Raw genomic sequence first — 72089 nt, forward strand, 5'->3', positions numbered from 1 at the left:
TAAAAGCCTGTCCAGGCAGGGGTTGGGGCCCTCCAGCCCTCTCTCTCACTTAGAGAGCGGCCATGCTGTCCCTTTTTCTCCATACGACTTCTGTAGTCCATGTGAATTTATTTATTGCAGCCACAACACATGGACTCCACCGGCCAGGGTCCACATCAATACACCATGAACAAAACAAACTTAAAATTTAAAAAATTTAAAATAAAAAATTGCTTTTTATAAATAATTGTATTGCTCACAAAAATTCAATTAAATAATTTTTTCTAAAATATCTTTAAAGCTCAGTAAAAAAGTAATAAATATGAGGATTAAAAAAAGTCTATCACAAATGTTATGTTTTCTCCAGTAAAATCAAAATATAATGTGAATACTGCTCTTTTGTAGTTTATTTTAATCATTTTCTAATATATTAATAACATGAAATCTAGTTGAGGTGATTGTCTCAGATCTTAAAAGCTATAAAAGCTGAAAAGTCTCCCCTAGAAACTTTTGTAATACCACAAGCAAGACACATTCATGTTCACACTTAAAGAACAGATGTTTTCAAATACCCACTTTGTGTCAGGTGCTGCTCTAGACATTTTCTTATTATTCTGACAGCCCAATACTGAGTTTGTAGGGGTTGTTACATCCACTCTAGTGAACAGAAACTGTGCTTGGGTGCCATTTATCAGGACTCAAGGAATTAAAAGATTTATGACATGCAACAAGCCAGGAGGAAAAAGCATGAATCTTAGAAGTTCCTGAGGAAAAACAAGTCTTTGTAAAAGGAATTTTCCTTTCTCTAGCAAATCTATAGCTTAAGTTTGACTGAGAGGATTAACCCTGATATTTTCTTTAGAGGATTTTTTTTTTTTTCTCTTTTTCTGGGTGGAACTCCTGCACAGTGAGGTAGCAGTTTAAATTGAAAAAGATTAAATAACACAGGGGACTTCATCTCAACCTACTTAGTTTCCTAGGATTCCTGGCCCTAATACTGAGTTGTTTGGTAAATGTACAACATGAGCTCCTGGGAGGGTTTGAATCTATGTGTGCAGCCAGCTAAGCAATAGAGGTGGGCGGGGGCGCGGGGGGTGATCAGGATTTGGACTTAAAGATCCGAACTTAAATCTTAGCTCCATCATTAATTTTGATCGAGAGTTTGACCAAAACTCTTCCTTTTTCCAGATCTCAGTTTACCTACTTCTGTAGGAGGAGATTGACAATTATACTGGTCAGGACTCAGAAATTCAAGTTAAAGTGGATTATAAAAACAAGAAATGTGTTGGTACGCATAACTGAAAAGTCCAGAGTCACAACGAGCTCTAAGCAGGGCTGGACCTCGGGGCTTGAATTATGTTATCAGGCTCTGTTCCTCATCCCACCGCTGTGCTTTCTTCATAGAGGTGGCTTTGTTATCATTGCTATTATTTGGGGCTCTAGGTTTCATTTAGTAACTTTTAGAGAGAATTTTCTTTCATAATAATTCTAATAAAAGAATGGAGTTTCTTTGGCCAAACTTGGCTCATATACTCTTCATTAAATTAGTCACTATTTATAACTTTATTAACTTATTTACTAATTATCATTTAAGCTTGATTATGGAATAGGTACTGATTTAGGCATCTATGATACAGTGATAAACCGACATAGAGAATGTATGTAAATAAATAAATCCTCAGCCTTCACAGGGCATTTACTCAGTGGGACAATCCAACAACACTAACTCATGGACAAAGATATTTTTTTTCCATTCTTGTCATGTTATAAGCAGAAGTAAAAATATACCAGGAGAAGGGGATAAAGAGAGATAAGGCTCCTATTCTATATAGGGTGATCAGACAAGTGTTTTTCGATGGGGTGATATTTGTGATTTTTCTGGGGCAAGAGTGGTGCTGGGAGAAAAACAATAAATTAAAGAAGCTTGTGGCAATCACAGGAAAAGCACGGAGACCAGAGTTGTTGGACAGGATGATTTAGGAGGACAGTGATAAGGTATGGAGGTGGGAAGGTAGCTAGTGTCGTTTTATTTTAAAGTTTTTGGAGGAAGATTTAGGATAGTTGAGAGACAGGAGAATTGTCTTCAGAGGATCACTGCTGTTACTATTGGAAGAATAGGTTGCAGAACCCAGGACCAGAAGCAGGGGATCTGCTGGGAAATTACTCCGGTGGTCTAAGTACTAGCAGATTGTGGTTTGGATTGCAGTAGCTGGTGGAGTGAAATGGTGAGATGGCAGATTTTCGATCATCCCTTGCCGATTCCCTTTCTACCAGACTTCTCAGAATCTCGGAGGCTGTTAACTGCTCCCTGTGTCTGGGCTCTCCATAGCACTTAATACCAACACTTTCTTTATTATTATGAATATTACCCCATCACGACAAGCACTGGCATTAGTTTTTCAAGGTTATATATAGATATCAAGTTAATATTACTGGGCCACACTGAAAGGATAAATGTTACCAGATATTTTGAAATTGGCTCTGTAGCAGTTTACCAATTTATGGTTATAAATAAGGATGAGAGCCCATTTCTTCATATCTTAGCCAATCCTTGGTATTTTTAGATGTTAAGATTTTACCAACCTGAAGAATATATAATTGTTTCTCATTGATTGTTAGCAGTCATTCAAGGTTCTTCTCACAAACCTCATATGTTTCCTATTTGATACCCATGTACATTTTTCTCAGAATTTGTTTCTGAGGCCAGTGTGTAGCCCTCCAGGCTGTACACTGAGAAGCCTCTGGGGGCAGTGTTCACACAGACCACAATGAGAACGGTGCTACTGGGGTGCTCCAAAAAGGTGGCTCTGAGGCAGGGACTGTCTTACCCACCTCTCAACACAAATTTGTGTTTGGATCAGGATTTGGCATATAGTCAGCCCTAAATAAATGTTGAAATGAAGAGGTGGTAGTTTTATTGATATTTCAGTAGCATTGCTTTGCTTCCAGCATCTCATCAAAAAGTAAAATATAAAATGGTTTCACTAGACATTATTTTTATTGTATCTAACTTTTCAGTTATTATTTTTTGAAGGTCAGGAAATGTGCTTGTCTAGATGATGTATTATGACCTCTGGCTTCTTAATTCTGTAACATAGGACTCTCAATTCTGAGTCCATATGAGGTCTGTCCAGAAAAAGTCCAGCCTTTATTAACATAATGAGAATAGTTGCATGACATCTGCGACTTTGATGTAACCTGCCAGCCAAGGAGAGAGGACTGGACTGTGCATGTGTGAACAATGACAACTTCACTGTACTAGTGAGTGGGGGCGGTAGAAGGCTGTTGAATGAGCATGTGTACCGTGTGGCCATCACATTCAAATGACTGAGCGAGTAGAGCAACGAATCTGCATCAAATTTTGCATTAAGCTTGAACATTCCTCTGCGAAACTATTCAGATGATTCAGAAAGCCATGGCTATAGACAACTGGTGATTGGCAGCTTCATCACCACAACTCACCCACTCATGGATCACTTCTTATGCAGTCTTTAGGTGAAACATCAAATCAGCCAGGTGACTCAGCTCCACTTAGAGCCCAGATTTGGTGCCCTGTGACTTCTGGATTTTCCCAAAACTAAAATTACCTTTGAAAGGGAAGAGATTTCAGACTGTCGATGAGATTCAAAAAAATACAAAGGGGCAGCATATGGCGATTGGGAGAATTGTGTGAGGTCCCAAGGTATCTGATTTGAAAGGGACTGAGGTGTCATTGTCCTATGTACAGTGTTTCTTATATCTTTCATCTTCTTTAATAAATGTCTTTATTTTTCATACTGCGTGGATGGATACCTTCTGGACAGACCTTGTATATTATAGTGGAAAACATACTTTGAGGTAGGTTAATATTTGAAATCAGGGAAAGTACCCTGTGCACTTTAAGTTGTCAAAGGCTTTCATTGAACAAAACAAATTATTTTTGTGAGCCCTAATCTCTTACATTTGTGCAGTATTTTGGTTTGCAAAGGCATCGACACATATTATGTCATTTGGCTTCCACTAAAACCCTATGAGTTAAGTTGAACACATATTATTACTGAGCCTGAGAGATATTAGTAAGTTGGTCAAGGCCACAGCCAATGAGGCAGGCAAAATCTGATTTTAATGGGCAGTAATGTGACCATTTATGCAACTAAACATCTACACTTCATTTGCTGCTGGATGCAACCATGGGAAACTGTTCTATCCAATGAGACATAAACATGGAAGTTGGCTGAGGATTTGCTTCGTAACATATTTCTTTTCTTTGTCATAGACATTAGCATTCCATCTCTTGCAAGTTTCTGTTCTGGAGCCCTGCTTCCCAGAATACCTAAACTGACATGTTTGGTTTCAGCTACATTAAATTATTAAAATGTAATAATTAAAAGGTAGAGCTAGTAAAGGGCCAAATCAAAACTAAAGCCAGGGCAGGTCTATGACTAATATACCATATTTCTTTGAGAGTACTCTTAAAGAGAATAATACAATAAATAATTTGTAAGATGATAGATTCAATAATAGGCAAATAAGTTTGTTTCCTGGCTCTTACTGACCTTTTAGCCTAGTGATTATAGCCATCAATTTAAATGTTCAAAACTGGAGTATATTTTTCAACTCGATAAACCATATGAAACTGATGTTTGATTGCTCTCTTTTCTTGAAAATTCTTTCTTCATTCCAGTTCTCTACCTTCCTGTCTGTCTGTTTTTTTAATTTCCTACTTCCTACCAAACATCTCTACTTGGATATGCAATTGACATCTTAAACTTAACATGGCCAAAGTGAAGCCTGCTCCCCTAGTGTTTCCTCTCTTGGTTTTTGGTAGCTCTCTCCCAACAGTTGCTCAGGCCCCAAATTTTAGAGTCATTTTCGACTCTTTTTTTAAAAATTTCACACTTCATATACAATTAAATAGCAAAGCCTGTTTGCTCTACTTTAAAGTAATATCCAGATTTAAAAATTTCTTACTACTCATTGCTATCACCAAGCCATCTCCTGTCAGGATTATTGTAATAACCTCCACCTGAACTTTCTGCTTCTCCTCTTGCCCTCTTATAAGTCTGTTCTCAACACAACAGATAAAAATGATCTTATTACATCACAATTTAGATCTTGTGTCTCCTCTGCTCAAAACCTAACAATATCTTTGCCTTCTATTGAGAGGAAAATGAAGTCTTTACAAAGGTTCCCCAGGCTCCACATAGTTTAGATTCCTCTTTCTTTCATGTCTTCATCTCCTATCACTCTCTTTCTAGCTTAGTCCATTCCATCTGCATTGGCCTCCTTGGCCCAGGCCCCACCCCCACCCAGAGATTTAAATCTGCAGAGTGAGAATCCTGGTGCATCTGCTTAATTTATGGAGAGTTCAAATCAATCTGACAACAATCTTAGCCTCTCGCCTACGGACCTAATGCCTGGGAGTCCATGTAGAGCTACAATTCTTTGTTTACAAATCTGTCTCTTTAATATGAAAATTGCCCAGGGAGAGGCTATGATTAAGGCTCTTTCAATTATTGATATTTTTAGATAACCAGCAAATATGTTTCATCACTTGCTTTCCTAAGAAGTAGTTTTGACTGTAATCATTACAAAAACAATCATGAATCTCTTTCACTCTTCCACCTGTTGAGGAACACAGCCACCTGAAGCTTTCAAAGTGCTTCACAGTTGATTCTTTCATCATTTAGCCCATCATTACCGTATGCCCCCTTTTTATGGATGAGCCAGATGAAATAACTTCTCTTGTATTCTCCATCACCAGCTTCAGTGATGAAGGAGCTCTGTTTGAGAGAAATAGGGCATCCTAGTAGGTGGAGTCACTCAAATATTTGATAGATGACCCAGCAGCACCATAGCTCTTTCTTAGGAACAGAGTGAGTCAGATCCTGTCCCAAGTCATTTTCTCTTCCAAGCATGGCAATCTTGAAATAATAGCTTGAAAAAGAAACCAAGGAGCTTTATTTTTATTTAAAAAATTCCAACAATTTATTGAAAAAAGAATAATGCTTTATACAAATTCCTATTACAAAGTCCCAAAATATCTACTGGGTTTGTTTCCAGGTACATTAGCAGAATACAAAACTATCAAAATTGACCCAATTCTGGTGTAACAATTCTGTTGGTCATTTTGGATTATAGACTTCTTTGAAGAGTTTAGCCACTAGTAAACCACACGCATTTATACTTGCACATTGCCAGGATTTATATATGTAGCAAAGGCTCTTTGAATTATACCTTCCAGAAGCACAGACTCAGGGCTGGAAGACAGTAAAATTTACTAGGCTCAAATCCTCATATGATGCAATCTTTCGGATGACTTTCATGTATGGTTTCACTATGAACTACCATTCCCAAACTATCCCAGCAGTGCTAGCTGCTAGTTAACAGCATCACCTCTGAAGGCATCACTTAACAGATATCCACCTTGAATACCCTTGCAAGTCATTAAATTTAAAAAGTTTTCCATACTTTGGCTTTGCCAACACTTACACTTCTGTTTTACCCATTACATCTGCAGACTTGTCCTAGGTCAAGTCTACATTCCTAAGAGGAGAAAAGCTTAGCCACAAAAAAGCATAAAGCCATTCTGATTGAAGAAACTGACTTGCTTAGAATACCTTCATTTAGTAAACTGTATTTCACTGTAGCGTGTCATTACTCGAGATACGGATTAAGACAAGAAACCCATTCCTTAAAATTTCTCTCTTCAGTCATTTGAAAAGTAATCCCAAACTTACGCACTTAAATTCCTTAGTTCTTTGCCCTACTACAGTGCTTTTCACCTTACAAACCACATTTGCATATATTCTATCTCAAATCTATCCCCACAAAAACCCTGCGAGGTAGGCAGGTCAGGAATTACAATCCCTTTTTGACAGGTGAAACTATGAATGTGGGCCAGCCAGGTGCCTTGCCCAAACTCAGACAGTAATTGATGTAGCACCAGGACTCAAGTCAGGTCTCCAGACACCCACAGCAACACCCTTGTCATTACCTCATCTTGCTCAAGTAAAGTAGCATTTTCCACAGGCTGGAAAACTAAGAGCAATTATGAAAATAGAACAGAGCACCAACAACATGACTGGCATGGCTGAAAGAAAGGAAATGGACTGGAGGAGAAAGGAAGGTACTGAACCTTGAGAAGGTATGTGTGTAGGTTTGGTTCAATGAGGTCTAACAGCCCATTGAGTGGATAAAAACACTCCTTAGACATATTTCATGTTCAAAGAATGAGCATAATACCAACTAATTTAATACAGCACCTCCACCAGCTAGTTAAGTATCATTATCTCAATTTGACATATGGGAAAAGAGGAGAAAGAATAAGTGACTGGCTTACAGCTACAGAGAGAGTATTTGTCACCACATTATCACTACAGAATACCTAGCGCTTGATGCAGACACACCACACCACTCTGGGAAGAGGTAAACTATTGGGTTGGCCAAGAAGTTTGTTTAGTTTTTTCCATAAAATAAAAGATACATTTTTCATTTTCACCAATAACTTTATTGATTTGGATATTTTAAGTATGTTGGCTCTCTCCTAAGTCATATAGCATTGTTTATTCTCAATTAATGTCTCAATTTGATCACAATCGACTTCAACTGGTCTACTCAACCATGGAGCATGGTCCAGCAGGAAATCTTTAGCACAAAACTTCACAAACCACTTCTGACAAACTTTATCAGTCCAAGCACCTTCTCCATATACTTCCCAAATCTTTTTCTTTCTGTTTCACTGGTGTTTTTACCTTTCTTGAAATAATAAAGCATAATTTTCTTCCATCTTCAACATTAAAATGTCTACACAAAAATTCACCAATTTTGGTAATTTTTTAAATGCACACTATTATGACAGCTGTCATAAAACAATCTAACAAAATAGTTTCAAATGAAGTTAAAGACAACCAAGTGCTACCAGAGCTGACTTACAGAAAAAACTGAATGGACTCTGGCCAACCCAATATATGATAATTACATATGAGAAACCACATAGCTGAGGAGGGAAGGGAGAGAAAAAGGTAGTTTGGAGGGATACAACTGTAAATAAGTAGCTTAAAAATTCAATCAATAGAATTGGGTTACAACACTTGGAAAAGCAGCACACAGCTGCTCAATAAGGCAAATATTTTGAAAGCGAACAAGAGTATTATAGGTCAGAGTACAGAGATGAGGTGGGAAGGTTAACAGGAATACATCGTCTGGCTATGCCAAAAGATTTGCCCCCAAATCTCTGAGTTGTGAGAGATTCTTTTTGATTTTAGGAATTAAATAGTATGCCTAGGAAATGTGTTGTTAGATTCGAGTTTGACCCAACCTAGTAAAAACAAAGACATGAAGAATGACTGATGACAAAGCAAATGTTATAAAATCACAGTAAAAAAGTAAAATAAAAGGGCACATGTGAAGAACTGAAAGAATTTATACTCGCTTTAGTAAGCTAGGTCTCAAGTCAAAGACACTAAAAGCTGATGAAGCAAGTAAATGATATTTGACCTATAATATATGTGTACACATAGAAAGAAGATATATAGCAAATAAACTATTTATTTAATCAAGATAGACTTAAATATACATATTTTTAGATGTGTTTTAAGTATGTTGATACCAACATAATAAGAGATTTTACTATCTAATTTTTATAGAAAAACATGTCTATATACATATCTATAATTAAGGAGCAGCCCTCCCACATCTGAGATGATTACTCAGTGGGAAGCAGTAATACAAATGAAAAAGTCTTCCCTCCTGTATTAAGGAAAGGAGATAAAATAAGACTAAGTCGTTTTTAGCAATGGGTATTTAAAAAAATACATGTTTTTTTTATAATACCACAGTTTAGACTATGACAGTCCAAGTTTAAAGGTCTTAAAGTCAATAATAGTATTTTAGTGTCCATTTCTGTTTGTTCCCGGGTTGTCTCCTTTTGCTTCTGTGTCACACGTAGTCTTTCCCACTGGAAGGTGCAGGTTTTGGATAGGGCCGTGGTGTTGGGTAAGAGGTTGTTTTTCGGGGACAGGAGCAACAAAGTAGGGCACCTCCCAGAAGGCAGAAGCAAGCCGCAGCCCAGCCAGTGAAGAGAGCGGGACCAAATTCATACCTAAGAAGAAATGCATTTGCTTAATCTATAAATCATTGGAAACTTTTCTAATATAATTAGAAATCTCATTATATCTGTTCCCACTGAAAGTAACCCCCATGATCTCTGGGGGAAGTACTTTCAGGTTTGTGATCACGTACACGAGAATGTCTACATTGCAGTTGTTGACAATGTGCAACAGTAGATCAGGCAAGACAGCATGCAACGTCAGCCTCATTACGCAAACATTTCCAAAGACTTTTCCCCGGGTAGGAGACTCGTAAAGCATGTTTATGGACTTCAGAAGTCAGGTTTGAACGCTGATTCCTAGGCTAAACTTAACAAGTCATGCTATCGCCAAGGAGCAACCACCGTCCATGAAGAAACTGCTAGATTGCTAGACCATTAGACTTTTTCGTAGTTGATCCCAGGTATCTATATACACCAAAATATGAAATTTATGGTTTTGTAAAAAAGGCTTCTAAGCAGCCCATAGAGCATTCTAGATTAAGCTGATCTAAGTGGATGTATTAAGCCACACTCTTAGGGTGAGGACCTGTGACTGTGGACAATAAGAGCAGAGAAGACTAGACCCAGAGTTATAAGGCCTGGGTTTAGATCCAGGTGCAAGCTCTCAGCTGCTGCAGCTGTGTGCTAGTAACTTCACTTCTCCACCTCAGTTTCTCCTTTTCTTAAAGCAGGATGATCCCATCTGTCTTACTGGACTATTTTCAGGATCACCTTAGACAATGTAAATAACATGTACGGTGCCTAGCAATTTATAAAAGTGCTCTCACATCTATTACTGGTAACATTTTAGCTGATTCACTTCCAGCAGTTTCTGCCCCTACATTGTAAATCTTATGGGAAGGGCTCCAACACAATCATCGCAGTGTCTGTTCTCCTGTATGTGGGTGATTATGTAAAAAGAATCACACCTTATCTATCTAACCACTGGGGTTTCTCATCTATTCATCCTAGCACTCCACAAACAATAATTACATCTTTACATCCCAACTCTGAATGTAGTTATTAGGCTTTAAAGAAATGAACACAGTGGGACAAAGAGCCATGTCCCTGATCAAAGAGTGTTGACCTGAGAGCCAAGAGTCAACCTTTGAACTTCTATAACTTGCAATATTAAGAAAGTTGACCTTTGGAAAGTCAATTTCATAGTTGTGATGGAACAAAAAATTTCATAGTAGTATCACGACTTACTTTTTCATAACTAAAACTTTTTTTCATAAAGTTAAACTACTGAGAATGAAGTATTATTCATTAAGCCATAGAGTAGTACCATTTTTAAATCATAAACTATGTTTTAGTTATTAATAATCACAATTCAGTGTTGTATCAGAATATACTTCAAAAAGTACATTTCAAATAAATTAACATCTTTATTAATATTTAAAAAAACAAGAGAAAAGTTCCAGGACACAATTGCCAAATATAAAGCTTGGAACTTTTCTATTTTAAATACATTCTGTTATAAGTAAAGGCAGTTAAAGCAAGTATCAAATTCATTTTAATATGAGTCACAGGCTACTCAAATTATTTGTAAGTTTGACATAAAGTTCTGGAAAGCAATTCTGGGAAGCTGTGGCACTAGCTAGCCTTTGCAGAACATGAAAAGGGTATTTTCTCAGAAAACAAGCTATTTTACACATGAATAGCATTACCTGGCATTGACTGGGGTCATAGGGTCATAGAATTCTTGAACAATTCTATGGCCATACCATGCTGTGGCAACTAAAACAGCCAGACCTAGAGAAATTCAAAACAAAAGACTGTTAATCACTATGGAACACTGAGACAGCCCATTATATTTTTAAGAATTTTACAAGAATTAAATCTCATCAAGAGTACTGACTGTTTTAATTGAGTCCATTTTAATTTAGGGAGATTAGAAGTTTAGACATGATTTGTTCCAAGTATTCTGTTAAGACTCACAAAAATACTAGGTCAGAGTTAGGCACAGTTTATACCATGTCATCTTATTCATTTATAGTTCAAGGTCACCGGCACAAATAATGCTTTTTTGGTTCATGCCATTTAAGATCATCAAAGATATTGTTATACATTAGTGTAGTAAACTACTTTTGGTGAACCTGATGTCCTTATTACTATAGATGAGTCATTTGAAAAAGGGAAGACAAAAGCCCTTCTACACTCTTCTTGACCAAAGCTCAAAATTTACATATCTGTAGATCGAAAGGAAAGAAGCAGCAAGATAGCAGGGAAGAGCCGGACCTGTCTCAGGACGGCCACCCAAATTCCTACTGCTGCACTGGCCAGAGCTGCCGGGCATTGCCTTGCGATTCGCTGAGGCGCCATGTCAGATCTGTTTATGCGGCATACTCTCAATTCCCATGCATTTCATGTTTCAGTAACACCAACGATGGGACTTAGTCAAAAGGACTCATGCCATCATCTGACAGCAGTGTAAAGTATCTTCTTTTAATCCAAAGAAATTAAATAACTTCCTTTTATAGCATTTCTAAGAAACCAGCAATATAAACAGATTAAACCTGTCAATGTTCCGACCTCCTTTCCTTCAAAAAAAAAGGGTCCCAGCTAATTGCTTCTAATACTCGACAGAAAATGCTAGTGCTCTTGGCTGCTCAGGTGCGCCGTGGGAGTGCTCTGGGACTTTCAACCTTCCCTCCCCAGGAAGCCCCTTCCACTGAACTGGGAGTGATGCGGACATGTAGAGGGGTTATAAAAAAGGTGAGCAAAAGAAGCGTGCTATGCAGTAAATTTCTTCATGGCCTTTGATGAATTTTGGGAAGAAAGCACCATCCGCATTTCTTGTGGAGGGAGGGGTGGGAGCAGTGGCTAATTTGGATGAACTGAAAGACTGAAGGCTTTAGCCAAATTTTTAGCAAAGCCACAGGCGCTCTTCATTATTGGCTAAATCCCCATATGCTGGGGCAGATGCCCCTGCCAGGTGTTTTATCAATGAGAAAATGAGAAAGTCTAATTCTCGTTTCTCTCACTGGTAGAATATATCACTGGTGTCACTTTCAAACACAACGAACTACTATATATATAATGTATTATTTTAAAAATAGACTGTACATCTAAAATATTATTTTATACCTACACAAGCAATCCTACTTAAAATAAGCATCATTATGCCAGTAAAATGGAGCTGCCATATCTTTCTCTGGCTCTCATTTTCTCAACAGTCACACACATACCTAACTCACCAATCAACACTTCAATAAGGCAACAAATACATATTGGTGTTTTTAAGGCCTTTCTGTATTGTTTTTGGTATTAATTTAATTAACCTAATTTCCTACCGTTCCTCTACTCCTTTTGGCCTTTCTCTTCACTGATCTATGGGTACATCCTATTTATTTTGGAATCAGATCTGACCACCTGAAACCGTGTTCTCATTTTCCTCTAATGACCCTAATCCCACCATCCCTCACACATCTGTATGCCTCACACATTCTTTATGTTCTCTGTCACTAATCCCCTTCTTTGCCACATATTATCTGTGGGGACGCCACAGAAATTTTCTGTGCAATTAGAATTGTTCCTTAGTGTTTGCTAGATAGAAGGTATTTTTCCTCACCTGGCGAAACTGGTACTAATAAACCAGTTGGCACCTGAAACCTCAAAGAATAGACCTGTCCACTGTCTGTGAGCACAAATCTCAAATTTTCATGTAGGTCCCCTTTGAGAGTGTGAAAGTCAGCTGGACTTCAGGTTTCCATGTCTTCAGATTTTAAAGGGACTGAAATAAATCAATTCAACTGCAAGAAATCCAGCATCATCTAAGGAAATGTAAAGCTGGATCTCACACCACTCCAGAGATAGTTTAGAAAGTGGGGGGGCCAGGGCCTCTCTTACCGGAAATAAGAAATATCACGCCCCCAATGACAGCCATCCGCATCTTCTGGACCTCATCGTCTTCCAGGCACTTCATACACTTCATGCCAATGGTGGCCACAAAGATAGCTATTAGTCCCAGCAGGATGCCAATCACCATCAAGGCGCGGGTTGCTTGCAGAGTGCCTGGCAGAAAATATTTTAGAACGCGTAAGAATAATCACATCTAGCCCAAGAAGAAAAGAGTGGTAGGAGACCAAGTATATTTGTATGTTGTGTGAAAGAAAGAAAATTAAATTAGGAGCCAAGAGACCCTAGTTCGTGTGATGTTTCTGTAGGTAACCAACATAATTTCTTCTCCAGAACAACAAACAACTGGCTGGATAATGAATAAGAAGCCCTTTGGCCCTGACATTTTATGTATTCAACGTCAAATTCAAATTCCTCTGGAAAGAATAATTAATGATCTGGTTGAATAGGTTTAACTGACCTAATACATCTTTAATCCTTACTAATGGAGTATTTTAATTCTGAAATACAATCACATGTATTATCCTTAATGTTAAACCATTTATAATTAAAATGGTTTGCAATATATCTTGGTAACAGTTGACAGCTTTATACCCCAGTCATCAAGCTTCAGGAAAAAAAAAAGGTGAATCTGGAAGGTAAGAAATGAATTTCTCATAGATTTTCATGATGGAATAACCAGCATTTGTATCTCCAGTGACTGGGGGGAGGATGGGGGATATGAATGCCATCTCACTAGAAAAAGACTAAAACCTTTGCAATGTTTCTCTAGAACATAGTACATTGATATTCATAGATATCAGTAGTTTTATTTTAAGATTATTTCATTGTCACATTGTCAAAAAGCAGGCAATAATTCAATGTAATATTTCTAAGGAGTCCACTCATTTTCTGATTTCTTGTTATTGTCATTGCATACCATAACCAACAGCGAAGGCCTGGTTTCAGAGATTATGCCGCTATGTTTCTTAAAGACTGAGAACGTGGAGTGGGGGCGAGTGGGGTGGGGGGGAAATGGAGACAACTGTACTTGGACAATAATAAAAAAAGAAATGAAATGCAAGTAAAAATAAAAACCATGCACTATAAAAAAAAGAATGTGACCCCATCGTTGCGGCGTAGAAGGGCAGACTCAAAGCGAAGGAGCTGAAACTGTGCTGCTGAGATGAGTGTGATTCATCCTAGGCTGCTTCCTCCGTCACATAAAGGTCATTATCTCACTGATAGTGCTAACATGTGACAAGTATTTCTGCACACATAAATACTAGTTACATTGCAAGGAGCCATGCTAACTTCAGTAAGCTGCTTATTATTCTTTGGGACCATGTTTCTATTATGTGAAGTGTGAATGATGGTATCTCTAACTGGGGAGTTGGAACAACTGACTTCTTGATGCTCTTCAAAAGTGTGACATGGTAATAAAGGTTTTATATCACACTAATTTAGACCTAGGTTCAATCTTAGTATATGCAGGGATTGAGAACTCAAGTTACTTAGCATTAATCCTATTTAATGCTAAGATATCTAAAACATCAAATTTCAATTTTTTAATATTTCCATCCCCGTCATAACCAATCTATGATAAAATCATAGCAACCTCTATCTGCGAAGTAGTAACATTTCTTCCCTTTTTTTCTTTTCTTTTCCTTTCTCTTCTTTTTTTCCTGTATTTGAGAGAGATTTTGGAAGCCAAGATACATTTTTACTTGATTTAATTAAAAAGCAAACCAGAGACATATATCCACCTCCTTACAAGTACCTACTACACACTTGTCTTAATATTCCAGGGTGGTGTAAGAGCCGCTAAATCAAAACACACCTTCCATGGAGCATGGGTTTACCAGGAACTGAGGTGCTCACAGTGTGGAATGAAGAGGAAAGTACCAAGGACTTTCGTTAGATTGTGTCCTCCTGATTTACCAACAGATTTGCAAAGACAATCATTACTAAGGAGGACAAGGACAACAAAATAACTAAGCTCCTATCCACAACACAGATTTCAAATTCCACTCAGAAGGAAATCGTTTCAAGCAAAGGAACAGTGGAAGAGGAAATGCTGAAAGTTATGAAGATGATTCATGTGCCTGGAGGATAGGGTGACCTCTGGTCCATTTGCCTAGGACTGTCTTGGCTTTAAAACTACCCATTCGGCATCCAGAGAAGACCCTCAATCCCTGGGCAACCAGGACAGCTGGTCACTCAACTGGGGGACGACAGGATGTGGAAAGTAAAATGAGTTGGGTTTAGCAAGGTGGACAGCAGGCATAAATCAGACAGGGCTTTGTAAGCTAGAGTAAAGGGTTTGGAATTTTGCTCCAATGAGTTTGCATAAGTCATTGGAGGGTGTTAAAGAGTGGGTGATGGGATTTTTATCCTCGGTATGGAGCGTACAATCTTTCAACATCCTTCCTGTGCTAGAAATACGCATAGCCTCCTGCATCTCTCAGCCACCTCCACTCTGTGTTCTCATAAATACTTACTTCCTGACGCTTTATTCATCACTCCTGTTTCTTTCTCTGATCTCTCTCCAAGTTTTCCACTTTGCTGGAGTTGTAGGGCCTCACACCAAGCCCGACTTCCATAATAACCATTCTGGTGTGCACTGCATGGGACACAGCGGGCCACCAGCCCAGCTGGTCTGAGCACCTGGGTCACAAGGTGTCCTTCATGAGGAGGCTGCTGGGCTCAGTCTCGTGAGCCAGGTTTGCATGAAACCATCCGGGCAGGGAGCACACTTGGGTGAACTACTTCAAAGCTCCCTTTGCCCTCACCTGGAATTATCTGAGACCTATGGCTTTCATTGCTAAGTTTTGTCTCCTGTAAGTTCTCAAAGAAAAGACATTTGATTCATGTTGTACAGGTTTTATTCTTCCACTTCTTTTACAAAGTTTCTGTGAGGGAGGGGCCAAAGCTTAGTATGTTTTATTTCTTTACAGAATAATGTCTTGCTTAAAGATAAAACAAAACTGTAGTTAAGAGTCATAAACCATATAAAACAAAGAAATCATGTTTCATTTTTTAAAAATCTGATCAAGGAATAGTTTTACTTTGCAAAACAATATTTTTTCTTTTACATCTTTGGCACCCATTGACTTAGGGCATTTCTTTGTACTTTACAAAACTGGATAGATGGGCATCAAACACAAACATCTCATTTTGTTTCATTGGAGACATTTGGATTAATTCTTAACTATAGAGATGTGTGCAGGGAAATGTACAAATACACAGGAAAAAAGACTGAGAATCACAACAGCACAAAAACTCACTATGTAATGTAATATGTAATAATGGATTAAAAATCAACGTAAGCAGGTGTGTTAGAAGTTATGAGGGTTTTATGTTCAGATAGAATCTCAATTGTGCAGTTTTAAGCTGGAACAGGATGAATCCTTCAAATTGAGGTCCGCGCAAGTCTGTTAAGTCAGAGATCTAAAACATGTCATCGTGAGCTCTTTGATGACTTGGGTAAGATATTTGTTCATATTTCCATCCAAAGCACAAAAAGTGGCACCAGACAAGCTACATACAATCTTTGCTTAATAGATTTAAATTAGAACATGTCTTTATCCCTTACAAATTCAAAATATTCTCTTGTGTTAAGCTTAACCTTTGAAAAAATGCTGAGAAAGGCCTCCCTAGAGAGCCTGAGGAGGCTGAAGTCTTACTACGTAAGGACAGGCTTAGTTTAGAACTTTAAAAGCTAGTAATTCTAGGGTTAGGGTTCAGGTTAGGTTTAGGGAGAAAAAAATAATACTTTTTGCTTAATCTGACCAATTTTTTTGATTTTCTAAACTTTTAAATTATACATTTAATGAGCTTCCAAGGAAGTTTTTTTCCTAGTGGAATGACGATCAGCAGGGCACAGAAGTTGAAAAATGTTTAAAAGCTACAAAATCATATTCTGAACTAGAGAGGTACAGTACAGCCTTGGACTACAAACTCTGGGCTGGTCTGATTAAATCAAATCTCGAAGCAATTATGTTTCTCTCCTAGCCCTTTAAATTCGCAGATACCTATATGATACTGTTATCACTGACTAAAGTCGTCTGCACAGAAAGTGGTTAGTAAACATTCATGAAGCTACATTATTGTTTCTCATCATTATTCAGCAATACACGGAGAAGGCAGTCTTTTAATTATACTTAGCCAGACTGATCATCTTGAGATTAAAGACTCCCTAAGAAGTTCTTACTACTTGCAACCTGAAAGTATAATTTGAAAAAAATACTTACAAAGATCTCTCCTTACAAGACAAGAAATGAGTTAGAAGCCACTGATCTACTACAGTTAGGTTAATCAACATAAGTGTAGGGAGACAAGCACAGACAAGTAAGTGGGAGTTTTTTCTTCTAAAGCTTTGCTCAAGTCTTACTATATAAGTAGCAGAATATTTTTTTAAATACCTGACATTTTCTTGCCCTTTCCTGGCCATATTATATTAGTATTACCCTGTGTACTATGTATCATAAACAAAAAAATGAAATACACCTGCACCCTCACATTGTTCCTCTTTGCTTCAGGAGTTGCTTAATAAGTAATGGACAGATCAATGAACTGAACATTAGGGCACTAGAACAAAAGCGCTCTCTTCTCCTCTGCAATTAAATGAGCTCATCACAGAACTATACTCCCGTGGCCTTTTCACTGGTTAAATCTTGCTTTTACTCAAGTTCAAAGTTTCTCAAGAGTCCTCACTGTTGGCATTTCCATTTTATGGATGCATGAGCTGATGGCCACTGGGCGTGACCTCAGGACTCCAGCACAGTCAGAAACTGAAGCGATCTGGGATGAGGCAGGACTTAGCACTTTTCAGAATGTCTTAGCAGTCAGTTTTTTTCCTTCCTTCCTTCCTTCCTTGCCTCACAATTAAATTTATGTTTCTATATTTCCTCTATGCTACGTACACAACACTCCCAACAAGGAAACCTAAACTATGCCACTTGACTTTTTCCCTTCAATCACTGTAGTTAGTGACAAAGAATGTTGGTACTGGAAGAAATCAACTTTAGCAGCATATATAGCATCTTAGCTGCATCCCTAAGAGCAAGACGACTCACATTTGCAGAAGGGATGAATGAATCAGGGCTTCATTTCCCCATTCCCCCCACCCCAACTCTGCCCTATTTTATAAGGGGGGAGACTATAGCCCAGAGAGACCAGGTGGCTCACCATTGTACACATGACTCGTTAGTGCAACACCAGGGTCAGGATTAAGAACTTCTGATCTCAAGCCTGGATTTTTGTTTTGACACCCATCATTCCAGCGGTCAGAAGTAATTCTTGAAACAGATCTGAAACAATGGCTCTGTGAATACCCTTGGTTCAGCAGGCACAAGGCAGACTGGGGAAGTGTAAGCGGTGCCCTCCTCACTGCCTTTGCTTCAAAAGTCTGTCCACGTTAGTGATTTTGTCTCTTTGATTGAGCCTGACATCATGGTGAGAGCGCTGGGAAACCTCCCTGGGAACCAGTACTCGTTAAGCACTCCTACACACCTGTGGATTCACGCAAAGCAAGTTCAACAGGCTAGAGGAGCTTATAAACAAATTACAGAATCCCAAGGCTGGATGGGACTTACAGAGTCTAGTCTAACCTCCCATTTGGCTGGTGCTTGGATTTTCCCTAGAACATTCCTATGAAATGCTTATTTCTCTGCTTATACACCTCCTACCGTGCAGCCTCCTGGGGAAGTCCAATCTTTGGGCAGCCCTAGCTATTCAAGTGAACAAAAAGAAGCAATTAACTAAGCACATAAAATGGACACTAGCTTGCTGAAAGTTTGAAAATGGGATCACAACCAGGCAAGATGTGCAAAGCTTAACCCAGAAAAGCCTACCGTACCTATATCTGCGACTCTGCTCCGTACATTCCAACTTTCAGCTGCAGGAGTCACCAGTGTGAATGAACATCGCACACTTGGGGTGGAACTGAAATGGGCTCAGCCAGTGTAAACCCCAATGCCAGGGCAACACTTGTTTCCCCAGGAGGAGTCTCAGTTACATTTTCATAAACTTCTTTGCAAGAACTATAAAAAAAAACCCGAAACCCTGCTGGGTCTCATGTCTTATATTTCCTACATTGGTTTAAACACACTGTATCTCTTTCGACACGTATGGAATTATTCTAGTTCCAGCTGACACTATTTAGAGGAGGGGAACAAGGGCTCCCAATACATCTAGTGCTACTACCTTGATGAATCCCTGTATCTCAACCCTAAGATGCCAACTGGGCTCCACTGGCAAAGAGAACAAGGTTCAATTTTGGCAGACTTCTAGGTAAGCTTTTCAACTAAGAGCACTTCAAGGAATGCAATCTCTTACAAGGAAAACTACTTATATATACAGATAATCCTGTTAAAATTTAGAGGTGACAGAACTATACCAAAACCAGCCAATGAATCGCCACCCTAGGTCTCTGCATCAGGTGGGTGTGAGCACCACTGCTGAGGTAGAGAAATGGACCCAGATTCTCTGGGCTCTATCCAAAGGCATCCTATGAGTCACTGGAAGGTTAGAATGAATACCTGTGAGTCAAAACTCCCTCTTCTGGGAATTGGTTTTGAGAGAAAGGCCTCAGCCCCACCTTGGATAATCTCTGGCTTTAACCAAAATGAAAAGAAAAACCAGATATGGAAGATTTTGGAGATTTCATCAGATAGAAATCTCCAAAATGTATATTGGGGACAGGAGGAGGACATCGTTTAATTCTTCTACCACAACTTCGAAAACTATAATAGCTATTGTAACTAAGAGTACATGAAATAAAACAATTTAACATTATCATAGGCAGGAATGGCCTGTTGCGTATTTACAACACCATCAATCTGAATCCACTGGTCATTTAAGGATGTTCAAGGGACCCTATTTAAACATGTTGAAAATAAACTATTTTGACCAGAAGAATCAGAGACCTCCCTAGAGTTGTCTGTAGAACCTCCTCCATCTGCCAATATCTCCACATGACACCCCACACTTCTAACATCATTTCCTTACACGTATTTATCTTTCCACCGGGAGATTCATTGCTTACATGTAAACGGCACACCTGACACAGGCGACAGCACTGCTCACGCTCAGCCCGTAAAGGGGCTGGTGGGCAGGCTCGTTTATCCAGCCAAAGACTATGGGAGCTTTTCTTCAGGTTAGTTCAAAGAAATAACAGACGCATGTTACATGGCAACTAATGTAATACGTCAAAGAAGATACTCCAGCCATAAACTGTTATTACCTAGGTAAGTGGGAATTAAGTGAGTTTCAGACAAGGCACTCAAAAGCCTCTATTTAAAAAAAAATAAGAAAGGGGAAAAAGCCATCCTGTCATCCTTCCCCCCACTATCCTTAAGAATGTTTCTCTCTACATAATCCTTTCCAACTTGACACAAATACGAAGCAAACATCCATTACACAGAAAACCATGATGGAAACGGGACAGAAGATGCACCCCCTCTCCCTGGCTCCCTCCTCAAGCTGACCTCTGCTGTCATCAGCTCTGTCTGCTTTCTGGCATTTCGCTTCAGTATCTTCACTCTTCCCTTCATATTATGATCGGAGGTTATTAAAAAACGTTTCTTTCTTACTGTCATTTTCCCACCAGCCACCATCCTTCACTTTCCAAAATAACACAACAAAATCTGCCTCCTCTGAAGACTCCTGACTTGAAAAACCTTCAAAGGAATCTCCAGGTTTCTTCAAAAAGTCACAAAAAGGGGTGCAAAGGGGTTCCTCCACACTTACTGGATCTTAAATAGCAAAAGATTCAAACTTCAATGTGAGTGGAAGCAGTAAGTTGGAGCATTCCATGCAAGAATGTGACTTGTTCCATGAAAAGTCATAGTATAGACAGATTGGAATGAAAAATTATCAAAGACTTTGAGATTACCTATTTAACTTTATGAACTTGAAAAGCTACCAGGCTACAAACTTTCCAAGGCACACCATTTTCTTGTCCAAACCCTACCATTCTTCAATATACACAGAATCTTAGAACACACAGGAGAGGCCTAACAACTCAAGTTCGGGTTTGGCCTTCACTCTCAATCTCCACACCGCTCTTACTTGAATTTAAGAGGCAACCACACCTAGAGGAGCGGAAAAAGTGTTACCCAGAGACCTAGAGGCAAAACTAGAGCTTAGTCCCGAACCCCCTTTTCCCCAAACCACAGTTCTCTCTTCTCGACAGCGCACAGGATCAGAAGACTTGTTCAACTGAGGACTGATAACCATGTAATCACGTAACAGAATCAGCTCATAGCCACTACCCCTAAACGGAGCCACTGGGGTGGCGGGGGTTAGAGACTTGGGTCACAGCTCTGGGGGAGGGGAATGCACTCACTGTGCAGATTCAGCAAGGAGTCGAAGACTTTGCACTGGATCTGTCCGGTACTCTGTGACACGCAGGACATCCACAGCCCCTCGTAGATGGACTGGGCCGTCACGATGTTGTCGCCCGCATGGGAGTGAGTCTTCCACTGGGGCATCGCTGTGCTGGCGATGGCTCCGATCCAGCCCAGGAAGGCCAGGATGAAGCCCAGGAGTTGCAGCCCCGCGTTAGCCATGGTTCACTCGGGCGACCCAGCTGGCTCTGGGGTGGCAGGTGCAGCAGGCGGAGTTTGCAGAGGCTCACTCGGGGCTCCCAGGCGTAGCAGAGCCGCACGGAGTAAGTTATTACGGGAAGCCCGGCTCCCTGCACTGCGGCTGGAGATGCTCTAGGTCCGGGACCGGGTCCGAGTCCGGGTCCGGGTTGGCACTGGAGTCCGGGTGCAAGGAGCCGCCGCTGAGCTCGGGCTCTGGGACTGAGACGCCAACCTGCTGGGCGCCGCAATTTAAAGCAGCTCCGCCCTGCGGCCGGGCCTGGCCTCTGTGCAGCGCCCCCTGGCGGTTTCAGGGCGGCTCTCTGGGGAAGCCGGAGGCAGCGCGCAGCCAGCGAAGGCCACCGGGCGCAGGCAGAATTGTGCCCGGTAACGTGGGTGGGATTGCTTGCGTACGCAGACTGCTCCGGTGGTCGCTCCCTCGCATTTCTCCCTTCGCACATTTTTCTCTAGTTAGCCGTTTGAAGCTAACGTCCATCCATGCAATCTTTATTTCCCGCCAAATTACTGTGTATGAGTAAACACCAAAAATCCAGAAGATGAGAATATAGAGCCCTCATGAGACCCAGAGTTTCATTTTCAACTTTTTTCACTGTCTTTTTGAAAGGCATCTCCTACCTATATCCACTCCTCTCCCTCCCCTCCCTCGCTCGTCTCTTTTGTTCAGCTTCCTCCCCCTACTCCTTTCCTCCCTCTGCCTCCGTCTTCTCTTCCGGGGCTCTCCTAGAATCACGTGTTTCTGCAAGGGTGGTAAGAAATCGTTGTACTTTATAGACTAGGAAACTGAGGCACAGAAAGGAAACATGCTTTCCATATCGTATCAAATTAGTAGCACATCCGGTTAGCCCTCTCTGCTTTCTATTACATCTCAACTTGAGGGAAACACACGAAATACATGAATTATGTCCTTTTATCTCGTATCATAGCTATGAAAATGCAGTCAACCCTCCCCCACCTTCCCCCACACGTCAGCGTCTTCCCCACAGCAGTCTGTCTTAGAGCAGCGACTCGTTATAGGAGGGGCAGGACAGTGCTCCCTGCCCCTAGATGGGCGATTCATCAGTGAATTATCAGATGCAATTCATCAAAGGCCAGAGCATCTAAAAAGTCTTTCCACAGTAGAAAGAGGACTGGGTTTGGGAAGTCTGAGCTCTGGCTGGGCCGGGGGAGGGGGGAGGGGTTGCGGTTTGCAGTGACTGGCTATGGCCACCCCCTGAGGTTTTACTCTAGTTGAGTCTCTCCCCCCCCACCCCCCCAGTGGGTCTGTAAAGCTTCCCTCTCTGTAGTTAAGTGGTGTGTGGTTTAGAATAATTAAAATGTTTTCTCAAGTGTTTTCTGTGTGTGGTATGAGTGTAGTGGGAGGAGAAGCTTCTATGGTTTTATTAAAAACAGAAGCACCTTGGAGGCAGAAATAAACATGGTAAGGAGAAAATATGATATACCCTTGTATTTATTATGGGAGCTGCCAGTTTGTGAGCAGGAGGGAATAGTAAGAAGTTCAGGGTGTAAATAAGAAGAACGAGAAAACTCTGCCACTTGGGGGATGTTGGGAATGAGGGAAGATGTGCAGGGCCAGCTAATGCACAGGAATCTCTGTACCTTCTGCTGAATTTTGCTGTGATCCTAACTAAAACTGCTCTAAAAAATGTCAAAGTCTATAAATAAATGTGATAAGGCGAAAACCCAAACCCCACCACCTTCACTTCCACCTGGCGAGCTCCAGGTAATGTCTGAAGGTTTAAACCCGAAGGACAGGTCTGCAGAGGCATCTGGGCACTGGCATTGAAGAGGCTAACAGCTGAGCTGGATGAAGGGATTCATTAGGGCACAGGTGGCAAACACAGGGCCCTCGGGCTGAATCCGGCCCTCCACCTTGTTGTATCCGGCCCGGCACCTTGGTTCTACCCAGTGGCAGCACCGAGCTCTCGCTTCACTGTTAAGGAGTAGTAACATTTATACAGTCCTAAAATTACATTGGGCTCACTGAAGGCAACCAAGAGGCTGATGGGGCCCTGGGGAAAATGAGTTTGACGCCCTTGATTTAGGAGTAAACAAGAGTGCAACCCGTGAGTGCTGTCCTTCTGAAAGCCTCCCAGACCCTCAGGGGGCCTCTAAGTCAGCTTCGTAGGGCAAGGTGCATCCAGGTCGAGTCCCCTGGGTCAAGGCCCAAAAGCAGGAATGCTTTTTGGTCTGCCACAGATGTTCTGCAGGCTCTTGTGAGTGTGGGCAAAACACTATCAATCACCTTGATTTATTTATTCCCCAGGATCATTGAGCAGCATCAGCGGAGTTTCTCAGAACTTGCTGTCTGGCTAGACCACTATCCTGTGAGTCATATAATCTTGCCTTTTTTTTTGTTACAGTCAATTCAAAATTAAGAGTATTTTTTAAAAATGTGTTCTTTGTTGTTCAGATTGAATTCATGAAAACGGGATCTCAGTTCAATAAATATACTAGTGCACAGGCCCTTTTAATCCACATTAGGACCTGTTTCCACCAACCTGCAGTTGTCAGGGAATCGGAGGGATGGATTCTGTGGGAAGGCTGAGTGATTTTGTTTTTTTATTCCAGGTCTCTCTGAGGCTGATTACTTCATTGCCCACAACCGTGTCTGTGAGGCTGCGGTGGATGCTGTTTACCCTGCTGTGACCCGTGCCCATCTCTGGCGTCCCTAATCCTGTCTAGTTTTCTGTGTTTTCCTACGAGCAAATAGGTGAGAGGATGGCTCAGCATAAATCTATCACTGGAGAGGAAAAACAACTTACAAATGTTGGCCTTTCATATATGAGGCATAAACAGTGCCCTGTGCCTGAGAAGTTTCTAGAAAGGCTCACTATGGTACAACAAATGTCTTGTGGAATAGGAAATCTGCTGTGTACCCTCAGACAAATTATTTCCTTTCTCTTTCTCAGTTTTCCTATTCATAACAGTTAGAAATTGACTTCTAAAAAGTCACCTCAGTCTAAAGCTTCACGACTCTAAGCAATAATAGATGACGCCTGTGGGTAACACTTTGTCCTCACCAAGGGCTGGGCTAAGACTTTTATATGCACTATCTCACGGGTGGCAAACACAAGGGCCCCCCGGCTGAATCTGGCCCAGCACCTTGTTTCTACCCGGCAGCAGCACTGAGCTCTTGCTTGACTGTTAAGGAGTAGTTACATTCATACAGTCCTAACATTACATTCGGCCCTTAGAAGGCAACAGCAAGGCTGATGTGGCCCCTGGTGAAAATGAGTTTGACACCCCTGCACTGTCTCCTCTGTGAAGATGACAGAGACACAGAGAGGTGAGATCACTCACCCAGGGTCATACTTGATCATTGGCAGCACTGGTAGTCCAAACTGCACACTCTGAGCCGGGCCCATGCCTGTAAGCACTGTCCTACATAGCTCCCGGTGTGAGCCAGATCAATGGAGGACTGTTGACTTTCAGAGTTTAGCCATCCTTATCATGTGTTTCTACCTCCAGAGAGCAGTGAGATGGTCCCCTCAGTGACTGCCCTTCTGCTCCTTCCTGTCACTTCTCGGTTTCCGCTGCTGCCCTTGAAGGTTCTGTACCAGGAGAATCCAGACCCCTGTGGGGTGGTGTTGCTGCGGAGGAGGGCAGTGTGGGTGAGAACAGCTCACAGCCCACTGGTTTACCTCATGTCGATGTGTGACTGGGGCTTGGGCTCAGCCATGACCCTGAGAACCAAGATTAAGTAGAAGAGACACAAAAGTACAAGAAAGTACAGACAAGAAAGTACAGGTGAGATTCAGGGTGATAGAGGAGAGTAAAGACAAGATACAAACAAACCAAACAACCAACCAACCACCCCCCCCCCACACACACACACACAATCCCAAGAACCAGCATGGCAGATTCTAAGATATGGTGAAAGATAAAAGTGAGAAAGTCTTTGAGATGTAAATTTTGCACTTAGCAACAATGCATATTAACATACACTTAACATTGACTTTTCAGGACTTCTCAGGTGTTGCAAGCCCAACAGATGGACGCATTTCTTTTTTTTTTAATTTTTAAAATATATTTATTGATTATGCTATTACAGTTGTCCCATTTCCGCCGCTTCACTCAACTCCATCCTGCCCACCCTCTCCCTCCCACATTCCCCCCCTATAGTTCATGTCCATGGGTCATACTTATATGTTCTTTGGCTTCTCCATTTCCTACACTATTCTTACCCTCCCCCTGTCTTTTTTCCACCTATCATTTATACTGTTTATTCTCTGTACCTTTCCCCCCCTCTCCCCCTCCCACTCCCCTATTGACAACCCTCCATGTGATCTCCATTTCTGTGGTTCTGTTTCTGTTCTAGTTGTTTGCTTAGTTTGCTTTTGTTTTTGTTTTAGGTGTGGTTGTTAATAACTGAGTTTGCTGTCATTTTTACTGTTCATATTTTTTATCTTCTTTTTCTTAGGTAATTCCCTTTAACATTTCATATAATAAGGGCTTGGTGATGATGAACTCCTTTAACTTGACCTTATCTGAGAAGCACTTTATCTTCCCTTCTATTCTAAGTGATAGCTTTGCTGGATACAGTAATCTTGGATGTAGGTCCTTGCCTTTCATGACTTGGAATACTTCTTGTTAGCCCTTCTTGCCTGTAAGGTCTCTTTGGAGAAATCAGCTGACAGTCTTACGGGAACTCCTTTGTAGGTAACTGTGTCCTTTTCTCTTGCTGCTTCTAAGATTCTCTCCTTTTGTTTCATCTTGGGGAATGTAATTATGATGTGCCTTGGTGTGTTCCTCCTTGGGTCCAGCTTCTTTGGGACTCTCTGAGCTTCCTGGAGTTCCTGGAAGTCTATTTCCTTTGCCAGATTAGGGAAGTTCTCCTTCATTATTTGTTCAAATAAGTTTTCAATTTTTTGTTCTTCCTCTTCTCCTTCTGGCACCCCTATAATTCAGATGTTGGAACATTTCAAGATGTCCTGGAGGTTCCTAAGCCTCTCCTCATTTTTCCGAATTCTTGTTTCTTCATTCTTTTCTGGTTGGATGTTTCTTTCTTCCTTCTGGTCCACACCGTTGATTTGAGTCCCAGTTTCCTTCGCATCACTATTGGTTCCCTGTACATTTTCCTTTGTTTCTCTTAGCATAGGCTTCATTTTTTCATCTTGTTTTCGAACAGATTCAACCAATTCTATGAGCGTCTTGATAACCAGTGTTTTGAACTGTGCATCCGATAGGTTGGCTATCTCTTCCTTGCTTAGTTGTATTTTTTCTGGAGTTTTGAAGTGTTCTGTCATTTGGGCCATTTTTTTTTTTTTTTTTTTTTTTTTTTTTTTTGTCTTGGTACGTCTGTGACTTTAAGGGGCGGAGCCTTAGGTGTTCCCCGGAGCGGGGTAACGAAGGTCGCTGCGCTGTGACGCTGTATGTGGGGGAGGGGCCGAGAGGGAGCAATGGTGCCCGCTCCCCTCTCCACCAGATTTCAGTCTTTCACTCTGCTACCCACAGTCAAACTGGGCCCCTCTGGTGCTGGTTCCCAAGTGGGTGGGCTTGTGCACGCTCTAGGCCCCTGTGGGTCTCTCCAATGACCTCTCCTGTGAGGCTGGGAGTCTCTCCTGCTGCTGCCACAACCCCCACAGGTGTTTTCAATCAGAGGTTTGAGGCTTTATTTCCCCGTGCTGGAGCCCTGGGTTACGCGGTCTGCTTCACTCCCCACCGTTCGTCCTGGTTTATCTGTGCGCGAATGTGGAGCCGCGGGGGTCTGCTACCCGCTGCTCTGCCTGCCCTGTTCTCCGCCACTCTGAGTCCGGCCCTCTGGGTTTATCTGCGCGAGTGTGGGGTTGCAGGGTCTGCTAGTGGTCAGACTGCCTGCCCTGTTTGTCCCACACTCTGCCAGTCTCGGTCCCGCCATGGCAACTCGAGTCCTCTCCGCCCCGGCTGCCGTCTCAGCCCCTCCTACCGGTCTGGATGAAATTTCTTTTTTATTAACTTGGTGTTGGACTTCTTTGCTGTTCGATTTTCTGTCAGTTCTGGTTGCGCGAGGAGGCGCAGTGTGTCTACCTACGCCACCATCTTGGTTCTCTCAATGGACACATTTCTTAGTAAACGATCTGTAATCTGCCATGTAATTATTTAGGGCTTGAAAGGGGGTGAAAGTACAAAGGTGAAAATTTAACATGGACTTTAGTATTAGAAGATACTTTTAGCTTTAGGGGATAGTGAGGTATGAGGAGTTATAGGTAAAAACTTTGAACCCTAGTTCTATCACTTACTGGTAGAGTAACCTTGGAAAATTTGTAAATGTACTTGTGCCTTAGATTTTTTCCTTTTTCACGTGAGTAAAACTCTACCTCCTAGTCCTGTGGTCATTAAGCAAGTTGATAGCTGTGCATTACTTAGAATAATAGTTGCCCCATGCAAACATATGAAATGATAGTTATTGTCTCAAGCGCAACAGATGCATTTAGTTTGCTAACCCTCTCATTTCCAAATGACACATTTGTTCAGACTGTTGCCTTGCCTTTTAGAATCTCAATATTACATTAAGTCACGGTGACAGAGTCGGCAGTGTTTCCAGCAAGTGGTACAATTTTGTGTTCAGAAACCAAAAAGGCAGCAATGAGAGGGGTGGGGGCTATAGAAGAAACTTCTAGGCCCCTTCTCCAGTTCCTAGACACGGGTCCCCTCCAAGTCCTGTGTAGTTCCCACGGCTAGGATTAAAGGCTCTTTCTGAGAAGGGGTGGACCAAGAACTTAGGAAGGACGGAGATACAGTACCAAGTGATTCTCACTGCGAGACTCTTTAGAGAGTCCGGGGGAAAAATCTTACACTAAGTAAGATTTTTATAAAGTCTCTGCCTTATTATCACGTGGATTTTATAAAGGCCCTTTAGACACTCCCCTCAACTCCTAGCCTAGCAGATCCATCACTTTCAAAACAAAGGGGGGAAAATAGTGGAATTTCAACCATAACAATCTACTTTGTAAGTTACAAAAAAAAATCTACTTTGAAACCAGCTGGCGAAAGACTGTTCCCTTACTTTATATCTTTGCTTGTGTTTTCTTTGGGGAAAGGTTTCCTTTTGGTCATTAGGAAGCTAGAAACACCCCACTAATGCGATTCTCAAGAATCAAAGTCAATTTACTAAGACAGTTCATTTTTAATCTACTTAATGTAATACTAACTATACTTGTCAGCATTCTCCAGAGAAACAAAACCAAAAGGAGATTAGATAGATGGATAGATACATACACAGATGGATACATAGATAGATAGATGGATAGATAATAGATCTCTGCATTAGACACAGCATGATATGGAGAGGAGGGGGAGACAGAGAGAGAGAGAGAGAGAGAGATTAATTTTAAGGAATTGGCTCATGCAACAGTGGGAGCTGCCAAGTCTAAAATTTGTAGATCAGGTCAATAGGCTAATCTCAGGTGAGAGTTAATGTTGCTGTCTTGAGTCACAGATCTTGCAGTTTTAAGGAGAATTTATTTTTTCCCCACTGCCAGAAACTTTAGTCTTTGTTCTTAAGGCCTTCAACCAATGGGATGAGGCCCATCCACATTATAGAGGGTAATTTGCTTAATCAAAGTCTGCTGATTTAAATGTTAATTATGTCTAAGAAACATCCTCATAGCAACACCTAGACTGGTACCTGAGCAAACAACTGGCCACAATAGCCTCGCCATGTGGAGACATAAAATTAATCATCACACTAACTATACGTGCTGATTATTTAGAGTCTAAGGGCTTTATTTATGCAAACTCACTTAAGTCTCAAAAAAGCCAGTGACTTACATAACAATCAGTACTGATGAGGACACTGAGTCCCAAATAAGTAAAGTAGTTTGCCCAAATTACACAGCTGGTAAAGGACAGAGTTAGCGTCCAAACTCAGCACCCACGGCTCCCGAGGCAGAGAGCTTCATGCAGGGCGCTGACCAACCTGGCGCACCTGCCGATGTTTTCCACCTCCTTTCTGACTCTCCATCCAGAACACCCAGCACAGTGATGATATGCACCAGCTGAGCCTCAACACATCCCCAGATCAGTCACATCAGTGTGAGCAGTAGGTGCTCAAGAAGTGTCGGGTCATTGAGCGGATGAGTGAACAGATGAGTGGACTGGTGGAGAATGAATCTCTGGTCTTTAGGATGAGGAGTCTGCGGCGCTGGAACACACTGGTGAGCTGAGACTCTCAAGGAGATCTGGTGTTTTTGGTGGTGGGTCAGGGGAAGAGAAAACAAACAAAGAAAAAGGTGGCAATGTAATAAATAAATATTAAAATTGTTTAAAACCTTGGTCTTTGGGATAGGACAGAATTGAAGATATGATGATGCTTTCTCCCTGCATTAGACATGATGCTAGGCAAGTGAATGACTCTCTCCACACCTCTGTTTCCCAAGCTTTAATGTAAAATAAGCACCTGTAACTCACAGTGCTGCAAGAAGCCAACGAACTTGATTGGGGGCTGCCTGTAAAATGTTGCCCCTGCACTGGGAACGTGCAGACAGCGTGATAAGTGAGAGCTGTGCTGTGAGAACTGGATCAGTGCCCCTGGTTGTAGATCAGAGGCAGGGAGGCAGGCTGTGGTTTCGTCATTGTGAAGTAGATATTTGAACTAAACTCCCAGCTACGTAAGGTAGATAACATTTTAGGCAAAGAATTTATACTAAAATGTGGAACAGTTACAGATAAGTGAACTGTGCCTCAAATATAACCTGAATATGCATTTTTTACCTGCTCAGAAATTTCTAGAATGTAAATTAGCTTTAACTTTAAAATCACTGTATGATTTTACCTAAAAATGTAGATTCTGATCAAAACAGAGGTGGCCGTACTGTGCAGCTTCAAATAGTTTCTCTGGTTTCCCGTTTCTCCACAGTGTCTGCTATTTCTATTTTATCAATTTATGTCACTTCTCTGCATCCTGTGGGCTATTGGTGTCCACGCATGCATGGCGAGTACGTGTAGTAAGTGGCTGAGTTGGCCAGACGTGCCTACCATGCTCAGGAGTGTGACCTCTGTCATGCACACGGAGGAGCAGTAACAGAGTTTTAAGCAGGGACTTGAGCAGACTTGTGTTTTAGAAAGATTTTGGGGGCTGCATTGGATGGGAAACAGGACACTGATTTCCTCTGTGTTAACCATTTCAAAGATGGAGGAGAAGCTGGGCCTTTTGGATTTATACAGTGTATCAGTCTTGAATATGGTTTGTCCCTTGGAGAGTTCTAAGAACAATTATATTATGTATGATTTTAGTCTGTAAAATGCAACTCTTGCTATATTGTGTAGAGGAATGATAAGATTTGGGACAGGGAGGATTAATGAGGAATAATGGACATTGAGATTATTTCTAATTAATATGTAGATGTAAATGATTAGCTCTAACTATGGTTATTTGAATTTTTTCCTGAGGGCAACAGGAAGACATGGAAAACTTTAAAGTAGGAGCAAGACCTAAGAAGGTTTGCTCGATAATGTTTTTAACATAACTCTGAAGAGTGGAGAATGGATTGCAGAGATGGACCATGGAGGTGTGCAAATGTGCATTCAAGTTAGAAGGGTTTGCCTATATTCTGGGCGGGAAGGAGCTGGAGGCCAGGACTATAAAGAGTTTAAATTGAGAGAAAAGTGGGAATATCCTGTTGAAAAAGTATGATGGGATTAGATTAGTTGTATGCTGGAGATCTGTTAATTGCCTAATTAATGGACTATTGTTCTACGGTAGGACAGAGATCTCAACCTTTTCCCCCTCACTTTATCATATACATGGGAGAATGCATAATTACATGTGATTCAGGGGCACTGGCCATAAATAGCTCCCAGTTCAAGAATACGAGTATAAAAAAAAGAAAAAAGAATACGGGCATAATACCGATATGCATTGAGTCCCAACTGCAGGCTCACTCTTTTAGGTCCTCAGCCTGAGACTTTTAGAAACATAAACTTGACTTCCCTCTATTTTACGGAAAATGCATTATTTTATTGTCAAGCGTTACCTCCAAGGAATACACTAATTGGCTATTAAATTACTAGATTAATTGCACTGTTTTATAATATTAATACATTAATTATGATTCATCTTCTAACTAATGTTCCTTGGCTGTGTGTCACAATGAAGCTGGTGAAGTCAGTGAGGCGAAAATGGCTAACAGCAGGGGTTGTAGCTCCAGAGTTTTGCATGGCAGGCCTGGTTTTGCTGCTTGCCAGCTGTGTGACATTAGGCAACATTAGTTACTAATTATCCTTCCCATGCCTCATTTCTCCCTCTGCAAAATAAGGATACCAGTATTACCACCATCACTGGGTGGTGGTAAGGAGAGGGTTATTACATAAAACATTAGCAGAAGGCCTGGCACATATTAACTGCTCAGCAGGTCTGATCTCTTACAACAACTGATGTAGGAGGAAGACGGTGAGGATCTGAACCAGTATGTAAGAGTAAGGATGAAGAACAGGGTGGAGGTCAGAGGTTTTGCAATAGGAGAAGCTTCCTTATCATGCCATAAAATGTATAAGGAAACAATTTACATCCGGTTACCCATAGAAAAATAATCAAAACTAACTGAAATTAATTTTCCAAAGGCATGTGTGAGTATGCACTTTCTACCTTCACATAAAAACTAAACCCTCAGAAGATCTGCCCTCTTCCCCATCCCACCTCCCCCATGAGAAAACCTCAGAACAGAGTTCTTTTCTTAGGAAAGTTGCACAAGGTAGAGGTTAAACCAGGTGGAATCAGAATCAATAAGTAAACAGGAGGAACTGGAGGAGGACAAAGAATAGAACATTGCAAAATCCCCACAGTTAGGAGTGAGTTTAAAACTGATTTTCTGTTACTCTGACCTGTAATACCACACATTTGTGGGGTCAGGGCCACTAGGTGCCAACGGTTTGTTGGTTGGATATCCCGGACTTTACTGCTGCAGAGACCAAGCTGGCTCGCCTTTGGCTGCACAAAGTCATCTTCCCCCTGTAATTGTCTTCCTCTACCTCCGAGCTTCATTAAATAGTTACTAACTGCATAGTTTACTAAACATGGCTCTAGTGCTTAGAATGTGCAAAGTCTTGTTTCTGATTGCTACCTTATTACTTTATGAGAATTGTCTTTCAATTCTATGGTAGGATATTGGGGAGAAGCATTTATAACCCAGATGCTAACTGTGCAGTCCAATTTGGTAGCCACTGGTCACATGGGACTACTTAATTTTTAATTAATTAAAATTATAATTAAAAATTCAATTTGTTTGTGGCACCGGCCTCCTTGCATGGGATCAATATGTTTGTGGGTACTCGCTTCATACTGGGCAATGCAGATGTGCAGCCTCCTGTCACCTCAGATTCTTCTCGTGGTTAGTGCTGTAGCACATTGTTTTATATTTTTTGAACTTTTCTGTCCCTCTAAAAACGAGTGTATTAGTTTTCTATAGATAACTGTAACAAATTACCACAAATTCAGTGACTTAAAACAACAAATGTATTATCTTAGAGTGTGTTGTTCAGAAGATGAAAATGGGTGTTTACCGAGCTAGAATTAGTCAGCCGAGCTGGTACCTTTCCGGAGGCTCTGTTCCTGGTCCTTGCAGATTCTGTAGGCCACCTGCCTTCCTTGGCTCTTTATCCTTTGTCAGTCAACAACTTTGGGATGAGTCCTTTTCCCCTTGCCATCCCTTTGGTTCTTTTTTGCCCCCCTCTTCCGCTTATAAGGACCCTTGTAATAACATTGGTCCCAGTGGGATCATCCAAAATAATCTCCACATCTCCAGGTCAGTTGATTAGCAACATTAATTCCATCTGGCACCTTCATTCCCCCTTTGCCACAAATGTAACATATTCCCAGGTTCGGGGAACTGAGACACAGACATCTTTGGATGAAGCTATTATTCTACCTAGCTTGATAAGTAAATATTTTATGAAGGACAATGATGTTCCTTAAAGAGAGATCCAAGGTAAGTAATAATTACTACAATAATTATTACAGATAATTATTTGTATATGTCTGATTTAACAAAAATTTTGAGTGCATGTCACGAAATAATTTAGTTAATTGCAAGAAAAATAGGATAATAATAGCTTATACTTAATATGCACCAGGCACTGAGGTCTGAGCGCTTACAAGTATGAAATCATGAATGAATGAGTGACTAGAGACATTAATAGCACTTTAAGCAGCAGTGTGGAATAAATGAAGGCTATGTAGGGGATATTAATCAGAAAAGCGGGGTTCTCTGTCCAGCATAGGTACCTACTTACACATGAACTATCTCTGAATTCAAGTTTTTATGTAGGTAAAAGGAGAGCAGAGACAACTATCTCCACAGTCCCTTTCCACTCTTAAAAATTTTCGCTTTGTGAATTAAGGTAGAAGAAACTACAAGGGTTTTTAAACACAGGATTGAGCAGCACAGCATTGCTCCATATTGCACCCAAATAAAGCAAAATATAGGTGCAGGAAAACTACAGAGAGCTGATCTCATCGGGGATAGCAGAACTGTCTCATTTTTATTACAAATTAAGATACGCTGTGACTGAAGAGTTTTAAAAAATGGGTAAAAATAGTCAGGCATAGCCTAGAAACTATGATTGCGTACATCACGTTATTAAGAATCAAGAGCAGAAGAGGAGATGCCCAGTGAACACTTGTATTTCCAGTTGGGTTAGAGTCAGAGTAATTACTAGTCCAAACATGTTTAAACAACTTCTCATTTCCCTGCTTTATTTTAACCAGGTGTTTAGAAAAACACAGAAATATTGTTGCCATTAGAAGGGCTACAGTTTTTTTCAGAAGCTAATTTGACTTTTCACCAATAAACCTTTGTACTCCACGAAGTTCATAAACAACCGAGACTCTCTGCTGCAGGCACCTATGTGTATGTGAGGCAGGAGCTCAGCGAAAGTCCATCCCAAGGAATGAAATAAAGACTTTTCTCCACACCTTCTGCAAGGAGAAGCTTTTTAAAGATTGTCTTTATTTATTTTTAGAGAGAGGGGAAGGGAGGAAGAGAGAAAAGGAGAGGAACTTCGATGTGCCAGAGAAACATCAATAGGTTGCCTCTCACACGCCTCCAACAGGGGACCTGGCTGGAAACCCAAGCACTTACCTGACCGGAAACCAAACGGGCAACCTTCTGATTTGTGGGACGTTGCCCAGCCCACTGAGCCACACCAGTGAGGGCAGGAGAAGCTTTTGGAATGAAATATACCTTGAATCTGAGAACTTTGAAGAGCCAAAGCTCTTAGATTGAGGTGTTTTAAAACTATTTTGTCTAAAGGGTGTTATTCTAGAAATCACACAGATTCTTAAAACTCTTTGGGCCAATGATACTCTAAATATATTAAAAAATTATCAGTGATGAGTACCTTAAAACTCTCTAACTTAAATATATCCTTCCTCAAAAACCACAGATAAAAATTACATATATTATTAATTAAAAATTTCCCTTTACAGAAGCTGAAAACTAATTAGATAAAACTACTAGATCTCGATCTGTATCTCTATCCCTAATTCTTTTATCTACCTACCTACCTACCTACCTATCATCTATCCATAATATTCTGTCAACTATCGTGTACACCATTGAACGTGCCACACATATTAAAATCCCATTACAATTTCAAATTCTTCCTCTTATTCTGAAAAAAAGTATGCTCTCTCCTGAAGATTATATTTTCACAGTCTATTACACACATTCACTCATTCAGTCATTTATTCATCTTTCATATTCTTAAATGACCTATTCTTTTCCAGGCACTGGAGATACAATAATGAAAGGTTCCTATTCCAGGGATGGGAGTGACAGGTGCCTGAACAAACCGTTACAATGCTGTATGATAAGTTCTATGAAAAATGTAGGAAAAGGGTTGTGGAAACAGAGTGGCAGAGCCCCTAAAATTTGAGACAGGAAGGAAAGGCCAGAACTGGCATTAATAAGATGTTACTTAAAAGTGAATCTTCAAGAATATTAATGAATCATTCATTATTTTTTCCATTCATTCATTCACTACTCTGTGTCAAACCAATGCAAAAACAAAGTCATCCCTTTTCTCAACTAATTCAAAATCTATTTGAGAAGTAGACCTATCAAGAATTAGAGTACAGTGTTTGTTGTTAGAAAAAACCTGTGTGTGTGTTTGGAAACTAGGGTGAAGTTGTGATAGGGCAGCAGGAGGAGATACTGAGGTTGGGGAAGGATAAACGTGGAAAGAAGGAAAGTAATGGAAGTCTGGGAAATTTTGGCCCGAGCATATGTTATATCTTTTAGGGAGCCATGAAATACCAAGCCTCCAAGCAGGCAGGAGGAGTGGCTGTGAAGGCTCCCCCCCACCCCCCAGTGCTGAGGACTTTGGGCTTTATCTTTAGGTTATGTGGAAGCCATGAATGCTTTTATATAGAAGCACAGGCTGTTTTCTGTGTGTTTGTCTACACCCATTCTGCAATATTCTCCACCGTGGTCTGTGTTCCAGGAGGTAAATCTTTATAGTTGCATCTGGGGCCTCACTTGTCTTCTGACTTGGACCAAAGAAGAACACCTTTAGGAAATCAGAGGGCTGGAGGAGAACAAGGTGGCAGATGCTGGTGGTGTCCTACCCTATCTTTCTTGTCAGGATGGTACATTCATTGTACAGGAGCTGCAGATTTGTACTAACAACTTATGTTTTAGCATCAATGAACAGAGCCTTTGGCAAGTGAGGGCCATCTTGCCAGGAGATGTACCTCCACTACACTACCTTCCACTTAACCAGTGGCCAGCAACCAGTGGTTGACCAGTACAAGGCTAGAACATCCCAGTCCCCTTGGATCTAGACAGTACCACCTCTATAAACAATCGAGACTCCAGAGTTCCTTGTGGGTTCATGCAGAGGATGAATGTTTTTGGAAAACACATATTTGTTTAGCATCTTCCCTAGCCCTATCCTGCCTGCCTTACTCCTTTAAAGTTTTATCCTAATAGCACTCTCTGAATAAAACGTTTGCATAAGATTGTCTGCTCAAACTTATCTTCTAGGAAGCCTGATTTAACATAACTGATTCTAGAAATAGTCCTGTAAAGCCAATTCTAAAGATTTAATTCTGGAGTTGGATCATATACCAGCTGAATGACAAGGAAGACCCTGTTTCTTGCAGTAGGTGGAGTGTTGATTGTTTCTTTGATGTCGTCGCAGTACAGTTGCTAAGGTGATGGTGATGCATGACCTCCTACAGCATCTGTGGCATTTAACAGAAACAGGGAAAATAATAAAATGAAAGAATGAGGAATTGGGTGGTTATCGATGCATGTCTGCTAAAGCATTCAGAAGAGAAAATGATTGATCATCAATTTAAAGCTAAATGTGAAAGTCAGAAGTCCTTTAGAGAGCTTGTCACCTGCAGCTGGAGGGCACACTGAGCTGCTGACCAGGCATAGGACAATGAAAAGAATAGCAGAACTTCTAAGAAGGCTGAGGTCACAGCCCAGGTACAACTCGGGATGGTGCCATGATAAGATACGGGCTTCAGAGAGTGGGAGAGATAAGCCATAGATTCAGTGGCTTATTACATCTGTGACTCTTTTAGGGGGTCCGGGGCATACTGGGATATCCCCTCCAATGTAAAGCAGAAAGTGTTGCAGTTTGTGTATCTTATCATTAAGAAAGCAGCAAAGTACAGCAATGCTGCACTTGCAAATACTGCACTGAGTGGTTTAGAAAGTTATGTGGAAAATTGCCAGTGCTCGGTGAGGACCTTGAGCAAGAAAGGGCATGTCCAGGCTATAGTAGAAGCAGTCCTACAACTTGGGTTAATGGAGCAAGAGTTATCTGCAGGAGATAAAGATACATGTGGAAGCTCCGACAAGTCCCAACGAAAGAGTTTCAAAGCAGACAACTGAGATTTTGGAGCAAAGTCATGCCACCTGCAGCTGCTGGAATGCTACCAGGCATGGTATATTGGTCAGGGTTCTCTAGAGAAACAGAAGGGATTATAAAGATGGAATAAAAGCACACACACACATACATACATATATAAAGTAATATATAAATTATATTCATATATTCTATATAATGATTATATATAATTAATATAAAATACAACCCTGGTTGGTGTGGCTCAGTGGATTTAATGTGATCCAAAGGGTTGCTGGTTCAATTCCCAGTCACAGCACATGCCTGAGTTGTGGACCAGGTCCCCAGTTGGGGGCACTCAAGGGGCAACCATACATTGATGTTTCTCTTCCTCTCTCTCTAAAAAAAATAAATAAATGAAATCTATAAAAAATACTATTTAAAAATATAAAATACATACAATCTATAAATCATATGAAGATTTATTATAAGGATTGGCTCGCATAATCACGGAGGCTGCGAAGTCCCTTGATCTGCTGTCTGCAAGCTGGAGAACCAGGGAAGTTGGTGGTACAAATCAGTCCAAGCCCAAAGGACAGAGCACCAGGAGCACCAATGTTGAGGGCAAGAGAAGATGAATGTCTCATGTGAGGCACAGAGCATATTCACTTTTCTCCTGACTTTTTGTTCTATTTAGTCCCTCAGTGGATTAGGCAATAGCCAGCGGCTACTTGTGTTGGTGAGAGGGCTCTTCTTTACTCAGTGCACTGATTTAAATGATAATTTCTTCCTAAGACACCCTCACAGGCACACCCATAAGTAATGTTTTACCAGCTCTCTGGGCATCTCTTAACTCAGTTAAATTGACACATAAAGTTAACCATCAAAGTCCACTCCTTGTCAACTTGGCTTCTATTGATAGATGCATCTTCTTAAACCATTCTTAATCTCAAAATAAAGACAAGAGCAAAGTGGTAATGCGAACTTACATGATACAACTATCCTGCGTATGACTGAAAATGCACTAACCCCTCCCTTCTCCAGAAGAAGAGGTAATTCTGTGAGTGATGGTTACTCTGCTCCTGATATGCCATAACTTGAATACTATGGTATAAAATTAACACTGATGTAATGTCACTCTATCTTTTGTTATATGCTAAGGAATAAGAGGAAAGAAAACAAGGATGCTTAACATATGTGTATGTACACACAAACATATTCCCAATAAAATTAGGAGGAAACACCAGTGACAATTACAGTCCTTGTGTCTGTAACTGGTTATATGGTCATAACTGGTACCTATAACTACCTTCAACTAACCCCTCTGTAGTCTCTTTGCCTTCAGCAAGCTCCTAAGCTGGCCATGGTTCTTCACCTGGCAGGGTGGCCCACACCTTCATTCCTAAAGGGTCTGTACCATTAGTAGTCCTACTGGATTGGACTATAATTTTTTATTGACCTTAATTACAGGGCATAATTATGGAGGTAGTAAGAGGTATCCCAAAGGATCTCCTGTTTTCCAGACATACGCTTCTTTGCCTGCATTGTGGAATAGTAGTCTAATTTCCCCTTGGAAATCCAGATCACAGGGAAGGTAAACATCTGACCAAGTGACATCAAGCAGCCATGAAAACAGAGCTGCTTATTGTGAACTGGTTACTGCCAGACCCACCAAGTCAGGAATGTTAGCAGCCCCAGCAGCAATTATTTATAAAATGGAAGGGTTCCATTTTGATAAATCTTAAGTTGGTCCAAAGAGCATAAGTAAGCCGAATGAACAAGTATCCCAGACTTCCATGTCACATAGCAGTCTCAACCACTGACACTGTAGCCTCATGGGAGATGCCTTATGACCAGCTTACTAGAGGATAAGAGCAACTCAGTCTTGGTTCATGGATGGTTCAGCTTGGTATTTTAGTGCGGCCTAAAACGGGTTGTTACTACAATGCGGTTCCACCCAGGGGCAACCTTGAAAGACAGTAGTAATGAAAAACTCTAAACAGCAGACAGGGCTTTGGTCAGTATTACTCATTATCTAATTTTGTTGAGAGACAAGTGGCTCAAAATAAGGATATATATAAAGTATGTGGTGGTGAATAGCTTGGCTCATTGCTTAGAGCCCTGTAAGTAGCAAACTTGGCAGACTAGGGACAAGGAGGACCAGGGGAGAAGAATGTGAATGGACATGAGAATGGGATCAAAATAAAAGGAGTTTACCATCTAATATCGGTGCCATCAGAAAGCACCACTGTCAAAGAGCTACAAAACAACCCAGTGTGGTTGATGGCTTGTCCAACAGATTATCAGCCAACCTCTGTGCTTGTTCAATGGACTCATGAATGGGGTAGCCATGGTGACAGAGGTGGAGACTATCTATGGACCCAATAGCATGGGCTCCCTCCCACCAAAACTGATCTAGCTAATGTGCCACAGCTAAATGGCCAACCAATCTAGATACAAATTTTAATGCTGATCCCCTGATATGACACCTCCTTTAAGGAAACCAACCAGGCAGTTGTAGGCAAGTTGATAACATTGGATCCCTGTCATCCTGCCAAGGGCAACAGTTTGTTCTGAGCAATAATGACACACAATTTAAGTATGTGTTTACCTTTCTAGCCAGCAGTATCAGTCAGCATCACATACAAGGACTTACAAAATGATCTTCCCATCTTATTGGATGGGATTCTTCACAATATCACTCTAAATCAAGATAACCCCTTCAATGACAAAAGATGCATGGTAGTAGGAGTTTACAAAAGAATCTGCTAGTCCTACTCTGTATTGAATCATTTAGTCTCCTGACCTGGTAGAGCATGGAAATGCTGATTTTAAGGCACAGTGTAGTTCCAGCTTGGAGAGGACATCTCCTATTGGGGATACTGTCCTTCAGAGAACAGTCTACTTATCCTAAACCAATGGCCATTTAATGGTGTTGTGTCCCAAATAGGTAGAACACACAAATTCAGAAACCAATATATGGAGGAAATAGAGGCCCTACTTCATCATTCCAGGGACCCATTGGGAGAAATTTTATTTCTTATCTCAACTTTAGACCCTATATGTGTAGAGCTCCTATTTGCCAGCGAAGGGATGCCTCCACTCCGAGACATAGCAAGAGTCCCACTAAACTTCAGTCATGGCTGATACTTGATCCCTTACACTTCTTCAGCAAATATGTAAAGGAATTACCATACTGGCACCACTATATGCACTGGGGTGTTCTAACCTGATTATCCTCAGGGAGTAGGGTTGCTAAATAGGAGCATGGAAAAATATGTTTGGTACTTGGGTGAACTACAGGTATCTCTTGGCCTTCATTTATAGAAGAACAAGGATAGTAATCATGGCCTGGAAGGGCATGGTAACCGGGGTGTCAAGTTTCTCCAGGGTGAGAGTCTGAGTCATCTCACCAAACAAGCTACCTAGGCTGCCTGAAGTTCTAGGTAAGAACAAAGGGAATGTTGAAGAGTAGGAGCGGGAGATGATGAGTATCACTCACAAACTTGAAACCAATTGCAGCAAAGAAGGCTGTACTTTATCTTATTAATGCTCCCCTTACATGTCTCCCCAGAAATTGAGACCAACCCCAATTTGAAGAAGCTGAGAAAAGATTGGGAAGAGCTTATCGTGATAGCAAGTGAATCTGAGAAATGCAAGAGGTGGACCACAGCAGAAGCTATGGGACATCTCCAGCTCCCCTTTGCTGAGCTGCTGTATCTGTCTCCTGCTGGCTGCAGGTCTTGGCTGATAACTGCTCAAACTGACCTTTTTGTCTGGAAGATTGTCCTGGGTGGATTGAAGCTGCCACAACCAGAGATTTCTGAGAAGTTAAGCTGTCTTCCCCCAGGAGTCAGCTGATAGTCCATGACTGACCAATGTACAGATGTGACACTGCGGCCCTCCTTTCTCTGAGCAGAAAAATTTCTGTCTACTTAGGTTCTAGAGCATTCTATGGGATTTGATTGAGCTTACACAGCCCCAGAAATCCCACTTTTGCCTAACTCTATCCTTTGCCTTTCCTCGCTTTCCTTTCTCCCTTACAGATTTCATAAATCCCTTGGTACAAGACTTCCTCTTATGCTCTGCTTCTAGGTTACCAGATCTAAGTCAATTGGCTGTGACAATGGCTGCCTTCCTCTACCGAGGACCACAGTCTCCCCTAGTGGTCAGACTCTGTAGCTACAGCTCTCTAAAGGCTTTCTCCCCTTTCCCTTCTAGGGCACCTTGTCATAATGGCTTTCTCCTGTTGAGAGTGCTGAGTCTTGCTCACATCTTTGAAAATAGCTCCTTTATTTAACTCTTCTCAATTCCCTCATTTTTGTGTGACATTGATGTCTTCTCACAATCCTGGCCTATAAATTAGGGACAAGCAGGGAGTGATCTGATCAGATTTTCATTAGAAAGATCAATCCGATATCAGTGTAGAGGAGAGATAGCAAGAAAGGGAAGACCAGCTACAGAGATCATTTCACATGCTATTGTAATAACCCAGGAAACATCTGAGACAGATGCGGCTTCAGTACTCACAGCGAGCACCGGTGGGGCGAGGTTTGAGGTAGGCAGTAAAATTGGCTTGAGGGTTCGGGTGTCCGAAGTTCCAAGAGGACCCCATTCAACAACGGTTGTGTTCCCGCAGATCAAAGGAATTTACACTTACACTCTACAAGCTGTATTCTTAAGGGAGAATCATGCTTATGTGGATAGTTGTTTCCAAGGGCAAAACAAAGTATATGTTATACTAGAGTTATAAGCAAAAGACAGTGAAAGTACAAAGCATAGTCATAACTCTAAGGTTATACAATACAGAATTGCCTTATTTTTATAACTAAACACATCTTCAATGAAATTACTGTATTACCCAAACACCACTGAGTAACTACTTAAAATTCCCCAAAAAGACATATGTGGATTTTTAGGCATTCATCTCCTAGGGTCTATGTTTAATTATGCCTAATCATATTTGCTACTGCTATTAAAAGTTACAAATAAATTATTATTAAATATTATTGAAACGGTCATTAGCATTTTATGGGTTCAGTGTGCATATAAATTGCTAACTCTAAATTTTCAGGTAAGTATAGTATAGTGGAGTAATGAATGAATAGCATATAGACTTTATAATTGTACATGCTGCATACTTGATTACGTAGCATGTATTTATACATATGAGCATTTACATATATTAACATTTTATAATATATTACAATTGCATATGAATGTATAATTTAACCCAATTTTTTCTTTTGTCAGAACATTTAGAATTAAATTACTGTTATCACTTGCCCTTCCAGAAATGAATAATAGGCAAAAATATAAAAATGTAAAAAATACCTGAAGATTTCAGGGAGCGGTGTGGCTCAAGTATAGAGTGTACATGTCTGGAGAGATTGCTGGAGGAGTTAGCTGAGGCTAAATTGTGAAAGATCTCCTTGTGTATACTCAGAATGGTGGAGATTTAGGGACTGATTGGATATTGACAGAGGAGGGTCCGGTAACTGAATTTCCCAGGTTGACTGAGAGAGTAGACGTAACTTTATTTACAAGCACACATCAAAGATATCACAGGTTCCATTCCAGACCACCACAGTAAAGCTGGTGTCATGATAAAGCGAGTCACAATTCTATTGCTGGTGGAGGGTCTTACCTTCAGGTTATAAAAAACACAACATCTGTGAAGCACAATAAAGAAGCAAGGTATGCCCACACTCAGAAGTGTAAGCAGAGGGGATAGGAAGGCTGGGTTTTTACTAAGAAAAAATGTATAGGAAAAATAGGCAGAGTTCTGCGACAGCAGACGAGGTAAACTAACATCAGTGTTCGCACTAGGATTTGTGGATGTAGGGGAAAAGGACCCTGACTAATGACATCTGTCGCCACTCTGACACACACAGAGCACTGTTATCTTATCTGCGCTAAAGGGCACTGCTAGTTCCTGCTTCTTGTTATCTTACCCACGTTGATGGCAACCAGGGAGATAGACCCCTGACAAGGGCTCCGAGGGGCAAGCAGGCAGGAAGGGTTTTGGCTCGGCTGGACAGACACTACTAGATGACAGGTCTTTCATAATTCCCTTGTTCCTTCTGTGTTCGATCTCAATTTAGGGAATTTCTCTTCTCCTCCCAGATCTCAGTCTCGTTACACCTCAGGAATTTAATTTCTCCTCCCTTAGTTACATATTCTCTCACTGCACTTAAGGAATTTGAGTTACTTCCCATCAGTTTTGAATCACCCTATTAGGTAATCCTGGAATTATTTAAAAAACTCTCACCTCATCGCTTCTTATTTTTGTCCTCTGTAAACAAATCTGGTGTTTTCTCCGGGTCCATTCCTGTGGTTGTGTTATCTGCGTCTTATTCATCTATTTCTTAAAGGTCCTAGCTCTACCTCTGTTTAGTGTACGCAGCATAATGCTATGGAAAAACTCTTTGAGGAGGAAGAGGAATTCTGGTTCCAGTTTGGCCATTTGTTGATGGCTGTAAATCATTTGAGCAAATGCTTTACCCCACTGGGCTTCTGGTTACTCATTCTGACTAAATAAAGTATGGGAAAAGACTGAAATAAATGCACTTTAGTGACTTTCCTATCCATAAAATTCTGACTCTTAGTTTGTCCTAGGTGACCTGCGAACCTATCCATCTATTTTCCCATGAAGTCATAATTGTATGTTTGTTACTATATTTAAATAATCTTATTCATTTATTTATGTAATATACTTTTATTGAGGTAGTGGCTGACTATATGCCAGGTACCAGCTAAGCACAAAGAATAGGATGATTGTGACCAGTCCTTTCAGAGCTTACAGTGTCCCTAGGAATACAAATGAACATACACAAGTGTGAGGAACGTAGCAGAGGACAGAAATAGAGGGCACAAAGGGAAATAAGACAGCAGGATCTCAGCTAATCAGGAAAGCCTACCTTAAAGAACTCTACACAGAAACCTAAAGGATGAGAGTGTCCTGGGAAAGGAAACGGAAGCATGCCCCAGGCAGAGGGAATAACATGTTAGAATGTCTGCAGATGGGAAAGAACAGAGATTTGAAATAAGGTCTGCATAGCTGGGGAAGACAGAATGAAGGAAAAAGAAGTATATAGAGGTGGGAGTCTGGTCAAATTATGTCCAGGGCATTTTGAGCTATCTTAAGGTTTTGGACTCCACGATGTGGACAATAAAAAGCCTGTAGGAAGTTTTATGTAGGAATGTGCCCTGATTATATTTACATTTTAAGAGTTTCAATCTGAATTTAAATAAGCCCTGGCTTATGAAATGAAATGAAAATAAAATAAGCCCTGGCTGGTGTGGCTCAGTGGCTTGAGCACTGGCCTGCAAACCAAAGGGTCATTGTGGGCCAGGTCCCCTGTAGGGGGTGCAAGAGAGGCAACCACACATTAATGCTTCTCTCCCTCTTTTTCTCCCTCTCTTCCCCTCTATCTAAAAACAAATAAATAAAATCTTTTAAAAAATAAAATAAATTTTAGGGTACTCTTACTATAGGCACAGCTCTAAGTTCTTTGCATAAATTGTCCTACTTAATCTCACAACAACTGTATTGGTTTCTCAGGGCTGCTGCAACGAATTGCCCCAAACTGAGTGACTTAGAATAACAGAAATGCATTCTTTCACAGTTCTGGAGGCCAGCAGTCTGGAATCAAGGCGTCTGTGCAAGGTGGTTGCTGGCAATCCTTGGCATTCTTTTACTTGCAGATTCATCACTCCATCTCTGTCTTCATTTTCACGTGGCATTTTCCCCCATCTCACATCTCCTCTCATCTGTCCACGTCTTTATGTCCAAATGTCCCTCTTATTAAGACACCAGTCATTGGGTTTGACCCACCCTGATCCAGTGTGACTTCATCTTAACTTGATACATCTACAAAGACCTTATTTCCAAATGATCATATTCTGAGGTTCTGTGTAGACATAAATTGTGGGGGACACTATTTAACCTACTACGATAACCTTCAGAGGTTAACCCAGTTTGAGTGGTGAGGAAACTGAGACATTGTGAAGGCTAAGCTGCTGGTGTGTAAGTGAGTACAGCCTAGATTAGTCTAAATCAGCCTTGTCGATTCACAAGCACTGAAGTCAGAAAAATGATTTGTCATTAAAACCACTGTGTTTTGGGGTGGTTTGGTGCACAGCAAATGCTAACAGATTTACCAATCTTTTAAGAAGGTGGCCTATTTGAACAGGCTGTAGGATAATGAGGTATTGATGGATGAGTCGGAGAAGGGCATGGAAAAAAGCATTTAGTCATCTCCAACATCTAATTCCATCCCAATATTTCATGCACATTCTGACTCCAGTAGAAATATCTGTAGGTTTAGTTTAGAAAGGAACATATTTTTGATACTACACTTGATCTCACCCAAAAGGCCAAGAAGGGATAACGGAACATATCTTTGAGACATGATTTACTTTATTTCCTGTATAAACCCTACTAAATTGACTCAAAGTCTGAGGTAAAATAATATATTTTTTCTACATGGAAGCAGTGCTTGGGGCTTAGGAATCATCATTTATGATGACATATAAGTTTCATTATGGATGTTGGATTGCTTACTAAATTATTTACCATCTTAAAGATAATGAAAATAATTTACTTAATGTTAAAAAAGAAAACTGGCAAAGCCTATTTTTAAAGCAACTAAAATTTTCTAATTCTGATTTTTAAATGTTGAATAAATTATTACCAAAGTCAAGAGAACATGCAGACAAAGGTCGCGGACTCTATAACAACCTTACCTGTAAAAGGATGGTGTCTGGACTCAGGGATACACAGGTTGGATTTCAGCATCACCACTGAACTGCTGTGGCAGCCGTGAGAACACACCTCCCAGAACACCGGGAGCATAACCCATGGACGGCTTTCACTGCTGGCTTTAAAGTCCTTCACCGTGTTTGGGTTTCAGCCATGCCTTCCGCAGGTTGCTCTGGCCAATGACTGAAAGTGACAGAGACTAGGCTGACCCATTCTCTTTTGTCGGTGACTTCAGCTCACAAGCTCCCAACAATTTTGCCAAAACTTCCTTTGACTATAGACATTCTAAGGTGCTTTCAGCCAACCTCCTCCTCCTCTCTCCTTTATTTTGGTCAAAATTGTAATGTGATCTGGTTTTTCTCCTTTACTCTTACAGCTCCATGCCCATTTTCTTACACAAATATTTCCTCTAATAAAATTTTTATACATTTAGTCCCATGTTGGCAGATGCTTCTTGAGGACCCAGACTGGCCTCCCTGGGCCTCAGTTCCCTCGTGTGTAAATGGAACCTTTTCCATAGGATTGTAGTAACGTTTAAACAAGCCAGTGAATTCAAAGTAAAATTATACAATGACTGTCTTTTATAATGTTCGAACTAATTAATGAAAACTTATTGTTATTATTATTATTACTTAAGTTTCTCTCCCTCTCTTTTCAAAAACATGCAAGACTTTAGCAGATCTTGGGCCGAGAACTATGTGTTGCGAGGGAGAAATAGGTGTAAAATAAATAGATGATAATATAGTAAATAAAAAGTATACTATATACACATTAATGTAAATATAAGTAGCCAAAAAAGTCACAAAGACTTAAGGTTATTTTACTGAATAGCCGTCCAAAGTGAAAGGCGATATTTGATCCCAGGGCGAAGTAACCTGGCCTTGGTGTTAGAGAGCCGCTGGGGATTAAGCTCTCTTTTGACTGTGGAAAAATTCAAGAATATTCAGGTTGAATTGTGCCATACCAAATATAAATCAAAATGTCAGGGAGAGATCTAGCAAGTGCAGCAAAATGTTTTTTTCTGGATTGAATTATCCCAGTAATTACATACATTTTGCTTAGGTTGAGGGCACACAGGTAATTAATGGTCTTAATTTGATAGTTATTACAATTTGAATCATGCTTTACTCAACATTATTTGTCTGAAACTGAAACTGGAGTGCAATTTAAAGAGTGAGTTTATTATTTTTAAAAAAAGAAAAATTTCTTCATAATATGTAATAAAAGAGGAAGGGAGTTTAGGATTGCTTCATTCCAATGTCAAACATAATAATAATTATTATTTTTTAATAAAGAAGTACTACCAAGGGAATTTCGTTTCCTTTTTTAGACATTGTGCCCAGCATATAAATTCTCAATGTGTTATATTTAATTATATTGGAGTATTTCAGAACCAGGACACAGGATTGGAACCACCTCTATGCAGACCTGACCTACAGAGCCACTGGATAAGGATGAAAATAGAAGGAGGGACAAGATGAACATTCAAGTTCATCTTCAACTTTAGAAATATTTATTACACTATTTTGGAATGTTTAATCCAAAATTAAATTCTGCTTTCTGTAGCAAAGCACTGTTAGCATGTAATCATACAATTAGAAATCGAATTAGCTATGGTTGAGAACGGTTATATAGGAAACTATTGTATTTGAATGTGATGGCCTTCCTTCCTCTTAGTTGCTCATTAGTATAAGCCAAAGCTACAATTCCAGAACATCAAATGTACCTTAAAGTGCTGCTGTTTAACAGGACTTTGTCCTATATCAACTGCCTCCAGACAACAGGTTTTAAGCAGTTGTGCTAATGCTAAGTTATTTCATGTTTTGCCCTCTTTCTTCTGCCTTTCATTTTGATCTTTAGAAATAGGTGTCAGACCTTAATGTGGTACCAGTCATTCAGCCATTAGAAAGGTCACACAACGTCTTCAACTTCATTTTAATTTTTTCCTCAATCCCTAATAAAGCACTAAGCCCATAATAAATACCCAGTAATATTTGTGGAATATAAGGTTTCTCCAAAATGGGATTAACATAGTATCTACTCCCCCAAATCATTATGAAGATCAATACAAAGTCCCAGATACTGCCACATACTTGATATTACTGTATATTGATTATTATTATACTAATTAACTATATTAACTAAAAGACTGTGCTGCTACCTTCACCCATCATTCAGTCTGAGAAACCTAGTGTGTTTAATGTACTCCAAGAAGCTCTTCACTGGTCGTCCTCTTCAACCTCGGCTTTTCGTACCACTACCAATTTTCTAAAATATAAATTTTAGCATGACAAGCCCATGACTCTGAGCGTCCAGTATCTTTCCATTTCTACGGATGTGGCCTTCAGACTCCTAACAGTAAAAACAAAACAAAACATGTACCCCCAAAATATCTACGTTTAATTATCATATCCATGGACAACTAAATTGTTATACTACTTACAAACTACTAACATTGCAAATATCTAAAAATAAACCTTAAAAAACTTGTGATCAAGATTAAATAAACACTAGTTTGAAAGATTTTGTTTTCAAACAAAAGAAGTTGTGTGACCTTGGAAAGGTGGCTTTATTTGAATATTCAAGCCACCATATATACACAGGTTAGTCTATTATAACAGTTGAGATATCAAATAATCCTCCTGATATGTATTTTTGTCTGACTTTACTAGATTGCTTGAAATCATCACTTTCGTTCATGGAGTTGCTGACAAAGAGCTGGTTCTAGTATTAACAGCGACAGCTCAGCTCTTTTTGTGGTTTCCCTCTTCTTATCTTCCGGCTGAGGTTTTGTGGACTGTCCTACGGCTGACTGCTATAACAAATTACCACCAACTTGGTGGCTCCTGACCCATGAAGACTCTGCGATGATAAATGGATGCCAGTTTGAGCCACTTAGTTTGTGGTACATTTTTAGCAACAGAAAACAGTAACAGAATAGCAATCCAAAGCCATTTAGTTCTTTGCTACCACTTAAGAGTAGCAAAAACTAGATAAATTTGTCCACTGATAGAGATATAGGCACACTGCAACACATGGCTATCCTCCCCCTGGAACGAGTGAGAGGAAGTGCCACTTGCGGTCCCTCAGCAGACTTCCCGATTTGTTCATTTTAGGGTACTTTCCTTGCCACAAGTTTGATACATGACTAGTGGACCAGTTGAGTATCTCGCTGGTCTGACACTATCTGAAATCATTGCCATGACATTTGAAAACTTCTGCAAGGTGATGTCAACCTATGTTTTGATCCCTCTCCCTTACTCTGCTTCCTATTTTCATGGCCCATTTGTGAAAACAATACTGGGACACTAGCTGATCTCCAAAAGCAGAGCTCGGTTTTCTACATTTAAAAACACTCCATTTCAACAGTTTCAGTAAGAATGCCCTTGTTTCCTTTCACTTGCATAATTCCCTTTCATTATTCAAGACCTAGCTCAAATATGGCCTCTTTGGGGATCTTTTGCAGCCAACTATCATCTCTTTTTTGTACGGGTAAAATTTGTATTGCCATATCTTTGTCCATGAGGCCTTTATAATTACTTTTGGTATAACATTCATATTACAGTATTATAGTTAATTTCATTGCATTTATTGCCAAATTGTGAATGGCTTGAGCCCAAGAACTGCTTTTTATTAAAGTTTCATTTTCTAATAACACCTCTGTTTCTCTGTAAAACTATTCCTTCTCCATGTGTTTTGGGTTGGCCAACTCACTCTTCTGGTCCCCAAAATGGCAAAACAGATGAACCGACTATGTACCAGTTCCTGGGCTGCACACTTTCTGGGATGGCATGTGACCTAAACTGGGCCAGTAAGGGCTCTTTCTATTTTCTAAAAATGACAGCAACAGGGAAGAACTCTGTTCTTTTTGTGAGAATGTGGAGCATGTAAGCTTAGGACTGCTTGAAACTGTGGGTTAGGCCTTTTAGAGCTTCCATCATTACAGAATGAAGCTAGAAGACAGGGAGAAGCAGAAAGAAGAGAAGGAAAATCTTATAAAGTTTAATATCCAGGATTTGGATGTTCCTGAGACTAACTCTGTCCCCTGATCCTTCCGATACCCTTCCCTTTACAAGCACATAAAGTCTCTTTTGCTTGGGGTAATTAGGTATCGATACACTTTACAGATTCTGCTTAACACGTCTAGAGTACCTAACAAGTGGACTGGCTCACAGCAGGTGTTCAGAGTCGTAGTTTAGTGAATAAACATTATTCTAAAGATCTTTCTTTGGGCAGTGGGCACTATTATACTTACCTGAATAAAAGGAAACTAGAACCCCAAACATATGCAAAACATTACAAAGTTATTTTGAGAACTCCTGTGTGTTAAACTTATTCTTATACACAACAAACCCACCTAGTAATCTGGCCTCTCTTTCTCACACCATTATTACACACTATCAGAGGTAATTAAATGCTTATGATAAATAGGGATTGCCATGGCTAGACTTAGACTCATTTGCTTATGACTTGTTGAACCTTTAACTTTGCTGTTTTAATATGTTCATGTCCACCAGCATATTGATTTCTGTGATCTTTCCTTTCTCTACTCCAGCCAGGTATTTAAACAATTATTGACTTGTGGAAAATCCCCAAATCCTAACCCTGTCTCTTTAAACTTTTGATTTAGGACAACAAGGGCTTCTGTGTATATATTGTGTTTTTGAAAAATTTCTAACAAAAACTTCTTAAGTAATAATTTTGTAGAACGCCCAATTTTTTCTCTGGGATGATTTAAAAATAATATTGATTTATTTTTATTTTTTAATTACAGTCGACATACAGTATTATATTAGTTTCAGGTGTACAACACAGTGACGGGATATTTATATAGCTTATAAAGCGATCACCCCAGTAAGTCTGGTGCCCCTCTGACACCACACATAGATATAACTTACTGACTATGTCTCTTATGCTGTGCTTTACATTCCCGTGACTGTTTTTATAACTTCAATTTGTGCATCTTAATCCCTTCACCTTTGTAAATATCCATCAAAACTCCCTCCCATCTGGCAATTATCAACTAGTTCTATGTATCTATGAGTTTACTTCTGTTTGCTAGTTTACTTTGGTTTGTATTTTATTTTATTTATTTATTTTTAGACAGAGGGGAAGGGTGAGAGAAAGAGAGGGAGAGAAACATCAATGTGTGGTTGCCTCTTACACACCCGTCACCGGGGACCTGGCTCGCAACCCAGGCATGTGCCCTGACTGGGAATCCAACCAGTGACCCTTTGGTTCCCAGGCCAGGGCTCAATCCAGACACACACCAGCCAGGGCAACTACTTTGTTTTTAAGAATACATAGGTAGGTGAATTCATACATTATTTGTCTTTCTCTGTCTAACTTATTTCACTTAGCATAATACCCTTTTGGTCAATCCATGTTGTCACAAGTGGCAAAATATCTTTCTTTTTCTGGCTGAGTAATATTTCATTGTATACATGTACCACTTCTTCTTTACCCATGGATCTATCAATGGACACTTAGGGTGCTTCCATATCTTGGTTATTGTAAACAATGTTGCGATAAACACAGGGGTGCATATATCTTTTTAAATTAGTGTTTTAGATTTTTTGGATAAATATCCAGCAGTGGAATTGCTCGGCCATACGGTAGTTCTATTTTCAATTATTTGAGGAACTGTTTTCCATCGTGGCTGCACCAATTTTCATTCCTACCAACAATGCACAAGTGTTCCTTTTTTTCCACCTCCTCCCTAACACTTGTGTGTTGATTTATTGAATAGATTTATTCTCACAGGTGTGAGGTGATATCTCATTGTGGTTTTAATTTGTATTTCTCTCATGATTAGTGACATGGAATAGCTTTTCATGTGTGTATTGGCCATCAATATGTCCTCTTTTGAGAAATGTCTTTTCATGTCCTCTGCCCATTAAAATTAATAAGAATTTAAAAGAAAACATCAGATCTCAAATTATTAGAAAAATGGGTGATTTATGGGTTTTACATACCATTCTCCAGTAACTCTAATAATAAATATGTATGCTGTTATAATATTTTTAAAAGAAAAATGTTCCCACCATCCTGAGAGAACCAGTATAGGAATCTAAATAGAGTGTTCACATTCACTAGCATCCCAGTAACACGCACCAAGTCAGTGCCAGACCACCCATATAAAAGGAAAATAGTGATATAACTAATTATTTTTGCAACTTAGGTATGCAAACAAACAAACAAAAATGGAGCAATATCCAGATCCATAGTTAGATTTCTGATTTGTGGATTTTAAAACATCTATTTGAGGGACATCTGCAGTCCTCAATTTTTACACTTTAGGATCTTTCACATAAAGATCTTCAAAGTCATTAGAAATTAAATTGAACCTAAAAGAAATCAGGAGGAAAATCAATATGATTTTTGCAAAAAATAGTAAAAACCATCATTTTGGTGAATTGGCATGTGAAATCTTTTTTCTCTGCAGGTTATTATCGAAGTGGTCACCTGACTGCAGTGTCCAAGGCGTTGTGGCTGAGATGAGACAAATTCACGCAGACTACCGAGTCCTGTGGAGGAAAAGGGACTGCACGGCCACTCTCTCAAGAGGAGAGAGCGCCAGACCTTTGCCTTGACAGGCTTTTATTGCTTTTCTGGGCACATTACATTGAGGATGGTCCTCACTTACTATGCATAGGTTCGCTTTAAGCATTACCTTTCACAGAAAACAAAGGAGAAGATGTTGTTAATTACATCAAAAAGGAAGGATATTTACAAATGTAAAGGGAAAAGTGGTTGAACTGGTTACACTCATCCTTGGAAGGTTTAGCATAGCTTTTAGGAAGTTACTTTAAAGATATGCAGTAAACATTTGCTGCCTCAATTCAGGGTGAGGGAATTTTAGCAAAAAGCAAGTCTCAAAGCGGCCTAGGTACAATGCAGGCCTGATTCCCCACAGGGAGAACCTATCGGTGGGTGTGGGTCCTATTTGCCAGACCTCATTCCCCACGGGCCTTTCCAACTGGGAACTGGCCCCACAACACACAGAATGGTTTCCTATATATTATGTCAAAGATATCCAAGAAATATATTAATAATTGCATCCTTAGATTATTTTTATAACTGCATTTTATGAGATTAACTAATAAGCCTAAATACATCTTTTTATAGATTGTTCCGATTTAATTGCTGATAAAATATTGCTATTGTAGGCATAATATGACCTTAAAACTAAAATAACATTCAAATTTAGATGTTTTCTTGGTAAAAAAAAAGTTTGTATACAGTGAGAATAGATACATCATGTCTGGACTAATCTGTAGATTGCAGACTAAGTACCTGTTTATGGAAATTTTCTGAGTTGCTGGGCACAAACAACACTGTGGTAAACCGAGGCCATGTGTATCCAAAATGATTAGATAACCCTTCCCCAGTCTCACTTAAAACCTAATGTTATTCATACTCAAACATATAAAGGAATTTACTTTGTAACAAAGATGGCATTTGAGAGAGAGAGGAAACAAGAGGAGCAGGGTGTGGAGTGAGAGAGAAAGAGAGAGATACAGAGAGAGAGAAACCTCAATTTGTTGTTCCACTTATTATGCATTCTTTGGTTGGCTCTTGTATGTGCCCTAACCAGGGACCCAACCCACACATACACACACATATATATTATATATATTTTTATTATCTCACATACAGTATTCAACTTTTGTGATTATCTTGTTTAGCATAAAGTCCTCAGGGTTTGTCCGTGTTGTAGCATATGTCAGAATTTCCTTCCACTTTAAGGATGAATAACATTCCTTGTATGTATATTACGTTTTGCTTACCCATCATCCCTTGATGGGCACTTGGATCGTTTCCATAAACATGGTATAACATATGCTTTGAAACTCGGCTTTCAATTCTTGTGGGTACATACCTAGAAGCTGAATCATAGGGTAATACTATCTTCAATTATTCGAGGAACCACCATACTCTTTTCCATAGTGGCTGTATCATTCTACATTTCCACTGTTACTAGGGCTTCAGTTTCTCCACATGCTTGCCAACACTTGCTATTTCTTTTTGACAGTAACCAGCCATCTTAATGGGTATAAGGTGGTGTCTTTTCCCTCATTATTAGTGACATAGGTTATATTTTTGTAAGCTTATTGCCTACTTGTATATCTTTTATAGAGCAATGTCTGTTCAAATTCTTTGCCCGATTTTGAATTGTACTGTTTGTCTTTTTTTGTTGTTGTTATTGAGTTTTAGGAGTTATCTCTATATTATGAATATTAATCTCTTATTAGCTATATGACTTGCAAATATTTTCTCCTCTGGGTTTTTATTTTATTCGGTTTGTATTGTTTTCTGATGCTCAGATTTTTAAATATTCATGAGGTCCAATTTTTCTATTTTTTCTTTTGTTACCTATATCTGGTGTCATATCCATAAAAAAATCATTGCCAAATCCAATGTCAGGAAGATTTTGTCCTATATTTTCTTCTAAGAGTTTTATTGTTTTTGGCCTTATATTTAGGACTTTTATTTATTTTGAGTTATTTTTGTATATGATGTTAAGTATGGTCCCAACTTCTCTCTTTTGCATGTAAATAACAAGTATTCTCAGCACCAGTTGTTGAAAAGACTCTTTTTCTGATTAAATGGTCTTGGTACCCTTGTCAAAAGTCATTTGACTGTACGTATAAGTGAGAGTTTATTTCTGGACTCTCTAATTTATTCCATTGGTCTACATATCTGTTTTTATGCCCATATTACATTGTTTGATCACTGTAACCTTATAGTGAGTTTTGAAATCATTTGGAATCTTCCAGTTTTATTTTTCTTTTAAAAGATTATTTTGGCTGTTTAGGTCCCTTGAGATTCCATCTGAATTTTAGGATGGGTCTTTTTGTTTTTGCAAAAAGATGTCACTAATATTTTGATAGGGATTGCATTGAATCTATAGATTGCTTTGGGTAGTATTGGCATTTTAACAATATTAGGTCTTCCAATCCATAAACATGGAATGTGTTTCCATTTATTTATGTGTTTTGTAATTTCTTTTAGCAATGTTTTGTAGCTTTAATTATACAGGTGTTTTATCTCCTTAAGTTAATTTCTAAGCACTTTATTCTTTTTGGTACTATTGTAAATGGAATTGTTTTCACAATTTCTTTTAAGATTGTTCATTGTTGGCATATAGAATTGCCATTGTGTGTGTGTGTGTGTGTGACTTTGTGTCCTGACACTTTGCTTTGACCATTCATTAGTTCTAACAGTTTTGTACGTGTGTGTATGTTTCTGTATAATCTTTAGGGTTTCCTATGTATTAAATCATATCATTTGAAAACAGAGGTGATTTTAGTTCTATTTTCCAACTTGGTTACCTTTTCTTTCTTTTTCTTTCCTAATCTCTTTGGCCAGAACTTGTAGTACTAGGCAAGTGGTCTTTATCTTTGCCTGGACTAAAACAAGGAGCCCTACTTTTCTTTTCTTATTCCAGTTATTCTTCCACATTTTATTCTGTTCTAGTGGGATCTTTCTAAATTCTAAACCTGATCTCTAAGGGTCTGTGATTTCCCAAAGACTATAAAGTCCAACTTCTCGCACAACACTCAAAGTTCTTTACAAACATGATCTGAGCTTACCCTTCTGTTCTATCACACCTGCACTCTCTGTATGTGGACAATATTTTTTTTACTGATGCTTTACTTACGGCTTTTCATCAGCTCAGATTCCAGGTATCCTTATTTCTTACCCTTCATACATGTTTCCTCTTCTTTAAAATCCAATTCAAACAACTCAGCTTGGTTAAAGCCGTCTTTGAGTCACCCTTTCACTTACATTTCTTTCTTCATGATCTCACAGCATTTATATTAGTCTCATGGTTCTTATTATACTTCAGTTAATATTAGCATTAGTTTATCTTTCTACCATAATTTTCAAGTTCCTTAAGGGAGGAATTGTTTGTTTTACTTTTATATTTGCATCTTCTCTGGGTCATAGAGAGTAACACAGAAGCCTCTAAGTAGTAAGTACTCAATACATAGTTGTTATTGATCGGGATTCTAAGCATAAAACTTAAACATATTGAGGAATAAGAAGGAGTATAAAGCAGTAGGAGTTTGAGATTTTGAACTCTGTTTCTTAGGGTCTCTTCTCTTTACATTTTTTCCCACAAAAATATAATTTCCTTTGTAATATGAGGGACATTATGTTTTTCTTGCCTGAGATTCTTGTTTTATAAGTCCTGAGTGTGGCTCTGTGAATTTTATATCATAATAAGGGCCACAGAGAAGTTCTATAAAGATAAGTCAGAAATAAAGTATGATTTATGAAGCATGTGTTCTCTTACAATGGAAGAAAAATATCTAACCATTAATCCACTAATTTCCCCAATTCAGCAACTTTCCAAGTTGAAATGCCACATTGGACTGAATATGTAAAGCAGAGTACAATTCCAGCGAATCCCTCCTGAATACAAAAAAAAGGATCAGTCATGTAGAAAAGCTCTATAAGTTCTTTCCCCCTGCCCCTTCCCCCCGACAGAAGGTAGGCTGGAAAGGAAGAACACCTCTAGGAGCAGCAGCTCCTAGGTGATTGCAGACTGTGTGGGGTTTTGGGATGAAAGCTAGCTGCTTATTCTCAGGATGTTATAATTAGTCTTCACAGTGAATTGTTCACAGAAATGTCAAACATGAGTCCATTTCTCAAGACTTCAATAAGCCAAGATTGTATTAGAAAACATGATGGTCTGAACCATTGTATTGGTGTGCCTAAATTAAAATTCAATGGACATAGTTTTTTAATTAAGTCCAATTCTATTGCAAATCATGATTCTTTCTTCTAGTTGTTATTCTAAGAAGGACTTCAGTCGTTATTGAAATTTATAGTTCAATTTAGTATGTGAATTTACCTAAATAAGAGATCTTATGGTCCTTCCTTTGAAAACTGCAGATGGTCTCATTCTAGACTAATTTTCTAATATTATGTTGTTTTGATATTTTGATTAAATATCTTTCTCATATTTACTCCAATTAACTAATAAACTGTTGTTGAACTTTTGGAATTTTTCTTATGGCATAGTAAGTATGATTTGTAATCAGGGTATTGATTTTCTGTATATAATTGAATATTTAACATGCTAGAATTTGGTCATTTAAGTGTTTTAAACACTTTCAGTCTTTTTTTTTTAAATCTTCATCTGAGGACATGCTTATTGATTTTAGAGAGAGGGAAAGAGAGAAAGAGAAGGAGGGAGACAAACCTCAATGTGAGAGAGAAAAATCGATTGGCTGCCTCCTGCATGCACCCTGACCAGGGACTAAACCCACAACCTGGGCATAAGCCCCATCGGGAATTGAACCTGCAACTCTTTGTTTTATGGGATGATGCTCCAGCCAACTGAACCACACTGTGCAATCTCGTTTGTATTATAATTTGCCTTACTTCTGAAAAAAAAATTGCTGAATAAAGATTCTCATTGATTTTGCTCCTGAGTAAACAACCCTAACATATAAACTCAGACTTCATACCCCTTGCATTTGGATGTCTAAATTTGACTCTCTTTACCTTAGTATTATTAACCCTAAGTTCCTTCCACATATACTTGAGTTCTAACTCTACATAAGTTCTTAGTAAATTCTAGTTGAATTAAATTAGTGCATTCTATTCAACTCCTTGTAATTCTACAATCATTTCTAACCAGTTAATGGGTATAACTCTTCATTCTCTTTTTTTTTTGATAGGTTTCTTGTTCTAGATTATAACAGACTATATATTCAACCAACTATCTCTCAGCGAAAATATTTTTGAATATCAGCATTAGTACTAAGGACTGAGGGCAAAAGGAGACTATGATAAAGTTGTGTTCCTTGTAGTCTAATGGCTGGAGCAGGCAGATACTGGTTATAATTTAATGTGACCTGTGCTGGTTCAAAGTCGCATAAGGAACTTAAGGAAGAGAAGGTGGACTAACTCTGCTTGGGAAACATTTCTCAGTCTGTATGAGATTTGAGGCAATCTTAGAGGATGGGTAAGAACTTCCAAAGCAGAGAAAATGTTAGAGCATTTCAGAAAGAAGAAAAAGGAGACATAAAGATGCAAAAAAATGACAGAGAAAGGCATGCCCATGGAATTTCTGAAATTTTGGTATATCTTTACACTGTGGCTGAAGAAGAAAATGTGGGGCTTGATGGGAAGGAAACTTGCTAATACTGTGATTTATAAAAATTATATATATTTAGTCATTCAGATGACCAAAATATATTTCTCATATACAGTTGGTCTTCATCCACAGTTCCTAGACTACAGGTACCCAAATCCTTGGAATTTCCTGAGCAATGGAAGCATCTTTTGTTATATTTGGTCTCTTGTCCTCAGTTCCTGAAAACACTTCAGAGCCATAAAGGGGAAAAGGGTGTCTTGTTATTCAAGAAAAAACCCTTTCCACAACCACTAGGTTTATATTAATGAAGGTGACTTTTGGAAAGCACCTAAGGGTGAGGGCTGGTTGCCAGGGGAACCAAGGATGAATAGAAAGTTGGAAACTCCAGTTCCATCCACTGATTTCTGGGGAGAAGAGAGGGAACAGAGATTCAGTCAATCATCAATGGCCAATTAATTAAGTAACCATGACTTTGTAATGATACCTACCTAAAAACCCAAAAGGAGAGAGCTTGGAGGACTTCCACGTTAGGCAACCAAAACGATTCTACCCACCACTGTGCAGGGCCCCAGGCTGCATAGAAGCCTGCATAAGAGCAGAAGCTCCTTTGTTTGGCACTCCTCTCTCTCTCTCTTCAGCTGGCTGTTGATTTATACTTTTAATATTCTTTGTACTAAATCAGTAGTCTAGTGAATAAACTGGTTTCCTAAGTTCTGTGAGCTTTTCTAGCAAATTAATCAAACCCACTAGAGGGTCCTGGGGAACCTATGATTTATAGCTAGTCGGTCAGAAGTATAGGTGACAATCTGGACTTCTAATTGGCATCCTGAGTTGGACGGGGGGTCTTTGGAACCTTTAATTTATAGCCTGTCAGAAGCACAGGTAACAATTTGGGCTTGCAATTAGTGTCTGAAGTAGAGGGTGGTCTTGAGGGACTAAGCCCTTTACCTGTGGAATCTGATGCTGTCTCTGAGTAGGTAGTGTGTCAGAATTGAGTTGAATTCTTGGACACCCTGCTGGTGTTCTAGAATTACTTGTTGGTGTGGGGAAACATATACACATTGGAACTTTGTCCAGGAATCAAATAAAACTATATGCTTGATTTTTAACACTGTAAAGTATTTTCACCATCTTGCTGGCCAAGCTGGTGACTCTCTGAGAAAAGCTAGGATGTTTAACTGGACTGGGCTGGCTTTTGTTGGGATGGGATGAGCTGTGATTGAGGCATGACTGTCCCTGGCCTCTAAATTGTGGAGCAAAGAAGAAACTGACTGATATATTTAGGGTGAAGGAAACATAAAACTAAGGAATTTTGCAAACTAAGTATATATGCCCAAAGTACAGAAATCTAGTTCAAGAAAAAGAGTCTGAAAAATTCTCGGAAAGAGATGGTATCTTGGAAGCAGGTTTACTGAAAATTGCTCTTTGGAACACATCTATAAGAGGGGAGGGAACAAGAATGGACAGAGGGAGAGCTTGAACTATGATACAGTTGCAGTGAGGATTTGGCCAATCCCATAGGGAGCTCTTGATTTGGATAACCCTTCAAAATTGTCCCAAATGGAGGGAGGGGACCATGAAGGTGTTCCCCCACATCCTGGTGTACGGGCTGCTTCCTAGGGTATGGGAGTGTATGTCTGGATGAGAAGCTCCCTATAACTTAGAGCAATACCTGTATGAGGGTCTCAACTGTGATCTACCAGCATCCAACACTTCCTGAAAGCTTGGGAGAATAAGTACCTTATGTCTTAAAAAGTTTGGGCAACATGCCACAGCTTCCATTATGTTTTATTTGATATGATGTGAGCTGAGGCCTTCAAAAATAAGAATGCCTGAGGATTGCAAAGGCCTTACAATTGCTTCAGGGCAGGAATTGGGAGTGTTCAAGGAATAAAATCAATATAAATATTCAACATTATCATTTGAACACAAAATTTAAAGCCATGGGTTATTTTTAAAATGTTTCTTAACTTTGGTGAAGACTATTTTTATATATCGTGTTTCCTTTTAAGCAGGGAGTATAAACAAAATTCAATAAAAGGCACTAGGTGAAAAAGGAGAGACTTTATTCAGAAAAACAGTTTGCAAACCAAGAAAAAACAGCCTCAGGTAGAAACCAAAAGCAGCTCTGCTGAGACAAAGAAGACTCCAGTTTTTAGAGAAAATGTTCTACCCATAGTTCTTATATCCGTTAGTTTTATGTAAATGAGGTTTTCAAATTATACAGTTTGGATTGGTTGGTGTAAATGCAAATAAGGGTACATTTTGGCCAGAGTGGTTCACAATCTATTGGCTGGTTGACAGCGGAGCCGTGAGGGAGCAAGGTACTTCCTGCAGCCATGGACCCAGACACTGTGAGCAGGCAAGGCACAGCGTGAGAGAACAGGAGTTCAGCTCGAGGTTCTTCCCAGCACACAGAGAGTGTGAGAGGCCGCTGTCAGTGACTGCTGCTACACTCCGATTTTGAATTTCGGCCCAGTTAAGAATAAGCAGCCCGAGTCTATCTCAGTAGATAAACTCCTTCTTGGGGTTCACATTAGATCATTTCCTTCTCTGGGTCCCCAGCAGATTCATTCGTCATTCTGAAAGAAACGATTTCTTACTTCTTTACTTTATGAAAGGACAATGCTCCGAAGGTTTGTATTTGGTAATGGATACAAAAGTGCATAGTGAAATGGTCGAGTGTGCTAGAGAGCAAGATCATATGTATCATTAGCGCTTCCAGGAAAAATTGATGATGCTTAACATTTGAAATTATTGGCATAAATTATCATTCCCTCAAGAATTTACTCACACATCAGAGGAAATCTATCAAATAGTAAAATCTGGTCTGTGAACTAGAGATTCAGAACTGCTACTCCAGTGAGAATTTCTCCAATGGGAACATTAACTACATGCTTTCTGGTGAAGCAAGGAGTCTATACTCTATTAGGATTAAAGAAGGGTCAAGGTGAAAATTTTCTCCAAATGTCCAATTATTTGTCAAAGAGTAGTCCACCCTAACTGAGCTACAAAATGCTTTCTTTTGAAGGGATTTATCCTCTAAAGATTAATCTCTTGTGTTTTGTTGCTTGACTTTTTCTGGCCTCAGCGCCCACTTTATTTTGTGGGCTTTGAGGCCAGAAAAATTAACTCATGAGATTTTTAGCACTCCGTGGGAACTATGGGCTTTCATTTATGCTGAATTCCCATGTGGTATTAGGAAAGCTGATAGTGCTCCTGGTGGCAGAGTGGTGTACGTGGCTGTGATAGTCGGCTTCCAGAATAGCCCGCAATAACCTCTCCCCTTTCGGTATTCACACCTTGTGTAGTCCTCGTCCATGTTTTATCGTTGTTGGTCATTGTGATCAATAGAATTTGGCCGAATTGACGGTATGTTCCTCGTGAGATGGAGTGATAGAGTGGGGCTTCCTTCTCGGAGCTCACTGTCTATGACTCTGACCACTCAGTCTGTGAGCAGCCAGCTGCGACGTCCCGAACACACTCAGGCAGGCAGTGGAGGGCCCCATGTAGTGAGGATCTGAAACGCTCCATAACCAGTGAGGAACCTGGGCCTGCCAACAGCAATGGATCAGCAGCAGGTCCCCTCTGAACCCTGCCTCCAGGTGAGACTCCAGCACCAGCCAACAGCTTGACCTCACAAGAGATCCTGAGTCAGAAGCAGCCAGCTGAGCCTCACCCTGAGCTCCTGACTCATGGAAACAATTATTTGTTGTTTCAAGCTGCAAAGTATTGGATAATGTGTCTCACAGCAGTAGATACCTAATGCAATAATTTAAATTAAGCCAAGCAGTGCATTTCATTCCTCTTACCGCAGTGACTGGACTGAAGTGGACAATTGACCTAACCTGGTCTCCTCAGAGCGGCTGCAAGGGCTTTTAGTGGGGATTCTAGAACATGGACAGCCTCTTATCCCCTAGATGGTGAAATGTGTAGACGTGAATGTTGGGGCCATTCTGTCCAGCTGAGGAAAGACAATTGGAGGACAAAGCTGCTATTCTGAAGAGGGTAGAAAACAAAGAACTGTGGAGACAGAGCTAGAACCCCAATTTTTAAAAATGCTTGAAATTCCATCTTTCCCTATGTCTTCACCTTACAACACAAACCCTTTTGTTGTTTAAACTAATTTGATTTGGGTTTTCTGTCATACTACCAAAAAATATCTAGTGTACACATGGGTAGAAATCATGTCTTTAAATATTAATAAGCATCTTAGTTTATATTATATTATTGAGCAGAAAGAGTCGTGTTGTAAACCATCCTGATTTCCTAGATCTCAAACACCTGGTAATGGATTTTGCCTAGAGAGCAAATAAAAGTCTAGAAAATGGCTTCTTTGTTAGTTTGTGAGATTCCAAAATATATATCAGACACATATGTCAGAATCTGTGTATATATGGATGAAAAAGGAATCAATAAAAAAGCACTTCAACATCAGAATCAATTTTATTTGATTACATAACTTTATCTCTTTAAATTAAATTTATTGCAGTGGCCTTGGTTGATAAATTATATAGGTTTCAAGTGTATAGTTCTGTGATACATTGTCTTTATATTGCATTGTGTGCCCACCACCCAAAGTCAAGTCTTCTGTCACCATGTATTTGATCCCATTTACCTTTCACTCCTTCCCCACTCCTCCTCCCTCTGGTAACCACCATACTGTTGTCTGTGCCTATGAGTGTTTGTTTGTTTGTTTTTCTGATTTGTACATCTGTCACTTTCAGCTTTGTATTGCACATGTGTGATACCTTTTTCTGTCTTATTTCACCTAGCATGACAGTCTCAAAGTCACCTATATTCATCCATATTGTGGAGAATGGCAGTATTTCATCTTTTCCTGTGGCTGAGTAGTGTTCCACTATATATATATAAATATTCACCATATATATGAAGACATTTCAGTTGTTTCCATGTCTTGGCCACTGTGAATAATGCAACGAACACAGGGGTGCACATATCTCTGAGAATATTTTCAATTTGGGGGGTAGATACACAGAGGAAGGGTTGCTGTGTCATGATAACTCTATTCTTAATTTTTTGCGGAAACTCCATACTGTTTTCTATGGTGGCTGTACCAATTTTCATTCCCATCACCAGTGACTGAGGGTTCCTTTTTCTTCACAACCTCTCCAACCCTTGTTATTACGTGTCATGCTGATAATAGTCATTCTAACAGGTGTGAGATGGTATCCATCATAATTTTGATTTGCATTTCCCTCATAGCTAGTGAAGTTAAGCATTTTTTCTTATATTTTTTGGCCATTTGCATGTCTTCTTGGGAAAAGTGTTCAGATTCTCTGCTCAGTTTTTAATCGGATTGTTTGTTTGGTGTTGAGTTGTACGAGTTCTTTATATGTTTGGCTGTTTAACCCCTTGTTGGAGCTGTTGATAATAAGTATCTTCTCCCATTTGGCTGTTGCCTTTTTGTTTTGTTGGAGCTATCTTTTGCTGTGAATATGCTTTTTAGTTTGATAGAGTCCCATTTATTTATTTTTGCCTTTACTTCCCTTGCCTTTGGGCACAAATTTGTAAAATCCTTTCCAAGACCAAGGTCTATAGTTTACTATATTTGTTTATTTTTAGTTTATTATTTATAGTTTACTTTACTGTATTTGTTTATTTTTTCTAGTAGTTATTGGTGGGACCTTTAGAGTATTCTATATAAAGAACCATGCCAATCCCATATAGCCACAGCAGTGTTGAGAAATAAGAATGAAGTTGGAGGAATGATACCTGATATCAAACTATAGTAACAAGGCCATAGTAATCAAAACAGCCTGGTACTGGCATAACAACAGACACATAGATCAATGGGATAGAACAGAGAACCCACAGAAATAAACCCATGCCTTTATGCTTGGTAAATATCTGACAAAGAAGGCAAGAACATACAATGGGTTAAAGACAGTCTATTCAACAAATAGTGTTGGGAAATTGGACACCTTCTTTGTATCCAATTTTTACACATGATTGAACTCAAAATGGATTAAAAACTTAAATCTAAGACTTGAAATCATAAAAATCCTCGAAGAAAACATAGGCTTTAAAATCTTAGACATTTTTCATAGCAATATTTTTCTCATACATCTTCCTGGGTGAGAAAAACAAAAGAAAAAATAAATAAATGGGACTCCATCAAACTAAGAAGTTTTGCACAGCAAGGGAAACCACCAACAAAATATAAAGACAACCAACTGAGTGAAAGAACATATCTGTCTATACATCTGATAAGGGATTAATAACCAAAATTTATAAAGAACTTATAAAACTCAACCCCCCCTAAAATCTAATTAAATATGGGCAAAAGACCTGAATAGACACTTCTCCAAAGAAACATACAGATGGCCAATAGACATATGAAAAAATGTTCAACATCACTAATTATCAGAGAAATGCCAATTGAAACTACAATGAGATATCACCTCACACCTGTCAGAATGGCCATCATCAATAAATCAATAAACAAGTGTTTGCGTGGATGTGGAGAAAAGGGAACGCTTCTGCACAGTTGGTGGAAATGTAGATTGATGCAGCCACTGTATAGAAAGCAGCATGGAGTAACCTCAAAAAAATTGAAAATGGCACTGCCTTATGACCCAGTGATTCCACTTTGGGGAATATATCTGAAGAAACCTGAAACACTAATTCAAAAGAATATATGTACCCATATGTTCATTGCAGTGTTACTAATAATAGCCAAGATTTAGAAGTAAGCCAACTGCCTGTCAGTGAATAAGTATAGATTTTTAAAAAGCTGTACTGCATTTACACAATGGAATACCACTCAGCTGTGAAAAAGGAGGAACTCTTACCTTTTGTGATAGCATGGATGGACTTGGAGAGTGTTACGCTAATTGAAATAAGCCAATCAGAGAATTACAAGTATAAAAGGGGAGCATGGTTAGGGGACTGGGTGAAAAAGGTAAAGGGCCTAAAATAAATAAATAAATAAATAAATAAATAAATAAATAAATAACCAATCTCGGATGGCCCCAGTCAGGTAGCTCAGTTGATTAGAGCAGTGTCCTTTATACTCCAAGGTTGTGGGTTTGGTCTCTGGTCAGGGCACATAAAGAAGCAACCAACAAATGCAAATAAGTGGAACAACAAATCAATGTTTCTCTCTCTCTCCCCCTTCCTGTCCCTCTGTAAAATCAACTAAGGAAAAATACCTTGTAGACACAGACAATAGTAAAGGGATTACTAGAGGGAAAGTGGAGTGGGAGTCAGTAGAAGAGGGTAAAGCGGGGATAAATGGTCACGAACGGAGACTTGACTTTGGGTGGTGAGCACACACGCAATACAGTCTGCAGATGATGTGTTATAGAGTTGTTCCCTTGAAGCCTATATAATTTTATTAACCAATGTCACCCCAATAAGTACAATAAAAATTTTTTAAAAAGAATCATGTCATCTGCGAAAAGTGAATATTTTACTTCTCCTTTTCCGACTTGTATGTCTTTTATTTCTTTCTCTTGCCTGACTTTTCTAAGTAGGACTTCCAGAACTATGTCGAACGAGAGTTGTGCGAGTGGATGTCCTTGTCTTGTTTCTGATCTTAGAAGAAAAGCTTTCGGTTTTTCAAAATTGTGTAGGATATTACTTGAGGGTTTGTCATATATGGCCTTTATTATGTTGAGGTACTTCTATGCCCCTTTCATTGGGTATTTTAGTCATCAGTGAATGTTGTATCTTGCCCAATGTTTTTTTTGCATCTATTGATATGATCATGATTTTTATCTCTTCTTTTGTTAATGTGGTATATTACATTGTTAGATTTAGGTACGTTGAACCATCCTTGTGCCCCCGAAATGGACCCTACTTGATTGTGATGTATTTATTATATTTTTTATGCATTGTTTCATTCAATTTGGGAAGTTCTCTTCACCTATTTATTTGAATAGGCTTTCTGTTCCCTTCTCCCTTTCTTCTTCTTCTGGTCTACCTATTATTCTTATATTATACTTTTTGATGGAATCAGATTGTTCTCATAGAGCTCTTTCATTTTTTAAATCCCCAAGTCTGTCTTTTCTCTCTGTGTCATTTCTAGATTTCTGTCTTTGATATCACTAATTCTTTCCTCCATCTGGTCAGCTCTATTTCCTAAGCTCACTACTTCATTCTTTTTCTCTTTTATTGAGTTCTTTATCTCCAGAATTTCTATTCGGGTCTTTAAGTTTCAGTCTCTTCGATGAAGTACTCATTTGTTCATTGATTTTATTTTTGAGTTCATTAAACTGCCTGTCTGTGTTTTCTTGTCACTCAGAACTATAACTTGAATTCTCTGTCATTTAAATCACATATTTCCATGTCTTTATTTTTTGGAGATTTTTTATTTCCTTTCTGAGCTGCCTTGTTATCTTGATTATTCACGGTATTTGATGGATTTCTTCGCTATGTACAAGTAGCACTTCTGTAGTAGATTGATAAGAAGTCTTTGCATTGTTTTCGAGCAGGTAGTGCTGAAGCACACCTTTGTTTAGTTCTCTTGCTCTGCTCTGGCTTTGCAAATCTCTGAGGACTGGTGGGAGATGTCTTGTGTTCCCTGGGAATTCGGGCATCTCCTCTGTGTTCAGGTCACCTTTACATCAGGGAACCAAGCCTGTGGGGGAATGTGGTGGGTGATGGAGTTCCAAATCCGCGAAATCCCAGTGTTGCTCCCTGCAGTCAGATGCTGCCTGCAGTGCAGCTGCAATGGGTGGGGGTGGGGTGAGCTGGGGGAGGCTGACTGCTGCCTTTGTTGCTTTGTTCTTCCAGTAGTGGTAACTGGCAGACCTCAGCAGCCTTCTCTCTCTATCTCCACCGGACCTTGGGTCTAGTTGCAGAGTTTGCCTGTTGCTCAGAGAAAAAAAAAATGTTTATGTAGTACCAGTTCTCAGGTTTACAGGGAAATGCTCTGTAACCCAACATTCAATGCTACAACCTCTTCTGGGGCCAGCTGCCAGCTCTGGGAGGATGGAGAGAGATGGTTGGCTGTGTGGCTTTGTTTTTCTGTCTAGAATTGCCAGACAACCGTACCCCACCTCTCTACTTTGTACCTGCCCAGGTCACTGGGTTCAGCCGCAGCACCTACTGACTACAGCTGTGGAAATGCTCACTGTATCTCTCTGCTCCTGCCAGCTTGAAGAGAGCACCAGCAGCAACCTGATTTATCCCCCTCTGTAGCCCGAGAACCACAGCGAGCTCTAGGCTACGAGCTCTGGGCTGCATCCCTGGCACCACATCAGCTTTTCCTTCTTCCCACCTCCCTGGTTCACTCCCACTTACTCACTTTCAGATGCTTCAATGGGCAGATCTCTCAGACGTGTGTGCATGGCTGTGCGTGGTGCATGCGAGTGTGTTGAGCAGGCAATCCTTTGTTGAATTGTAGCTGTTCAAATTGTTGAAACTTGGAGGGTAGAGACCAAGGGGACCTCTCTTGCTGCCATTCCTCTGGGTTCCCTAGCCCTTTTTATAACAAAAGCTATCTATGTACCCTACAAAATGAGCTCCTACTATTCATTAATTAGATTTTTATCTTTTAAAATGCCTCATGAACATTTGCATTATGCAAACACAAGTATGTTAGTTTATTGAGCTCTATGTCAGAATAATCATTCTATCATTTATTTCTTCTTGCCTATCTTTAGGGAAAACAGTGACTCAGCCTCTTTATGGTAAACACATTTTACAAAAGAATGGCTTTTAAAATGACTAAACTAGCTTTGGCTTTGTTGAGACTTGTTTGTTAGAGGAAACAACAAATGTTATTTTCCCTTGCTCAAATAAAAATAGGTGTGTGTAGATGAAACCTGTGAGGGTTCTGTGAACTGAGTCAGAATTAGCACAAAGTTTTAAGGCCAATTTTATACCTTGAGAGAAAACTGAGGCATACAGAGCACATTTTTTTTCACGCCAAAGGGTGTGACCATGTGGCAGCGGTGGGCAGCCGTGGTCCCGCATCCAGGACTGTCTGCACTTTAATAGCTTTGGGAGGGTCTCTTTCCCTCAGAAATTTTGTAGAGGTACTCTAACGCTGCTATTTTATGAGTTTTTAAGATTAGATTGAAAGATGTATTTTTTTTAACACATGGAGAGTTAGTCATATGTCTTCCTTCTCAGATACTTTTATTTAATTTGATATTTTTTTGCTTTGGCTAGAAAAAAGACTGGAGAAATATAAAATTTCCTCAATTTATGCCCGTATCTATAGCTACCTACTTGTGCATATATTAGTTTATTTAAGTTAGTATTTTGCAAACTAATTTTAGTGAACGATTTTAGTGTCAAACATCTTGGTCAACACCACCGCCAAGTTAATATCAATCGTTCCAGCCCTTGGCAAAAGTTTAGGGCTGTTGTGACCATGAATGTTCTCATGATGGCTAAACTTCTCACACAAGCAATCAGGAAGATATGAACAAGTCATATGTACATGAGGAATACATTTATCCATGATCACTTTCTTTTAATGTATTCCCCAATATCAGCAGTGACGTTCCTGCTTTCCTGCCCTCCAGCTGGACATATTGCAGCTTCGATGCCACTTTAGGCTCTGAGACTCCTATTAAGAAGGAACTTTATAAGTTATAGCCTGATGGTTCAGGCAGAGAGAATTGAGTTGAACTCTCTGATGTCCTCAATTTGCCACTAATATCAGCTTCTGAAATTATGCTCTTGCCTTGTTCCTTGGTGCCTGCATTACTTGTTGGTTTCCTTCTTTTATGGAAAGTACATTCAATGGAGGTAGTCATTTTTGGCTGACTTGTTCACTGATATAACCCCAAGCTAGAACAAATCCTTGAATTCAGTAGGTGCAAAATAAATCATTGTTGATTTGTTAATTAATGAATACGGCACAATGCTATTCTGTCCCATTCAGCTGGGATTTTGTCTTCTCCTGAATGCTACTTCCAAGTCAGGCACTCAGACATCTGTCTGAAAACCTGTCATTCTCCTTGGTTCAGTATGCTGCCAGTCCCTGGACTTTCTGATACTGAAACGCCTGCTGCACAAGGAGGTCAAACATCTGCCTGCCTAGGTTGCTGCCTGGCCACCATCGTCATTTTTTTCTTTGTTCTATCACCTGAGCTGTTTACCCTCCTATCTCAGAGGGCTTAGTCTGGCTCTGAGAACCCGTTCCAGGGTGAAATGTGTCTCATCTGTAGGTCCCAGGCCCTGCCTCTCCTCCTTCCTCAGCCCCCACTTAGCTCACATCCTGACGGGCCTTAACTATACTTGAAACCTGATTAACGATAGATGTGTTTCATTTGAACAGCATCCAACAATTTTTTTCAATCCCCCAAATTGAAAAGCTTTGCAAAAAGAGGCAGGGCTCACTGTCAGCCAAAGGGCCCATCACCAGAGGCTTTTAATTCTTTCATGTCCCTTGGAACTTGGGCAAGTTACTAACATTCTCTGAACCTCAGATTCTTCAAAAACAAAGCGGAATTAAAGAGCTAGCGTTTGTGGAAGTATACAGTATGGCCCTTGGCACCTAATCGTTAGATGTAAATTAGGTTTCCTTCAGTCTTTTTCTTAAAGGGAAACATACAGCCTGGGATTTGGCCAAGGCCTGACTTAGATATCAAGGTCTTCCTAACACAGGTGGCTTGCGTCTGATCTGCTTGCCTGGGCCTGCCAGTTCAGCGCCACCCTGCTTCCTGATCTTTGGCATTAGCCTTTAACCGCCCACTTCTGGCATTTCTGCCTGCACCCCAGTCCTTACTGTACCTGCTGATATCCTCCTGAACTTCAAAATGCAGTCCTTTCGTTTGTTCTGCCCCTTTCTCTCCCTGACATAACCAGCCCAACTCTTGCTGTCTTTCAGTGTCCTCTCTTTGATGCAGGTAGGGTTTAGGAAATGCAACTTAAAATAAGACTTTAAAGAAGCAGAGAACTCCCTTCCTTCCCTTACTCCCAGTGCTTTGAAAATGAGACTCAAAGCAGTGAAATATTTTCCCTAAAATATTGCCTATACGGCTAAGTGGGGGCTGAAACCTGGTCTTCCAGAGCTTTAGTCCCTTGGTTCATTCCCCTTGCCCTTTGTTTCCCGTCCATAATCTCCCTCCATCTCTGCGAGGTGACCGAAAGTATCAGTTAGCAAATTTTTACCTCACACGACATTTTATGAATCATTTCATAAAAGATACAGGCTAAAAACATGTTATATTTTTAGGAGTGACTCATGAGAAAGAAATATGTTCCCTGATTCCTAATCTTCTTGACAAGCTGAAGTAGAGAAATTTTGACTTAATTCTGTTTTTTTTAACATAAAAGTTCTAAGAGAGACACTCCTTTTCTGAACTTCTTTTGTGTCGGGAGTGGAAGTGTCTGAAATATAATCGTAACACATGGTGTTTAACTGATTTGCATCGTCCTAAATAATGCTATTGTACTCAGGATAGATTGTGAACTCCTAGAAAACAGGCTCTTAGTCATCTTTGATCCTCTGACATCTAGTACAGTGATCAGCCAACACTTCTCTGTATGAATAAATTCTTCAGGACCAGTCTGTGACATAGAAACTATATGACTGGTTTTTCAGAACCACTAGATGACAAAGAAAGTGTAGGACAGTTCAAGATGCACCCATAGTTTAAAAAAACATGAGACAGGCACAGTATTGTTCTGGTAGTCTGATAAGAGATCTAAGACATCCCTATACATTTCTCCTAAAATTAAAAACAAACAAACTCATTTACTCATTAGGAAACTCCTGACCCCAACCTTTTCTTCCCTTTTATGTAAGAAGAAACTCCTCAAAGCCTGTCTCAGCTGCTTATCTTCCCTTAGGGACGAGGAGACCAGAGCAGGGATTTGGGCAGCAGAACTTGAGCTTGTTAGGTTCTATCTCATATGATCATAGAACACAGACACAGAAATGTTCTAGAGAGATCAAAAAGCAGGAAAAACTCAGATACCAAGGTAGACTCTTCTGCCTTGTGGTGGGGCTGTCACTGGAAGCAACAGAGGGGGTTCTCTTTTTTCTCTCCAAAACAGAAAATAGCTATTCTTTCTTTACACTGGTTTCCCTCGAAGCAGATAGAGTCAGCGGTTCTTATTGTGTACAGGGCCAAAAACCTAAGTTAACAACAAGTTCTGTGAATTGCTTTAAGCCCAGAAAAAGGTCATGGCTTATGAAAAATGTCATCTTAAGGAGTGGCAAGGGGACTGTTTACTTCCTTCTCCCCGTGATCTTTCTGCCACCCTAAATCACTTCTTTCTTTATCACTTTGCAGGACTGGACTCGCTAGGGGCCGTCTATTCAGAGGGCAAAACTGTCGTGGTTGAACTCAATACCTGCAGCGTGTGCCCCTGGGCACGTAAGATTCATGAGTCCTCACCCACAACCCGACACCAACTTGTCTAGGGAGATCCAGGCGCATCATTTATTTGACTTAATTTTTTACTCGATGTTCATATGTTAAAAAAAGACAGAATGCTAGTTGTTAAAACAAATAGAAAAGAGTCTTCCTATTGTTAAAAAACTGAAGGTTTAAATTCCTAAAAGATTTTCTTTTAATTTTATGTATACTGTAAGGTGAATTTTAAGCAAAGAGTACTTAGGTCTGTTGTTTTTGACATCTTCAAATTAAAGGTAGCAGGGTAGGGGACAGTAAAATAAGTTCAAACAGCATTAGATTTACAGAACTTTGGATTTTTACTATATTATATTTCCTTATAAAAGGGGGCATATTCTAACAAACCTTTGAAAGATACCTGGTATTATTTTGGAGTACTATCTTTCTATTCCTCTCCTTCCTAACTCTTGTCATTTTTATTTATTCAGAAGGGATGTTTAAACTCAGGTTAGTGAGAGGCATTTTAGGATAAATAATAAGCAGCCCTATCTTTTTCTTTCACATAATTTCTGAAGGTCAATAAGTAGTGTTTGCTTAATAAGTTTCTGACAGCATTTTTGCAAATGTTAACTTACCAAGGGGACGTAGGCTG

The 72089-nt window shown here is 39.8% G+C and overlaps 1 protein-coding gene across 1 annotated transcript; it reads right to left on the bottom strand.

The window, feature by feature from the left end:
* Nucleotides 1-5917: 5917 nt before the first annotated feature.
* Nucleotides 5918-21720, bottom strand: CLDN1 (claudin 1). The gene is made up of 4 exons (XM_024556290.3): nt 21240-21720; nt 12902-13066; nt 10720-10804; nt 5918-9061 (listed from the first exon to the last, which is right to left on the bottom strand). Exons 1-4 carry the CDS (start codon nt 21460-21462, stop codon nt 8899-8901), a joined length of 636 nt encoding a protein of 211 aa, XP_024412058.1. The 5' UTR covers nt 21463-21720; the 3' UTR covers nt 5918-8898.
* Between the last annotated feature and the right edge of the window lie 50369 nt (nt 21721-72089).

This window comes from Desmodus rotundus, chromosome 2 (assembly GCF_022682495.2).
Source record: "Desmodus rotundus isolate HL8 chromosome 2, HLdesRot8A.1, whole genome shotgun sequence".
Classification (NCBI taxonomy): Eukaryota; Metazoa; Chordata; class Mammalia; order Chiroptera; family Phyllostomidae; genus Desmodus; species Desmodus rotundus.

Bases quoted from the DNA above. Each gene is read 5' to 3' on its own strand.
- CLDN1 (XM_024556290.3), bottom strand. From the start codon at position 21,462: ATGGCTAACGCGGGGCTGCAACTCCTGGGCTTCATCCTGGCCTTCCTG. The intron at 13,067-21,239 runs GTGAGTGCATTC...ATTTTCTGCCAG, and splicing joins CTCCTTGCTGAATCTGCACA to GCACTCTGCAAGCAACCCGC. The intron at 10,805-12,901 runs GTAAGAGAGGCC...GAATTTCTCTAG, and splicing joins CGTGATATTTCTTATTTCCG to GTCTGGCTGTTTTAGTTGCC.